Source organism: Tasmannia lanceolata, unplaced genomic scaffold (genome assembly GCF_043159265.1).
Source record: "Tasmannia lanceolata isolate RefF3 unplaced genomic scaffold, GAP_Taslan_0.1 ptg000037l, whole genome shotgun sequence".
Classification (NCBI taxonomy): Eukaryota; Viridiplantae; Streptophyta; class Magnoliopsida; order Canellales; family Winteraceae; genus Tasmannia; species Tasmannia lanceolata.
In genome coordinates this window covers 17,398,027-17,469,535 of record NW_027518714.1, presented here as the reverse complement: position 1 = coordinate 17,469,535, position 71,509 = coordinate 17,398,027, and the positions used below count along the sequence as shown (strand labels likewise).

Below are 71,509 nucleotides of genomic sequence, written 5' to 3'. Positions count from 1 at the left end.
ACCCAAATGATCAAGATTTTATAAGGTGTGAGCCCTTATAGTCTCATGTTTTTCAGAAAGTACTATACGGACCACATCATGGGATGATCCAAACCGTCCATGTGATGGGCCATAACATAAATAGGTTCGGCCCAAAAAATTATTACCATAGGATGATCCTAGCACTCTGATTTATGGAGGAATTGCATATTATTGTGTGGGAATTAAAACAGGAAAAAAAAATGAGTGACCTGCGGGTCCACCCGGCCCATATCGGTGGGGTCTGGGTTCACAAAATAGTGACATGTAGCTTGGACCCGCAGCCAGCCCGTACTGGCTGGGTCGACCCGCAGGTCACCTGGATTTTTGACATAATTTTTAAGATTTTTTTTTTATTTGTATAGGAATTTGCTAGCCACCTTCACCAGCCATTTATGTTGACTGTTTGAGAGATTTGTCTTATTGTCGCGTGGTGCAAACTTGCAAAGATCGGCAAAGGGTGGCTAGCAATAAATAATAATCCTGGGGTACAAAGTTTTAAATGAGAAATTACGGAAAAATAGAACCAAAGTAGAAAAATTACTAAAAAAAACACCGAAAGAATGTTCTAAAATATGACAATTACGGAAAAATATATATAGAAAAAGAAAAAGTTATGACAATTAAGGAAAAAAATACGTAGAAAAAAGAAAAGTTATGACAATTTTTGGAAAAAAGGCCAAAAGGTACTAAAACCTCTTGCACTTCTCTACGGGCACCCGGGGGTCCACTGGCCCGGCCTAGTTTTGACGGGCCGGGTGGACCCGCGGGTCAATTTCAAACGTGTCACTGATTGGTGACCCGGACCCGTAATTTACGGGCAGGCCGGGTGGACCTGCGGGTCCGGGTCACTTTTTGCCAGGCCAGTGACACGTAAGAATCCAGGTCATTTGGGACCCGGCCCGTACCACCCGACCCGTACGGGTTGGGTGAGACCCGGCCCGCCCACCCGCATGCCAGGTCTACTTTTAGCTCATTCATTAAGTTCATATAAATTCTCAATAAAGAGATATCTAGGAAGAGACAAAAGAATGTGTCCCAATTCCGCTTTTACGTGTATTTGAAAAGTCTTTGGAAAATTGATCGGGTTTTGTCTTTTTTAAATTCTGTCCTTCAAAGACAGTGATAGGAAACCGATTTACGGTCGATGGGTTTGCATTTATCTTGTTCTACCATTATTACCAAAGATTGTGAAAATCAAAATAAAAGAACATAAAAAAAAACAGCGAAAAAAGAAAAAAAAAAACAAACTGGTGACCCGCGGGTCCACCCAGCCCATATGGGTGGGTCTAGGTTCACAAAATAGTGACCTGCTGTAAGATTCCGGGTCATTTGTGACCTGGCCTGCACCACCCAGACCCATACGGGTTGGGTGAAGCCGCCGGGACTAGTGGTGAGAAAGATAGGACCTGTAATCATAACCTCAGACATAATAGAAAGAGGGCTGCTAGGTGAAACCCTATGTTGTGACACATGCCCAGGAAGACAACAGAGTGAGCATGAGTCCCCACGAAATGCCAAAAACAGTGGAAATGACCGAGTCGTGGTCAATGTAACTTTCATCTTTATTTTCGAACCCAGATCCCATTTTGGAAGTGTTTTCCTAAAATCTCATCATCTCCTTCATGGAAGAGATAGGCAGTGTCAAGTAACATAAATCTTGTTGCATTGTGTGCGTTTAATTGCATCTCTGAATTGATCTTGGTTTACATTCATAAAAAATAATTAAATATATAAATATAACTGCATGTACAATTAATATAAGGCTACTGCTATTTGCACTACCATATTTTGATAACGAGACAAACTCACCATTTTAATATAAAAATAGATACATATACATTTAATATAGGCTACTGAGATTTGCACCACCATATTTTGATAATGAGACAAACTCATCTTGTCTTTTATTATTTAACCAGCTGTCAAAAGCTAGCTAATACAATTCCCAAAAAGTTATCAGCATCTAATTAAGAATGAAAAGACAAGGTGAGTTTGTGTCTATCAGAACATGTAGTGCAAATATCAGTAGCTATAATATATCTATAGATTTTAAAGTTCTTCGCGGAGACAACTTCTTACCAAGGTTTTAAATTTTGGCTTTATCAGCGAAACAAAAATATTTCTGTTTCGGTATGAAATTTCGGCTATATTCTTGAAAATCATGAAAACTATTTTTAAGGGAATTTCGTTGTTCTTCTCTTTTCTACAAGTAGACTTGATTTTTATCGGGGTTTCTATTGAAGTGTCGACATTTCGACTGAAACTTTACTATTTTTTTATCCGAAAGGTTGCATGTTTCACATATTTGACTAAAACATTAATGAAATCTCGACATTTTAGGTGAAATTTGGAATTTTTTCGAATCCTAATAGATTTCATTTCATTTCGCTCTTCACCATTAACTTAAAGCGCTAAACCAACATGAAATGATGCTTTTTTTGGTACAAGTGGCATGCTTTTATAGCTGGCCAGAGAGCTGGTTATTCTCTCTGTTCGGATATGAGTTTTTCCCTGGACCACCTTCCTCTAATGTATTTTAGTATTTATGACTACCTTTTACACTACAAGGAGGTGGCCCAAGGAAGTAAAAGGAGGGAATAAATCATTACCATTTTTTTTCTGAGAAAAGTATGGAATGCGGGTCGATGTTTAGTGAAAATACAGATTGCGGGCACCTTTTAAAACAAGAACAAAAAAGGGCTAAACTTCAAAATCGGGTGGTCAAAAGACCCTGATACCCTTTTGACATCAACAGAGTCCTCCTTTTTCATTACTGCCTCTTAAATTGGCCCGATTCACGAGGCTTCTTTTGGTTAATTTAAATGTGTATTTGAACCGAGAGAACCTTGGGTTCGTTTTTATCTTGGCCGTCGGAAATAACTAGAAACGGATGGATCTTGACATGTGTTGGAAAACTTTTTATGGTGTCTGAGGGTTTCTGATAGTAATTAACAACTAACAAAGGTGTCACCCTTAATATTTGACCCAACAGCAGCAGCCCACTTTACCTATAAGTGGCTGCCGTTGGATCAAATATCAAGGGCCTCACTATTTTCATATGGTGTGCAAAATAGGGCTTCAACCTCCTTGTGTTTATTTGTGCTTCTTCGACAACTCCTTCTGGTTGGGGTGGCTTTGGCTTGGTATTTCTACAACAAGAACTAACTCTACACAGACTACACAAGGCTTTGCTATTTTATTTCATGTGTTTTGTTTGCAAGTGGGATGAAATAAGAAAGGATGTCATTTTCCTGTATGAGAAGACCTAGTCATTTCGATGGATTATGAAATTCCCTATATTTTTGTAGACTTCTTGTGGTGATAATATAGCATAAGAGATTTATAATATGGCATGAGAGAGATACTGAGAAATTATACGGCGTCAGTTACCAAGCAGGATTTTGATCTTCTAAATAAAAAAATGGAACCAAGGATGAGAATCAAGATCAAGAAACAGAATTAGAATCGTAGCTGAACACACCCCTAGCTCACTGGATTAGTTAGAGATTTGGGCTCGGAATAAAATTAAGGTATACTGTTGTACTATGACAGTCCAGATTGTTACACATTTAGCAAAGAATCAGGTGTATCATTCTAGGACTAAGCAAATGTATGTGAGAAATCACAAGAAAGTGAATATCAGATGGAAAGTATTTAGATGAAGAAAATTCATACTCATACAGATGATAATACAATTGACGATTGAATAGTCCAATTACGGCAAATAAGTTCTAGTATTTCTTGAACTTGGCCAATATCATCAGATGCTAATGATTGGCGAGTCATTCCATGGATTGGGGTAGGCAAATTTTATTAAAAAAAAAATCTAAGTTTCAAATATTCCATAATTGGGCTAAGGCTTTAAGGTGGCTTTTCATATTCCTTGGTCTCCAAAAGTCATGCACAAAAGGACAAAAGAGTGGGCCTTTCTTGGTGACTCTTTGTATTCCATTTATGGTGGCTCTTTGATTTTCTCCTTTTAGTTGAATGCCTTTAGTTCTCTCATTAAGGGTGATTCCATAAGAATGAAGAGACTCTTGGCTAGCTTCTAATAAGAGAAAAAAGAGAGAAGGGAAAGGTTCTACACCATTGTTGTGGTGTGTGAAAAGGAAAGCCAACCAAGGGTGTGTCCCATATTTTGTTGTGAGATTAAGATCTTCACAAGAAGCCTCAAAGTGTTTTTGTAGAGCCCGATTTGCTTAACTAGAGAGACTCGAAGCTTTGCCTTCAAAGTGTTTGGTAGGTGCACACTAACACTTAGTTGATGTTCCTGGAGACGGTTCGGTCGTCAGATCCTTGCACCGGAATAGGGTCGAATAACGTCTTAAGCGAAGCGTTCGAGAACGTACAACAGCTCTACATGTATTGAGGATCATCTATATTCGGTTTGATCTTTCCATCTTTCTCTAAAATTATATTTTGCAGTTGTTCATTTTATAGTTTCCCCCTATTTGCACCAATAATCTTAAGACGTTATTCGTATAAGATGGATATTGCAAGAGCTATGGGTATTGATGGTCTAAAGCTTGAGAACTTTGACGGTTCTGATTTTAATGCTTGGCGTCGAAAAGTGATTTTTGGAATGCAACTTCTGAAAATCTACTATACTGTTCAAGAGGAGAAACCAGATTTTGAAGAAGAGAACTCTAAGGAAGAGGCGGATTGGGATCGTGATGATGATTTCTGTAGAAGTTATTTGCTCAAATGTTTGTCAGACCATCTTGCAGATGTTTATGGTCAAAACAAAACAGCTAAAGCAGTTTGGGATAATCTGCAGCAGCAATAAAAAGATGAAGAGAATTTGTCAAAGACTCATCTTATCGACAAGTTTCTAGATATGAAATTTGAAGATGGAAAAGAAGTTTTGCCCCAAGTTAAAGAACTTGAAAAATTGGTATTGAAGCTTGAACAGAAAGCGATAAAGCTCAACAATGTTTTCATTGCTGGAGCTATTGTAAACAAGCTCCCTCCTTCCTGGATATCTTTCTCTACGGAGATGCGTAGAAGAAAGAAACAAGTTTCTCTTGATGATTTGAAGCGGTTCATTCGTATTGAAGATGAAGCTCGAACCCGTTCTCACATTGAGTTGCTTGAGAAGCAGAAGGCTATTGCCAATATGATAGAAGCAAAATCAGAAAATAACAAGGAAAGATATGATGTGAAAAAGAAGAAGTACAATACCAAGAAGAAGTGGAACAAAAAAAACCTTAATGAGTCGATTAATGTTGTAACTAGAAATGAAGAGATTTCAGATTTTGTGGCAGTAATCTCTCATGTAGAGGGTACTTCAGATTCTACTGATTGGTGGCTAGACACTGGTGCTACTTGTCATGTGTGCACCAACAAGTCACTATTTTCTTTTTATGTTGCTTCAAAGGAGAAAGTGGCTATGGCGGATCGTTCTACTACTGATGTGCCTGGTTCTGGAATTATTGTGTTGACACTCACGTCTGTGAAGACTCTTACTCTAAAGAATGTCAAGCATGTTCCATCCATAGCTAAGAATTTAGTGTTTGGCAGTCTTCTATATGATGCTGGTATGCGTCTTGATTTTCAAGGTGGTAAGACTGTTCTTTCTTATAATAATGTGTATTTTAGAAATGCTTACCCCACTGATGGAATGTACAAAATGAGCACTGTATCTTCTGTTGTTAATGAAATCACTGGTTCTGATTATTCTTCGGAGTTGTGGCACAATAAACTTGGTCATGTTAACTATAGAAAGTTGCAAGACATGAAGAGTTTGGGATTATTACCCAAATGTGGGGGTGATAAACCTGGAAAGTGTGAAGTGTGTGCACAAGCCAAAATTGTCAGAAAGCCCTTTTCTAAAGTTACAAGGAATACAGAGTGTCTCGATTTGATTCACTCTGATACGTGTGATTTCAGAAGCTTCACTACAAGAGGAGGTATGAAGTATTTTGTCACCTTCATCGATGATCGCACTCGATTCTGTCTGGACTTCCTTCATGTTATTGGGGAGAAGCTCTCTTGATTGCCAATTTTATCCTGAACAGGGTTCCGTATTCAAAGACAAAGATCACGCCACATGAACTTTGGTATGGTTATCCACCTAGTTTGGATATTCTTAAAGTGTGGGGGTGTCTTTCGTATGTTAGAATATCAGATACCAGGAGACCAAAGATTGGACCAAGGGCTAATATGTGCGTATTTTTGGGGTTCGCTGAAGACAGTGATGCTGGAAGGTTCTGGATCTTGGCACTAACTCAATCATTGAGGCCAAAGATGCTGAGTTCTTTGAAGACAAGTTCATCAAAGACAAGAAGGTTACACTTAGTGATCTGCCAGAAAACTCTCATGCAGAAGAGTCTATTGAACCAGAGGTTGTCTCCCTACTAGCTTCTCAGGAGGTTATTAATGGAGATTCAACCATGTCTAAGGAAGTTGAAGTGAATGATGATTCCATCATTCCTGAATCTCATGAGCCTCGTTCAAAGCGTATCAAGAAAGCTAAGTCTTTTGGGGACGACTTTATGGCATACAGTGTTGAAGTAGATCCACATACATTCAAAGAAGCGATGAGTTCTAGAGATGCTCTACTCTGGAAAGAAGCTGTTAATGATGATATGGACTCATTGATCCAGAACAATACTTGGGAGCTAGTAAATCTTTCTGAAGGTGCTAAGCCCATTGGTTGCAAGTGGGTCTTTAAGAAGAAGTTGCATGCAGACGGTTCCATAGAGAAGTATAAAGCCAGGTTGGTGGCTAAAGGCTTCACTCAGAAAGAAGGTATAGACTTCTTTGACACTCATGCACCAGTTTGTCAGATTATAACAGTTCGTGTTCTTATCGCTTTAGCAGCAATAGAAGAAATGATTGTGCATCAGATTGATGTGAAAACGACATTCCTGAATGGTGATCTGACTGAGGAACTGTACATGCAACAACCAGAGGGATTCTGTGTTGAAGGTCAACAAAACAAAGTGTGCAAGTTGATAAGATCTCTCTACGGTCTAAAACAAGCTCCAAAGCTATGGCACGAGAAGTTTGACAAAGTCCTCAGGAGTGATGGATTTGGTGTCAGTAACTCTGATAGATGCCTATACAGCAAGGTGAATGGGGATAAGGCAGTAATCATCTGTCTCTATGTAGATGACATGCTGATCATTGGGACAAATATACATATTGTGACTTCTATGAAAGATTTTCTTTCATCACATTTTAGTATGAAAGATCTTGGAGCTGCCAATACTATCATGGGGATAAGAGTTCTGAGGATAGAGTCTGGGATTGGTTTGTCTCAATCTCATTACATCGAGGGCATGCTGAAGACATATGGATATTTTGATCTGACTGAGTTATTTGTTCCATATGACTATAACCAGAAACTCCATAGCAATACTGGAAGAACTGTAAAGCAATTGGAGTACTCAAAGGTAATTGATAGTCTGATGTATGCAATGCGTTGCACCAGGCTAGATATCGCATTTGTAGTGGGGATGCTCAGTAGGTTTACGAACAATCCAGGTAAGGAACACTGGAATGCAATCCAGAGACTGGTGAGGTACTTGAAGGGTACTATCAACTATTGTTTGTTCTTTTCTGGTTATGCAGCAGTTGTAGAAGGTTTCTCAGATGCTAGTTGGTGTTCAGAGCCAGACGAGTCTAGATCGACCGGAGGCTTTGTTTTCACCTTGGGAGGTGCTGTGATTTCATGGAAATCCAAGAAGCAGGCCATAATAGCTAAGTCTTCTATGGAGTCAGAGTTTTTTGCTTTGGAAAGTGCTGGAGATGAGGCTGAGTGGCTCAAAGATCTTCTGCTAGATCTTCCGTTGAAGAAATTGCGTCTGTCAACAATTACTATCTTTTGTGATAATCAAGCGGCCAGCACTGTTGCAGAAAACAAGCTCTTCAATAGAAGAAAGATGACTCTTCGTCTGAAGCACAACTATCTATCAGATCTGATAAGTCGATGGGTCATTGCAGTGATCGATGTTCGATCATTAGAGAATGTTGTTGATCCTATGACAAAAGGTCTGAAAAGAGAATTGGTCATGCAGACATCTTCCAGAATGGGACTTATGTCCATTTGAGGTATGTCAATTTGCATTTGAATTATGGTCATTTGCATTTGGGAATGGTCTTTTGTGTTTATATCTACCATTGTAATGACATTTATGGTTCAAAGACTTGTCTACCTAACTTTGTCATTCATGGTTCAAAGAATAAAACACAGGTAGACTGATTCATGATTGCTTGCGTTTGTTGCATAAAGGACTAAGTGCATGTGTTGCACAAGGGTCTCATTGCATTTGTTGCAGAAATATTCTCTTGTCGGAATGGGTCTCTTGCCTAGATAATCTATTTATATTTGTATCTACCATTAAACTATATTAGTGGTTCATAGCTTAGTCTACCATCAAATATAGTTCATGGTTCAAAGAATGAAATATGAATGGATTTGTTTTGGTGCACTTTAGTATAAATTGTTTGAGACCATTCCTGTGTTAGTGCACTTAACCTGTCGGAGTAGATGATGGATGTATGCCTTAATGAGCCCAAAGCACTTTGTGTGTGGGATGCATGACAGGTGCCCTGAGGGACTCACCTATGTATGGGTAGAGGCATATCACCTCTTATGTGGTCTGAGTAGGCAAGACTGCTAGAGCCCATACAGAAACATGAATGAGTTGAGGTTGGCTTTAATGCCTTAATGAGTCCTGAGTATTGTGGATACTCTGAGGAACTCACCTATGTGCGGGTGGAGGTTAGCCATCTCCTATGTAATCTAAATGATTGCTAGAGCCCACACAGAAACCTGTCATGGTAAAGAGGTTGGTTGTTAAGCCTTAATGTGGTCCGAAGTACTTCGGGTACGGGGTGTTTGACAGGAAAACACTAAAGGACACACCTATGTTAGGGTGGAGATTATGTGTCTTCTATGGAGCTGGCATACTCCTAGAGCCCTCGCACTCTGAGTTTGTGAATGATTTGAAACTTGTGGGGATTGTTGGATTTTATTAAAAAAAAAAAATCTAAGTTTCAAATATTCCATCAAATCTAAGTTTCAAATATTCCATAATTGGGCTAAGGCTTTAAGGTGGCTTTTCATATTCCTTGGTCTCCAAAAGTCATGCACAAAAGGACAAAAGAGTGGGCCTTTCTTGGTGACTCTTTGTATTCCATTTATGGTGGCTCTTTGATTTTCTCCTTTTAGTTGAATGCCTTTAGTTCTCTCATTAAGGGTGATTCCATAAGAATGAAGAGACTCTTGGCTAGCTTCTAATAAGAGAAAAAAGAGAGAAGGAAAAGGTTCTACACCATTGTTGTGGTGTGTGAAAAGGAAAGCCAACCAAGGGTGTGTCCCATATTTTGTTGTGAGATTAAGATCTTCACATGAAGCCTCAAAGTGTTTTTGTAGAGCCCGATTTGCTTAACTAGAGAGACTCGAAGCTTTGCCTTCAAAGTGTTTGGTAGGTGCACACCAACACTTAGTTGTTGTTCCTGGAGCCGGTTCGGTCGTCAAATCCTTGCACCGGAATAGGGCCGAATAACGTCTTAAGCGAAGCATTCGAGAACGTATAGCAACTCTACATATATTGAGGATCATCTATATTTGGTTTGATCTTTCCATCTTTCTCTAAAATTATATTTTGCAGTTGTTCATTTTATAGTTTTCCCCTATTTGCACCAACACCATGTGCATGTGGTGCGGAGCTATGTTCTTGAGAGTGCATAGTATGTTGATCTTCAAGTGGCAGCAAATGACCCAAAGTGGAGGTTGTTGAGATATGACTATTTTCAGCCATATCTTCGATCATGGTTGTAGACTCCTAGACAAGGGGTGACTCCTAATACATGAGGGTGTTAGGTGGGGCAGGTTTGGAGTCCTAAAATAGCAAGGATTCCTAACTATTAGTTGTAAAAGGAAAGAGTCATAGAACACGAGAACATGGGGTTTCCTAAGTTGGTAGAGAAAAGGACAGAGTGCACTTGCAGGTGAAAAATGGGAGGCAGTGTGAGAGGCTTGAGAGAAGATTTAGACGAAGGATTTAATATTGATTGATTTTGTTTTAAATTGATCGAGGCGAAATAGTTGCATTCTTCTTTGTTCCAGCACGTAGTGTAACTTTTTTCTGACTTGCCTTGGGTTGTAGGTCTCTGAGATAAACCACGTAAATCTTACGTTTTCTTTGGGTGATTACCACTTACTACTATTTTCCCATGGTTTAGATTGCTTTTAGATCATAAATCTCTACAATTTCCTCCTAATCCTACGTGTAGAAATTTATAGAATTTTGAAAGGCTAAGACTTGATCCATTGAAGTTAATTACTCCATAACCCATTTAAACAAAATTCTCTCTAAAATCTGTATAATCATTCCAAACTGTCTCTAGTATTCTCACAATCTGAAAAACACCATTGCTTTCAAGATGATACAGTGCAATTTCAATTCCACCATGAAATGCAAACACAAATTTAGAGAAATATGAACATACATATAACTATTTTGTAGGAGAAATTTCAAATGCAAATCTCTCTCTAATGCAGTTTTATGCACACAATTTTCGTCATCACTTTAAGAGTTCATGAGCCTTCAGGTTTAGGGCATTTTAAGGCTGCGATCGAATCAATGTGCTCAGCAGTTCCCTCTTCCATCATAGATTCTTTTTGCCCTGCATTCTGCCACTGAATCTCAATAGAAGAGCCATCTGCTGATCCAACTTGATTCAACCCGTCTTGGCTATTAGTAGTGGCTTTCGATACCATTTCGTTTTTAACAACACAGGGAAGAGAAAGAAAACTAGCATCTTTAAATCCCTTCTTCTTCTTGCCCCTCTCTACCCATTGATTTAGGCCCTTTTGCACATCCTTCTCAAATATGGCCTTACTGAATGAACTCCCCATCTTCATTGGAAAACCATTTCTTCCATCAGTATATAACCCTTTGGTTATAAAAAATAAAATAGGGGCAAAGTTAATCTGCATCTCACCTGAGTAACAATGGCATAAAGTGGTAGTGTGCTGTAGCTGCAGAATATTTGAATAAACACCCTGTAGACCACCAAACTTCATATGTAAAAATGGAGGTATGGACTTATGTATATACTTATTCTTAAGACGAGAAAGACTGGTTGAGAGATGGATGCGAAGAGAAAAAGTGAGATTTACCCAATTGTAAGCCTGGTGATGATATAATAAAAGTGTCCCATAATGCAAGAGTCAAAGCCATATATGAACTGTAGAGGAAAAATCTTGTTAGTATGTTGGGATTATATTTAGGAACAGCTCTAAGCCAACCATGCTGTTTCTCAAGCAGCTAACTTATTTTGTTGGTTATCCAAAGTGCTCATAAGAGATACACTGTTCAGCATGGTTCTTACTCATGCATAGAAAAAAAACCAATTTAAGGTACTATGGAGTTGGAAGTTCAAGACCATGATAACAAAGGTCTAACCAAACAAATTGAAAGAGATTAAGGTCAAATCAAAGAGTAAATCCAGTGGGGAACTGCAATTGATTAATCTTAAGGCTTTAGAACAGACACCTCAGAGAAATTGTGCTAGCTTACCACTATCCATAAGAAGAATGCAATCTCGAAAGCATTTTGAAAGAGAATGAAATGGATCAAGTAGAGGATTATCCTTGGCCGGTGGAACCAGAAGTGATTATCTGAAGGTTGAACTACCAAGTTGCCCTCTACGGCTGTATGTTTTTTACGGACCTCGTATGCCAACTGAATAATTACATGTTCCAGCTTAGCACCCACTGCAAGTAGAAGCTGCAAAATATACAATTCTGTTTGTAAAGATTGCTCATATTAGTTATGATGGTTTATCTATTTGAAAAATTACAAGCACACTATTGTTTTTAAAGTTGACTAGTTAGTAATAATTGTTTTGTTATTTTACCTGTTGTAGCTTCAAAATGTGAGAATTCACAATCATATAAGAGAAAAATAGCAGACCATTGGTTCTATTTTACATAATCAAGCTCTGAATGCATCAATTTAGAAAGATGCAAGCAAACTTGCAGATATTAAAAACCAGCTGGTAACATGCTTTTTATGACATTTGGTAACATGTCCTATCACCAGAGTTTGATGACTAAAGCCTGGCACAGATTCACACTACCTGAATACTCAACTCAACTCAACTCAAGTAATCCTTTGTCCCAACCTAATTGGGGTCGGCTAATGAATCGTTTAGAAAATTTTCATGAAGAAGGTGAAAGGATATACCCGGCTCAAATTGACTAAGTCTAATCCTGACACTAGTTGGGTTCGTCTACATGGATCAATTTCTTCCATTCTATCCTACCCAAGGTCATGTTCTCTGTTATATTCCTAGCCCTCAAGTCTTTCCTCATGGTTCCTACCCAAGTTGTTTTCGGTCTGACCCTACCTCATTTTACTCCATCAACTTGGCACGAGTCACTTCTTCTCATGCCAAATTAAATCTGATGTCTGCAAATTAAAAAAATCTTCACAGGTGCAGTGTGAGAAACCACTATAATCACACAGGGTGTGCAAAGATGGAAAGGATAATAATTCAGGGGTTTGGGATACTTACAATCAATGGAATGAAGGCTATCCAAAAATATATACGCCGACCTGCACCAAGGAATAGGAACAGTCTGAACTTTGAATCCATAGATGTATTCCAAAACGATTAGACATTGAACTGTGGAAAACCTCACAAAAAGTAAAAGGATATGATTTTAGAGGCATTTAGCATCATTTTGGACAGCATGATCCTTAGCTGCTCATATTGTAAAGAGAAGACACATATGATGATTCTAGAAATAGGTGTCAAAATGCCCTTAAAAAAGAAATAGGTGTCAAAAAACAGTACACAATATGTCAACAGTATTTGTTAGGATGTGTTTTTATGTATAAATAACAACCAAGATTCTGCTAGAAGAATGTAGAAGCATTTATTTATGCTGTAATGCCTGGTGTAAAATTGTGTTTACAATTGTCTCAGAATGATCTAAAATAAGGTTATTGTGTCATAAGAAATTTCTTACGAGTGATATTGCTTGCAGCAATAGCATTACTGTCAGTTACAACCATTTTTCCAGTTTTCAGGCTCCACTTATTTGGTGTCCAAGTACAAGAACTTTATACATTGGTATAGAGTAGGGGTATAGTAATTCATGAGTTTAATGGCCTCTTGGGATGCAACCAAAATTTGTAGAGTACAAGAACTTTTTATACAGATAAGAAATCAAACCCATTACACAGAAAACCTTTAAATTGAATCTCAACAAGAAAGATAGAAATAAAAAGCTTATCATTAATTTTCTATGTCAATGAAGTAGCTTGAGATTGATCTTACCATCAACATTCAGAAACAAGAAAATGATCACAAATATCCAAAGTTGCCAACTGCAGTGGAAGAGAATCAGAAACTGAGCTGTTAGAGGGCATAGGGGCTGGACATAAATTAACAAGAACATGCTAAACAAAACCTTTAGCACCACACAAGTGCTCTCAGTCTCAGATATTAATACCTTATACCAACAACTTTCTTAAAATCAGCTTCAAGGGCTCGCACCATATACTTGTGAAAATTAAATCTTGGGTTTGCCTTGCAATGTGTCTACAAAAGAAATCACTTAAGACAGACTGCCAAAGCAGGCAACAAAAATAATAATACATAATCATGTAAGTTGAGTTTAACAATACCTATTCAAATTCAAGAGCTTACCATAATGAAGCCCCATCGTAAAGTGATGTAGTCTGTTTTGTTCAAAGATGGATAAAATTGTTTGAAGAAAGAACGCTGAAGAAAACAAAGTAAATAATGTCATTAGGGAAAGAATGCGATGCCTTTGATCATAGACAGTGGAGAATAACAAAGACAAATCTTTAATAATCTAGGAACGCAAAGTGTGGTTACAGAACGGCCCAGTCGTGATGCTACAAAATTGATCCTTATTTGCAAATATATTTATTTGAATGTTATGTTATTTGCAATTGGGACATTAAAGGTTAAAGCTTCTTTGGAAGCCATTAATCATTTCATCTCCAAAACTATTACAACAATGACTTGCAAATAATCATATTTATCGTGAAAACCATTTGCATATAAGATTAAAAATATGCAAATATTTTTTAGAAATAGCAAAAAAAAAATTTAAAACATGGAGGAAATAGCTTACCACCCAACAAAGGAGTGCTGAAACTATCCCAACACCCCGAAAATGATCCCTGATAAAAGCATGCTGATCTACATTGGTGACCCTTGGTTTCAAAACTGTCACATGTATATATATATATATATATATTGCTATATGTTAGGAAAATGGCAATGAGAGGAAAATGACAGATGGGTTTAGTAACTCAGTGTAAAAAAAAAACAGTTACAAATCTTCATTGAAAATTCTTGGTGGCTAAACATAGGATAAGTAACTTAAAAAAGCATCAGAAAGCATTACCTTTATCTGTATCATATTTCCCTTTGGCAATAGAATCCTCCCAAGGTTTCCATTGCCTTATCTAAACCATGGGATAAATTTATTCTCATAAGTAGTTGTACTGATAAGTAGCAAATAATAAGTGAATTCATGCAAAAGTAAAAAGTGGTTGCAGGGTGGGACAGTTACCCTTGCCATTCCCAAAATTGCTGTGAAAAGGCAGAAACCCACATGGACTATTCCCAGTACAAAGATGAAGAGGTGAAGTTGATGTAGTTCTTCAAGAGATAACAATGGGACCTTACCCTGTAAAACAAATCAATACTTGAAACGCATAGCATTCACGTTTCTGTAGTCCAGAGTCTAGCTTGAATTGGACTGGCCCCTGTTCACCCCATTGGGCCAAATCGAGCTGTAACAATCGGGCCCTAAACTTGGCCCGGTTTTATACAGTCCTAGAACTAGTTCAAAACCCAACCTAATCCGGGCCGCGCTTATTAGACCTTCAGTTGGCCCAGCCCATTTGTAGCACCCATGTTGAGATTATTGTCAGTCTAGAGAAAATGGCAGAGTGACGACTTTCAATTTCAGATGGGATGAACCATTGTTAAAAAGATGGTAGGGCAATTAACGGATCCATTTTGAATTGGATCCACCTATTCCCTAGTTACAGTCCTCATGGATCCTATATTGCTCAGATCCTTTATGAAGTGCTTTAAACCAGGGTCCAGATCCATTTTGACTTGGACTCTCTGAGTCTCCTGGGTCGTACTTATGTTGTCCCCCAATTAAGACTTAGGCTCTGTTTGGATTGCAAAAATTTTCCAGAAAAGTTATGAAAGAAAAAATATTCCTAAAATTTCTTAAATTTCTTAAATTTTTAACACAAGAAAAAATAATAATTTGAACTAACCTTATCAATTTATGATGATGTCCTCTAAATTAACCATAATCGCATTATTTGCCTGTTCATTTCAGATTACAACAACTGATGGTGAGCCCCAATACTGATTATTGGTCTCAAAATTAATGTAATTTGAGTCAAATAATCGGTTTGGGGGCTCACCATCCATTGGTTATCTAATAAAATCATTGTTACCTTTCAAAAAAAATATTCTAGATAAAAAAATTTCCATCAAAAATGTTTTTATTGCAATCCAAACACGGGTTGAGAGAGAGAGAGAGAGAGAGAGAGAGAGAGAGAGAGAGAAACTTTACTGGAAAATACGCCTTCAGTAATAGGCTTAAACGGCTAGGACACTATCAGATTTTGAAGCTCTGTCTGGGTTACTAGTTACTATCAGAAATAATTGTGGACCTTAAGATATAGATCCAATGGTCACAGTTCAGATCCATTGCACAAATTTTGTCCATTAACGTTTGAATCCTTTGGATCCATCAGAAAGTCCATTGACACTCATAATGGTTCTTGTGAAAGGACCAATTACTCGAAAAGCTTAAGCAGTTAGAGTTGTTATTTAAGCACTTATACTTCAACACTCCCCCTCACGTGTGCCCCTCGTTTTTGGGTTGGCTGTACAAATAGATTTTTTTAATATCAAGGAGTTGTTGGGTTTTGAACCTAGGAGGCAATAGCTCTGGTACCATTGATACCATGTGGAGCAACCAATTATGCCAAAAGCTTAAGCTGTTTGAGCTGGTGTTATTAATCATTTATACTTCAACATGAAACAACCAACTACTCCAAAAGCTTAAGATGTTAGAGTTGGTGTTATTTAATCATTTGTACTTCTAAAGTTCTCACATCTGGTTAGTTAATTCAAGAAGATTTAGCGGGCCCACTAGAAATGGGATTATCAGTGTAAGTATAAAAGATTTAATAACACCTCCATCGGCTTAAGCTTTTGGAGTGATGGATAGTTTCACATGCCAAAGGTCCTGAGTTCAAACCTCATTGATAGCAAAAATTCACATGCATTGGCCAAACCCAAAAGAGGGGCCACAAGTGCTACATGTAGGCCAACCCTGGAAAAAGAGGCCACACGTGAGGGGAGTGTTAAAGCATAAAAGATTTCATAACAACTTCTCCATCCGCTTAAGCTTTTGAAGTAATAGATAGTTTCACAATCAGCACATTAGAGCACATAACATGGTTGGCGCATCTGATTAGCATTTAGAGAATAGAAATAAAAACTTTCACAAAATGAGGAAGGCAAAGTGTTGGCATGAATAGTACCCGTCCACAGTGACTCTTGGGTGGTCCTCCGGCAAAGAGGCGTCTCCCGCTCCCCGGAATTCCTCCGGAGAAAGTTCTGAAATGAATAGTCTGAGCTTCTTTAGTTTCTTTCTTACAAGGAAGCATGTGGCGGATCAAATGCTCCTGGATGCAAATGTCAGCTATTGGATTTTGAAGGATACTCAGAAGAAGTGAAATGAACCCCAGAAGCATCAATTCTGCATAAACACAGCATCCAATTCTGTTCTAATTTCGTTTCTTGAGAGGGCTTATCTCTACAATATAAAGAGAACTAGATGTATGTGATTTTATATTGTGCGTGGGCATTCAAGTCCCTTATTTTTCAAAAGGTACTATGGGCCCCATACGGTGATCCAAACCATTCATTTGTTGGGCCACAACATAAATAGGCTGTACGCTGTAAATAATTGCCATAAGATGATCCTAACCCTCTGATCTGTAAAGGTTTCAGTAATGTGCAGTCCCTTTACAGATCAGAGGGTTAGGATCATCCAATAGAAATGATTTTTGGGATACAGCCTATTTCCCTTATGGCCCAACAAATGAACGGTTTGGATCCTCCTATGAGGTAGTGGGGCCGATTTCATAGGGTGATCCAAAACCATTAATAGTAATCTAAACTGGTTTTCAGCTTGGTCCAAACCAGTTTGACCAGCTCTTCAAACTGTTTAAAAAAGGGGATTTGCTAGCCTCCATCGCAAAAGGCATTTCACTGATGGGCCTATTGGATGTGAGAGCAGCCTCACAGGCTCACTTTTCAGCAGATTTTGTCTTCATTCACGAGGTGGCTGCTCTCACATGCAACAGGCCATCTGCGAAATGCCTTCTATGATGGATGCTAGCTAGCAAATCTATAAATTCAAGGGAGCCCCCATTGGCCAGTTTCATCAAACATCAAAGCCGTTTCCGTTTCTCCTGCGCCATCCACTTTTTTGCTGCCGTCTTATATACACTTTGATAAAACTGACCAATGGGGCGCCCATGAAAATGGTTTTAGCAAGGGCGCCCTTCATTCTATCATTCCTCATTGTGCATGACTAGTGAGCAGGGGTAGTGTGCAAGGCTAGGGTGTGCACGGCTAGTGCCATGGAAAGTGTCGGGGTTCCAACACGAGCGAGCCATCATCGGCGGTGTCATGGGCGTTATGAAAATTGTCATGGGCGTTATGAAAATTTAGAAATGACTGCGAAAAAAGAAAGAGACATGTCTTGCCTCCCTTGTTTTTATATCATTAATTCCTACCCACATATAAAATTATGAATGGTAATAGATTAAAATCCATTTGTTTAGATTATGACAAACGATTGTGGAGTCCCCAATCAATTATTGGACCGAAAATGGCACTAAATTTGAGTCTAATAATCAGTTCGGGTCTCCACAATCGGTTGTCATAATCTAAACAAATGCACCTTAATAGGGATTCTACATCTGATTATCTGTACTATTTATAAAGAAAAGCCCATCCTACTTTTTAGGGTGGCTAATTATAAAGGGAGATTTCTTTTCCTATTCAGGTAGGAAACAAGATACTTAAACCCGATTATCAACTTGAAACTCATCCGAGTTGACTCAACTAGCAGTAAAATGAGTTGATTGGCAAAAAACTCAGATTTGAAAAAGCAAAACACATTTGAAGTTTTGTGTTGGGGTTCTACACAAAAGCAAATAATCCCACATCGGATAAGTGAAATGGATGGGGATGCACTCTCCCTCTAATGGCTAGCTTTTAGGGGTGAGTTTTACCCAGTTAAATTTTCTACAAATGGTATCATAGCTCAAGGAGTGGTAAGCCCGGTTTGCCTCCGAAGGCGGGAATGTCCCTCGGGGAAGATCTCGGAAACCCCAGTGTAGTATCTCCTGGTTCCCACGTTGCTATTGCGTGGAGGGGCGAGATTGTCCTCGTTGCTTCTGCGAGGAGGAGGATTGTTGAGGTTCCACACAAAAGCAAATAATCCCACATCGGATAAGTGAAATGGATTGGGATGGGTTATAAGGGATGGGCACTTTCCTCTAATGGCTAGCTTTTAGGGGTGAGCTCTATATCACCAAGTCAACATTTTGAACCTATAACCTCTTTAGTATATAAGATAACAAACGAATAGGCATATATTGCATCTTTAAGTGTCCAATATAAGAAATAAAGAGATCTATCTATAAAAATATCAGTATATTGATAGAAAAATGTACCTGAGGTCATTAATTACTCGTTCGAGGTGTCTCACCGAGCAACTTTCGAGTCAGGTCTAGTTTTTTATTTTTAAACTCCTCACAGCCCAAGATATGTATGATGAATTTTGTGAATTTGATGAAATGAAAACCAGTTGCAGATTATGAGAGAGAGAGAGAGAGAGAGAGAGAGAGAGAGAGAGAGAGAGAGAGAGAGAGAGAGAGAGAGACCTTCCTTTACTTTTTCCAAGGCTTCAAGGAGAGGCTTCTTGTCCTTCTTTTTCAAATACTGCAAGATGATCATACACATAAAATAGCTTAATCTTTAGAGTGAGAAATTGAACAAACCAAAGAGTATCAGATAGACCTTTCCCAGAAAATAAATGAGCCGCTCCACAGCTAGGGAAATGGCTACAATAACAGAACAGAGAGCAGCCACCACCCAAGTTGGCGTATCTTCTAACGTCGCCTCTCCTCCCCCCATCTCTCCCTCTAGTTACTGAAAACAACTAGCTCTCTAAATGGAGTGCATATCAGTTACATATTTTTTATATTGCCACTCCTAGCTTTATTTGGTACTTAGCTTTTGATAGTTTCTCGAGAATTGAACCAAAGATCTATCATGATTGATTTTATGGTCTCTAATTATACGGTGTAAACCGTAGAGTTCAGTATTTTTCAAAAGGTACTGTACGCTTACACCATAAGATGATCCAAACCGTCCATTTAATGGTCTACAACGTACTTAGTTGTGCCCAAAAGATCATTTCCATAGGATATTCCTAGCCCCACAATCTTAAAAAGTTTTCCATATATGCAATATCCTATGGAAATGATTTTTTGGGCACAACCTAAGCACGTTGTGGCCCATCAAATGGACGGTTTGGATGATCTTATGGTGTAATCCGTACTGTACCTTTTGAAAAATACTGGACAGTAAAAATTGGCCTATATAGTCATGGGTCCATAGATTACTTCAGTACAAGACTGCACTAAAATTTCGAATGCGACTCCCAATAGAAAGTGTAAAGGGGGCTTCTTTTTGGTCGTCTACTTTACTTTGGGAGGTCTCGCACAGTTGCATGGATAAAAAATGTGTGTCGATGTTGTCGGATCCATGAAAATGCCTCTATACATTTGCCACATATAATTGCCTTCTTGACTCTCTATTTTCACGAGTCAACTCAGCTGTCAAGAAACGAGTCATAAAAATTCTGATCACTTCTCACACAATGTCTCTCAGGTGGGTTTATGGAAATAACGGTGTAGCAGTGTTCTACACTTCTTAGTTGCTCCTATTCATGGTACCAAGCATTGCCCTCAGTGCAACTCCGAGTCGACTCAGACTCGGACACAAAGACTCGGTTGGGATTCCACTAGTCTAGCAGCCTCCTAAAGCTTCAAGGTGGGGACTCGTACAAAAGAGAGAAATAATACCACGTGACTCACGGAGGGGATGGGATGTGGGCCCATGCTGACATTTTTTAAGGGAAATGATATATTTCGGCCTTTTTTTTACTTGGGACAGCCCCTTCTAGTGTAAAAGAGGAGTCATAAATACACTAGAGGTGCCTGTCCCAAGTTAAAAAAAACGTCGAATATATCACTGCCCTTTTTAAATTGTATGCGGTGGGTCCCAATGCTGTTCACTCCTTGTCGCCACCCTCGCCCGAAATAATTCGAATCAAACCGAAAAGAGACTGGTTAATTAGTAATTACTCTCGTACTTATCAATGTTAATTATCCATGATGTGCATTCTTTTTTTCTCTTGAAATTTTAATAATTGATATTAAAAAATAAAGAATAATGAAAATGGCTTTAAATTCTTAATAGTTCAATTTATTTGTAATCATTTGCTAATTAATGTAATCAGAAAACTTAATCCTCTCATGTTATGAAATTTGGATTTTCCAATATAATCAATGCTATTGCTGCATGATAGTCCACTCATGGTGGGTCCTCTTGATGAATGCTCAAGATCAAGGTGTGGGTTCCACACCAATATTCATACTATAATCTGGTGTAAAAAAATAAGTTACTGATGTTGTCACTGCTTTGTTTACATAATTGCACTAACTCATCTTGCCTTTTATTATTTAAACAATTGTAAAAGTTCATTACAGGAATTATAATATATTTATGAGGAAAGTGTTTCTGCGCACATGCGCAGAAAGCTCCCTGCACACAAGTGGCTTAAAAAGCCACCGATTGGTTGCTTTTTGTGGATCCCGCAAAGGTGGACCCGGCTTACGAACTAATCAGTGGCTTTTTAAGCCACTTGTGCGTAGAAACACTTTTCTCTATATTTATAGTTTTTAAAGTTCTTCATGGAGAACACTCACCAAGTTTTAAATTTCGGTTTTGGTCATCAGTGAAACAAAAACATTTTGGTTTTGGTACTAAATTTCAACCGAATTCTTGTAAATCACATAAACATTTCGGTTCAAAATCACAGCCATAATTCAAATAAGATTCTTCACCAATGATTTTTATTGTCATTTTTTAGAATCTTGTTGTTCTTCTCTTTTCTACAAGTAGAGTTGAATTTTGTCGGTGTTCTAATTCAATATCTACATTTTGACTGAAACTTACTTTTTTATCTTAAAAAGTTTCATGTATTTTGCATATTTCGACCGAAATATTAGCGACATCCTGAAATTTCAAGCAAAATCTGGTATTCTTTTGAATCCAAATGGATTTCATTTCGGTAGCAAACGAACCATACTCCTTACCAATAATTTAAAGCACTAAACCCACCTGAAATGGTGTTTTTCGTTTTTGTAGAACTGGCATGCTTTAATTAATTATCTGCCAGCGAGCTGGTGTACTCACTATTCGGATATGATTTTCCAATAAAACATAGGAAGTGATATATTTGCCCCCTTTTTCCTTGGGCCACCTTTCTCGAGTGTATTTTATTGGTGTTAATAGTGTAGCCACACTGGGACCCACACTTAAAGTTGGACGACCAACTATTCTAGAAGGATGCACTAGAGTTTTATTTTAAAAGGGAGTTTTAGAGATAAATCCCAATTATCTTTAATTAAAAGGAAAATAAGAATTAGAAGTGTGGTGTGATTAGGAATCCCAGTTCTTATCAAATTGCAAACTCTATAAATATCTATCTCATCTTGACGAGGGGGAGAGAGATATTGAGAGATAAAGATTTCCATCTAAAGGGGTCCCTACTCTGAGAAGGAAAAGAGCCTGTGATTCCATCAATCAAGCCATAAAGCCTTCGTATCAGAAGTACTCGTTTCATTGTTCGTGGTAGGCACGTGGAGATCGATGAATTCTCACAGGGATGGATCGTCTGAATTTTCAATGTGAAGATCTAATTGCAATGACCGGAGGTACACTTCCGCTAATCACTTCGTAATTATAGTTTAACATATTTATGACTACTTTTACACTACAAGCCGTGGCCCAACGAAGTAAAAAGGCTGAATATATCATTTCCCTTAAATATGATCGTACTTGTGGTGCCCATCGTTTTCTTAATCAGTAACCGTGACAACTATGAAAAGATAAGAAAGCTATAAATGAGGTTTCTGTACATGTTTGGATCTGATTTTCAAGCCTCTATTTTACAGATAAATAAGGATAGGCAATTAGAAGAGTAGTGCTACTTTTCAGTGTTCGATCCAAACCATTTATTTGCGGGTCATACCATGTATAGGTCATGACCAAAAGTGATCCAAACCATTCATTTGCTAATCATACTGTGTATAGGTCATGACCCAAAATTTTTATTTATTGGACAACCCATGATTCATATTTACTAAGGCTGCAACTCGGGTCGGGCGGGTCGGGTTTTGGAGAACCCAACCCTACCCGAGAAATATCTCGGGTCGGGTCGGGTCAGGTGTTTTTTCGGAAAACCCACGATTCCCAAACCCGGCCCTACCCATGATAAATCTCGGGTCGGTTCGGGTCGGGTCGGGTTTTTTCACGTTGACGCAAATTTTTAAGGAAAATTCTTGTTTGGCAAGGCAACTCAACTCATAGAAGTAGAAATTACACTCACATTACACTTGAATCAAACAATGATGTAATTACACTTGAATCAAACAATGTTGTAATCAAACAATGTTGTAATTACAATCAAACAATGCTGAATCAAACACTTGAATCAACTCAGCTCATAGAAGCAGAAATTACACTCACATACAGTAACAGTGGGTGCGTGGGTTTTCACTTTTAACTTTGGGATAATTACATTTACACCCCCTCTAGTTTCTGACACATCCACTTCCACCCCTATAGTTTAAAACGTGACAAATACACCCCTATAGTTTCAATTTGTTTAAGGTTTGCCCCCTCAGCTGAAGGTTCGTCCATAGATTGAAGGATTAGGATGATCCGATGGAGCTGATTTTTTGGGCACACCATATCTATGTCAGGACCCATCAAATGAACGCTTTGGATCATCCAAATAATGTGGGCCCTTACCCGAATCCAAACAGTACCAAAAAATCATCCAAATAATGTGGGCCCACATTGTTTGGATGATCCAAAGCGTTCATTTGATGGGTCCTGACATAGTTAGGGTGTGCCCAAAAAATCAGCTCCATCGGATCATCCTAACCCTTCAATCTATGGACGAACCTTCAACTGAGGGGGCCTACCTTAAACAAATTGAAACTACAAGGGTGTATTTGTCATGTTTTAAACTATAGGGGTGGAAGTGGATGTGTCAGAAACTAGAGGGGGTGTAAATGTAATTATCCCTTTAACTTTTAACTAACAATAGAAAAAAATGTACATACTATAACTTATGTAACTCGGGTCGGGTCGGGTCGGGCCCCTTCAAACCCGGCTCGACCCGAGATTCATGCGGGCTTTTGAATGCTGAACCCGGCTCGACCCGAAACCCATGAAACCTGAACCCGACCCAGGCTATTTTCGGGTCGGGTCGATGCGGGTCGGGTTTTACCCGGCTCGAGTTGCAGCCCTAATATTTACTGCTATAAAAGGGATCATGAATGAATATAAAAAGGCTAAGGGGCTCTAAAAAGCCATTCTCCACCTTGGTTTTTCGATGCGGTGAATGAGAAATTTCCTAAGAAACCCCAAAAATCTCTAAACAAGCATTTAAGCAGCTGGGTCCTTTCCATGCATTTCTCTATTTTCCTATTTTTTGTGGCTAAATGATGCGGAATAATGAGATTTTCATAGACGACTCTGATCCGCTTTACAAGATTCTTATTATCCCATTTCAGCCGGTTTCCACGAATAAGGATCAGAATGGTTTCCGAAAATAACTAACGATTCACAAAAATATGTGTTGTGGGAATCACAGCTCGCAATTCACCTATAACATCTCTAAAGTGTCGAGTCGAACAAAATTATTAGTGAATCACAATTCACAACTCATATAAGGATTCAAGTAATAAGTAGAGAAATATTGAAGATTCGAAATCAATGTTTTAAAAAAATAATAAAATAGTAATTGATCAGCAGTTTATACTCACGAGTTATATTATGGAGCTTGGTCCCATTGTGATTAGGGCTGCACAACAAAACCACTCAAACTGATAAACCGAACCGAACCGGGCCATTCGGTTCGGTTTTTATATCTACCGGTTCGGTCGTGGTTACGATTTTCACAAAACCGATCCAATCGGTTCGGTTCAGTGTTCAGAAAATATTAATCCGCAAAACCAAACCGAACTGGCAATTGATATGAAATCCGAACCGAACCGGTTCAGATATCTCTTTTTAGTATTTTTTGCCGTTCAACTTCAAACTTCAAACGGTTCGTCCATTATCCCCAAAATCAAACGGTCCAAAGTTGTCAATTATCCCCAAAATCAAACGGTTCGCCCAATATTAATCCATTATGTCTTTTTCTATTTATGACTGCTCATTACTTATAGGTAAAATACAGATAAACCGTGAACCGAAACCGGTTCGGTTTGGTTCGGTTCAACTGCCAATCGGTTCAGTTACGGTTTGGAAAAAATCCAAACCGATGGGATCGGTTCGTTTAAGAAATTCCCTTAAACCGAACCAGACCGAACCATGTACAGCACTAATTGTGATAAGTAATATTAGTCAGTCATGTTGCAAGTGCCATCCCAATTTGCAGTTTCATCTCTTAGGGTACCTTGGCCATGGGCTAGAGTTTGTAAGTCCGTTTATCTTCTTCACTACTTTCTCTTCACATCTATTATCCTACAAATTGGTATTCATGAATCAAATTTTTTTATGACAAGAGAACATTATTTTATTCCAAAAAAGTAGAAAATGTGATCTAGGGGTGAAACTTGGGTCGGGTTTACCCGAACCGCATCGACCCGACCTGAAAATAGCATGGGTCGGGTTTAGAAATCATGGGTCTTGGGTAGGGTCAGGTTTTAGTTTAAAAACCCGGCTCAATCTTGGGTAGGGTAGAGTTTAAAGAAAAAAAACCCGAGAACCGACCCGACTTATGTAGGTGTACTATGACATTTTTAACTATCTCTTGAATAACATAGCAAATTATTTTTCAATATAATTATATAATTGTTTTTATTGAGGTGATCATGTTTGTGATATGGAAATATAGTTTCCTTCTTAAATTTATACACGTGATTACATAAATTTAGAGATTTTTGGTGTGACAATTTATTTTTATTTTTCTACAACAAGTCAACGTGAAAAAACCCGACCTGACCCGAGAATTATCATGCGTATGGCAGAGTTTGGGAGTTGTGGGTTTTCCCGAAAAAAACCCAACCCGACCCGACCCGAGATATTTCTCGGGTAGGGTAGGGTTCTTCAAAACCCGACCCGAGTTGCACCCGTAATGTGATCCTTAGAAATGAGTTTAAAAACATGATTCTGATTCTGAAAGCACACCAAAGAATAAGAATATATTCTGGCTTCCAGAATGAGAATCATGAGAATGGTTAAAGATCGCAACCATATGAATAGATATTGCAATTCACTGGGACGATATATGATTTGTGCATTTTCTGTTAATTATAAGTGTTGCATCTCTCTCTCTCTCAATGCTACTTGACCAAATGCATTGAGAGGCAAAATCTATACACACCTTGGACTTTTGGAAAAGTTTTGCAACACTGCACATTTCACAATAATAGCAGAAAGAAAGAGGAACATGTTCCATGGAAAAACTATAGATAAATCTTAAGCTAAAAAACCAAAATTATTTCAACCAAATAAATTTAAACAAACAAAAGTCTTTACAAAAGCCATAACTTAAGCATCCACAATAAAAATAAAAATAAAACAGAAGAAAATGGTAAGGATTTGATAGAAGGCTAAGCACTATGTCCATACTTAGATCCTAATTAAGAAAGATTAAAATTTGAGAACCATTAAATGTAAAATAGAGATTTTCTATTAAACTGTGTTGATTACAATTATCAATTACTAGTGCTTAAATAAGCACTTGGAGATAAACATGAGAGATAAAGATAAGAAGATCATCCTAATCTAAACCAACTTCCCTAATCTACCATATCCTAATCTAAACCAAACTTCCACCAAGATCATAAACGGTCAGATTGACAAATCTCAACGCACCCCCTCAAACGTATATTGATTGAAAATCTATATACGTTTGCCTAAAATAAAAGTCCCCAAACAATTACAATAAAAACACTCCCAACACACTCAAGCGGAATATTGCCAAACTTCCAGTGTAATGCACACCAAGTTGATGAAGAAGGTTCATTAATGTTGATTGATGCTTCTTGCCACATGTATGTCACGGTTGGTTGCGGAAAGGAAGCCACAATGGGCTAAATGAGACTCAAGGCCTCGATGGGGCGAGTCTACATAAAATGGGTCACCATGGACCAATGCCAAAATTGGCGAGAATGAGCCCAATGGGCAAGAAAACTCTCTCAGGCAGGCACTCCAAGGGTCCAAGGCATTTACCTTAAGGGACTGAAGCACCTCAACTGAGTAGAGTAGTTATTTCAGGTACACACATCAAACAGATGTACCTCAAGTGAAATTGAAAATGAGAGAAAAAGTGGAAAAAAGAAGGGCAACTAGAGGCTTAAGGACAAGACAAAATTATTGGCAAACATTAAGGATCATATAAACCTTTTAGAAAGGAATTAGTGTGTACAAAGGATGGGTGTAATTATCAAATAAGGGGCTTTAGATGAGATCAGAGAGGCTTCCACAAAAAAGAGGGATTAAGAATTGCAAGGAGGTGATTTGAGTAAGGTAGTGGATGCCTAATTCTCAACCTTTTCTCCCCTAGTCTCATCATGAGAAGAGAACCCCACTGACAAATCAGACCCTTTTTTTTGCATAGTGATATTCCCCCCCGCACCCCCCCCCCCCCCCCCAGAAATCGTTAGCTTTTAAGCCTTTTGGAGTTAACGGTGGCTCCTCCACCTCTTTGTATTTCCTAACGATATCTGTTGAAGGGGGGGGGGGCAAAGAACTCAGTGCAAGTGGAGAAAAAGGAGATTGTGTTCCTCAACATCAACCCCATGTGAAGCCAGTAACAACATTGTGGAGAAAGACTCGACTCGGGTGATGGTGGTGATAGCAGCAAACACTAGCAACGACAAAGAGTTCAGTGTTCTATAGGCAAATCTGTCATGCCGGTGGATTAGGCTGTGGCTGGCAAGAGGGTGCCCCGATTTGTGGCCAAAGGCAAGAGGAAGCAAGAGATTGCATCATACACCCACAAGCTATTTGTTGGAGGTTCTAAGTGAAAAGTAGATAGGGAGAAAGGGGTTAGAGTTTGCATTGGGAAGCCATGGATTCCTAGATCTAATGGAGCTGAGCAGATGGCTAGATCGGCCATCCACCGGAAAACGGCATCGCTAGGGTTTTGCTCAGGCCTAGGGGATTGATGGCTCTGATACCATGTAAAATAGAGATTTTCTATTAATCTATGTTGATTACAATTAACAATAACTAGTGCTTAAATAAGCACTTGGAGATAAACATGACAGATAAAGATAAGAAGATCATCCTAATCTAAACCAACTTCCCTAATCTACCCATCCTAATCTAAACCAAACTTCCACCAAGATCATAAACGATCGATTGACAAATCTCAACATTAAATGAGTGCCTCATCGGAGTAGAAAAACTAATCCAAAATCAACATTAGTGCTTCAGCATCCAAGTATCGGCAATTAAAGGGTGTGTTTGGATTGCGGGTATTGGAAATAAGAATCGGTATTGGATTCCTTTTTAGTGGATTCGCGCGTTTGGGCTGTTTTGCGAAACGGAATGGGTAACGGGTTTTGACACCGAGCGTAAATAAAAGGGAAAAAAATGGGGCGTATTGTTTCCCACCTAAGGAGGTGGTATTCTGATTCCCAGAATCAAAATAAAAAAGACGCGCTCTTCTCACGCATCACACAATTGTCGTTCCTCTCTCTCCTCCCCTCCCCTCTCCTCTCCTCTGCTCTCCACTCCTCTCCTCTCTTCCCTTCTCCTCTCTGTTTCAGCACATGGCTGAGGGCAAAGTCTAGATGTTCCAAGGCATGTTTCGGTACCCTCCATTTTAGCAGAGCCGCTAACGAGAAGATGGGAGAGCTTGTTGTTAGGGTTGAAAAATCTCTCAGGTACTTAATAGAGGTCATGTTCTTTCCAACCAGTTTACATTCCCTTGGTGCTGAAAGCCTACACTGACCTTGCATACCTGGACTTCGATAAGCAGATTCATGGCCATGTATACAGATTTAGGACTACTTCGAATGCTGTTGTTGGAAATTCCTGTTAGACCGAAAATCGGTAACAGGTACGACAGTGACGTAAGGGCTGAGCTGGATGACCAGAGGAATTGAGTCCTGCGGGACCGGAGTGAAGCGGAGTGAAGGGACTGAGTCCTGCTGAGAGAGCTGAGTCCTGCACAAAGGCAAGCGAGGTCAGAAGACCAACCCGGGTTTTACTCCGGACAGGCCCTTCGACACTCAAGTCAGTATGAGCAGGAGTGCAGAGCTAGTTTAAGAGTTTAGGGTGGAGAGAAGGTTTTTCATTACCCTTCGTTCGAGCTTTGAACTCCCTTTTATAGAGGGAGAGTTGGTGACACGGGGATTACCCACTCCATGACAGGTGGCAGCCTGTGATAGGCTTGAGTTCACCTACTCCAGGACAGGTGGCAGCCTGCGATAGGCTTGAGTTCACCTACTCCAGGACAGGTGGTGGCCTGTGATAGGCTTGAGTTCACCTACTCCAGGACAGGTGGTGGCCTGCTACAGGCTGGAGTTTACCTACTCCAGGACAGGTGTCGGCCTGCTACAGGCTGGAGTTTTTACACCCCATCAGTTTCCCCCCAGTTTTCCAAGTCATTGAGTGACTTGGGGAAGTGTGGTGAATTACATTCTTGAATTTGCTGGAAATGAGTCCGGAAATTCATCAGTTCGGCTGGAAATAAGTCCGGAAATTTGTCAGTCCGGCTTGAGAATCAATCCGGAATTTGTCAGTCCGGAATTTGTTAGTCCGGCTTGAGAATCAGTCCGGAATTTGTCAGTTCGGCTTGGGAGTCAGTCCGGAATTTGTCAGTCCGGCTTGAGAATCAGTCCAGAATTTGTCAGTCCGGCTTGGGTCGGACTGATTTTTGTCGTCTAGCGAGACGCGTCATATCCAGTCCGGCTGGAGATGTTTAGAACGGCTTAGGATGACCAAGTTTTATTGAACTTGGGTTTTTGCAAGGGTTTGGTTTTCTGTCCGGGCCCGTTCCTGACTAAGAGTGCGCTCCCGGTCTTGGTGGAGACGAGCCGTGGCGAACCAAGCAGCAAGTACCCGAGTTTTCGCGAACTGGGTTTCCAAGCGGCGAGTTCCCAAGTTATAGCGAACTGGGTTTCTGAGGAGCTTTGGTTTTTGCATCCGGACTGGTTCCGGACCAAGAGTGCGCTCCCGGTCTTTGCGGAGACGAGCCGTGGCGAACCAAGCAGCGAGTACCCTAGTTTTAGTGAACTGGGTTTCCAATTTGATGAGTACCCAAGTTTTAGCGAACTGAGTTTCCGAGCAGCGAGTACCCAGTTTTAGCGAACTGGGTTTCCATGTAGCGAGTACCCGAGTTTTAGTGAACTGGGTTTCCAGAGTACCCGAGTTTTAGTGAACTAGGTTTCCAAGCGGCGTTGGTTTTTGCATCCGGGCTGGTTCCGGACCAGGAGTACGCTCCCGATCTTTGCGGAGACGAGCCGTGGCGATCCAAGCAGCGAGTACCCAGTTTAAGCGAACTGGGTTTCCAAGTAAATGAGTACCCGAGTTTTTAGTGGACTGGGTTTCTAGAGTACCCGAGTTTTAGTGAACTGGGTTTCCAAGCGGCGTTGGTTTTTACATCCAGGCTGGTTCCGGACCAGGAGTACGCTCCCGATCTTTGCGGAGACGAGCCGTGGTGATCCAAGCAGCGAGTACCCAGTTTTAGCGAACTGGGTTTCCAGAGTACCCGAGTTTTAGTGAACTGGGTTTCCAAGCGGCGTTGGTTTTTGCATCCGGGCTGGTTCCGGACCAGGAGGACGCTCCCGATCTTTGCGGAGACGAGCCGTGGCGATCCAAGCAGCGAGTACCCAGTTTTAGCGAACTGGGTTTCCAGAGTACCCGAGTTTTACTGAACTGGGTTTCCAAGCGGCGTTGGTTTTTTCATCCGGGCTGGTTCCGAATCAGGAGTACGCTCCCGATCTTTGCGGAGACGAGCCGTGGCGATCCAAGCAGCGAGTACCTAGTTTTAGCGAACTGGGTTTCCAAGTAATGAGTACCCGAGTTTTAGTGAACTGGGTTTCCAGAGTACCCGAGTTTTAGTGAACTGGGTTTCCAGAGTACCCGAGTTTTAGTGAACTGAGTTTCCAAGCGGCGTTGGATTTTGCATCCGGGTTGGTTCCGGACCAGGACTACGCTCCTGATCTTTGCGGAGACGAGCCGTGGCGAACCAAGCAGCGAGTACCCAGTTTTAGCGAACTGGGTTTCCAAATAGCAAGTACCCGAGTTTTAGTGAACTGGGTTTCCAAGCGGCGTTGGTTTTTGCATCCGGGTTGGTTCCAGACCAGGAATACGCTCCCGATTTTTGCGGAGACGAGCCGTGGCGATCCAAGCAGCGAGTACCCAGTTTTAGCGAACTGGGTTTCTAGAGTACCCGAGTTTTAGTGAACTGGGTTTCCAAGCGGCGTTGGTTTTTGCATCCGGGCTGGTTTCGGACCAGGAGTACACTCCCGCTCTTTACGGAGACGAGCCGGGGCGATCCAAGCAGCGAGTACCCAGTTTTAGCAAACTAGGTTTCCAAGTAATGAGTACCCGAGTTTTAATGAACTGGGTTTTCCAGAGTACCCGAGTTTTAGTGAACTGGGTTTCCAAGGAGCTTTGGTTTTTGCATCCGGACTGGTTCCGGACCAGGAGTGCGCTCCCGGTCTTTGCGGAGACGAGCCGTGGCGAACCAAGCGTCGAGTACCCTAGTTTTAGTGATCTGGGTTTCCAGTTTGATGAGTACCTAAGTTTTAGCGAACTGGGTTTCCAAGGAGCTTTGGTTTTTGCACCGGACTGGTTCCGGACCAGGAGTGCGCTCCCGGTCTTTGCGGAGACGAGCCGTGGCGAACCAAGCGTCGAGTACCCTAGTTTTAGTGAACTGGGTTTCCAATTTGATGAGTACCCAAGTTTTAGCGAACTGAGTTTCCAAGTAATGAGTACGAAGAGATTTGCAAAAGAGCTTGTCATTCACATTCAGCAGATATTTACAAAGTCACTTTCACGCGGGGTGGTGTACTGCTGATAGTATTTTCTGAGGTCTTCGGCGGGTTCAGTCACCTGTGCTTCGTCTCTCAGATCAAGTAGTTCAATCGGCAAGGATTCCGATGCATCTTTGCCTTTTGAGTGCCATGGCATAGCACTCCCTGGACTGTGGTTGATCTCCTCTTACCTCACCCACACCGTTTGGCGTTATGAACTTCATTTTCTGGTGATACGCTGAAGCGACTGCGCGGATTAAGTTCTGCCCGGGTCGTCCCAAGATAGCGTTATAGACCGAAGTAGCCCTCACTACCTGGAAGTTGACCATGGCGAAAGCTTGGCAGGGCGGCTCTCCGACGAGGACTGAGAGTTCAATCTGCCCTTCCATTTTCACGACTTCCCCCGAGAAACTGAACAGATCGGAGTTCGCCGGCCTTAAGCGGTCGTCACCTATCATCATTCTCTCGAAAGCATGATAGTACAAAATATCGGCCGAACTCCCATTGTCGACCATGATTTTCTTCAACTCCCAGTTTACGACGAGCATGGTTATGACCAGTGTGTCGTCGTGTGGCAGTATCAGGTTGTCGAGATCCGCATCTGAAAAGGAGATCTCATTCTCCGTCCTCATCTTCTTACTGCATGTGTGCACGGCGTTGACTCGGCGTGCATATGCTTTTCGAGCAGCAGACGATGTGCCCCAGTGGCTGGTCCGCCCATAATTGTGCCTATGACTCCCCTTGGCCAGGAATTTTGTGCCTCTGGTTGTGGACTGGATGGCAGAGGAGACTTGTTCCGGGCAGGGGGCGGCAGCGACCGTCGAGGGCTGCGGCCCGGAGGACTCTTCTCTCTTCTGTCTGGTCGGCGGCCATCATTCCGGACATATTTTTTCAAGTAACCCCGGCCTATCAGCTGCTCAATTTCTTCCTTGAGCTGCCAGCATTCATCTGTGTCGTGACCGTGGTCCCTGTGGAACCGACAATATTTTGATTGGTCTCTCTTATTTTCCTTGGAGATCATTCTGGTTGGCCATCTTACGAATTCTTCTCCCTCGATTGCGGCCAGTATGCTTCTCCTGGAGGTGTTGAGAGGGGTAAAGTTCTCTTCCCTCCTCTGGGGGGACTTTTCTCTTCTGACGGCCTGGTCATCCCTACGCTACTTGGTAGGGTTCTTGTCCTCAGAGGTTCTCCTCCGATTTGAGTCCAGGGCCCCCAGTGTCTCTTCGACTGCTATGTACTCCTCAGCTCCGGCCATTAGATCTGCCAGTGAGTGCGGATTTTGGCGAGCTACTGACCGGTGGAAGTCGTTGGATCTAGCGCCCGCGAGGAGCGCGTTCATTGCGGCTGAGGGATTTAGATTTGGCACTTGAAGTGCCTCCTTATTGAAGCGGCTGACGAACATTTTCAGAGGCTCATTGTCCTCCTGCCGCAAGGCCATCAAGGATGCTGTTGTTTTCCTTGGCCTTCTGCTGCTCATGAAATGGCGGACCAGATCGTCCCCAAAATCTTCAAAGTTGCTGATGGAGTTTGGCTTGATTCTGGAGTACCAGTCCCGGGTCGCGCCAGTCAGTGTGGTCGGGAACGCTCTGCAGAGGAAGCCGTCTGACGCACCGTGGAGGAGCATCATTGCTGTGAATGTCTCTAAGTGGTCCACTGGGTCAGTGGTTCCATCATATTGCGGGATGGTAGGCATTTTAAACCCTCTGGGTGCTGGGGCACCCATGACGTCGTCGGTAAACGGCGTTCTGCTTGAGAACGCCCGCACAGTAGGCCAGCTCTGATCTCTTGCCAGCTCTTCTATGCGGTGATCCATTTCTTCCATCCTTTGAAGCATTGGATCACCTCTGCGGTCTGGTTGGTCCAGCGGCCTGTTTCTCTCCACCGATGGGCTCGCCGCAGAGCCGGACTGACTGTCCGGACTCCTTCGACGAGGCCGGGACTTCTCTTGTGGTGCACGCCCTTCGTGAGCTCGGTGCCTTTGTGCAGAGCGGGACCGCAGCCTTTGGCGGCGGTGCGGCTCTGTATGAGCATGCTTGGCTCTGGGGGGATGGACTTGCCTCGAGTGGTGAGTCCGGTCTTCTCCGTGGCGTGCCGACTCTCCCTCGTGGAAATTCGACCTTTCCCGTATAGGTCGTGGAGCTTCTGGAGGAGGTTGGGGAGGCGCCTAAAGTAGTTGCTGATACTGACCGACGAGGGCTGTCATCTGCTGAAAAAGGGCTTGAACTTGATCCGGAGTAGGTGCAGGATTAAGGTGTTCTGAGCGAGCAGGGCTCTGTTCAGCTGTAGCAGAGGCTGCCACCATTAGCGAGGCGATTCGCTCACTTCGAGCCCTGTGAGGCAGCACGGCTCGATCAGTCCGTGCAGTTGGTGCCCGCGCACTCTTGCGCCCTGCCATTTTTATAAGAGATCTGAATAGCTTTTAGTTCTGGGGTCCCATGGATGGCGCCAATCTGTTAGACCGAAAATCGTAACAGGTACGACAGTGACGTAAGGGCTGAGCTGGATGACCAGAAGAACTGAGTCCTGCGGGACCGGAGTGAAACGAAGTGAAGGGACTGAGTCCTGCTGAGAGAGCTGAGTCCTGCTGAGAGAGCTGAGTCCTGCACAAAGGCAAGCGAGGTCAGAAGACCAACCCGGGTTGTACTCCGGACAGGCCCTTCGACACTCAAGTCAGTATGAGAGCTGAGTCCTGCACAAAGGCAAGCGAGGTCAGAAGACCAACCCGGGTTGTACTCCGGACAGGCCCTTCGACACTCAAGTCAGTATGAGCAGGAGTGCAGAGCTAATTTAAGAGTTTAGGGTGGAGAGAAGGTTTTTCATTACCCTTCGTTCGAGCTTTGAACTCCCTTTTATAGAGGGAGAGTTGGTGACGCGGGGATTACCCACTCCAGGACAGGTGGCAGCCTGTGATAGGTTTGAGTTCACCTACTCCAGGACAGGTGGCAGCCTGCGATAGGCTTGAGTTCACCTACTCCAGGACAGGTGGCAGCCTGCGATAGGCTTGAGTTCACCTACTCAAGGACAGGTAGTGACCTGTGATAGGCTTGAGTTCACCTACTCCAGGACAGGTGGTGGCCTGCTATAGGCTGGAGTTTACCTACTCCAGGACAGGTGTCGGCCTGCTACAGGCTGGAGTTTTTACACCCCATCAATTCCCATTGCTATCTTGCACAAAATGTGATGATTTATTTCTTGCACATTGAGTGTTTGATGGAATGTCTGAGAGAGATATAGTCTGTTGGAACTCCTAAATTTCGATGCTGGTGCCTCCGGTACGAAATGCAAACTGGAAATGGGAAATTGCATGCTATGTGCAGGTGAAGTCCATTATTTTTCAAAAGGTAAAGTGGAGCCCACTTCATAGGATGATTCAAACACTTCATTAGTTGGCCCACAACATAAATAGGTTGTACCCCGAAAATCACCATCATAGGATGAACATAACCGTCCGATGTATAGAGGCACTGCACATCATAGAAACTTCCATAGATCGGAGGGTTACGATCATCTTATGCAGAAGATCAACAGGGTACAACCTATTTACATGGTGGGACCAACAAATGAACGTCTTTTATCATTCTAAGAAGTGGGCCTCACATTACAGAAACCTCCATAGATTGCAGGGTTACGATCATCCTATGGAGACGATCAACAGGGTACAACCTATTTAAATTTTGGGACCAAAAAATGAACGGCTTGTATCATTCTAGGAAGTGGGCCCACTTTACCTTATGAAAAATACTGGACTTCACGCTCACACATGGTATAAAAACTCCGTCTAGAAGAGGAGCATATTCATTGCTAATTTTGTTGGAAGTGGAATTTGACGGGACGATGTTGATAATTGTTCTTGTCATTTTGCACATATATGGTATAATGGTATCACCTCTACCATGGATAGCATTTGGGGAGTCGATTTATCACTTCAGGAGTGATAAATCGACTCCCCATGTGTCTTTCTCTCTCCTCTGGGTTAGAGAGAGAAAGAGGAGAGAGACAGACACATGGGGAGTCGATTTATCGCTGCCCTATTTGTTTGGTAATATCTAGGCAATTTTGCCGATCACTTAAATGAATAAGAAAAATTCAAGGTGGTTCGTTCTCTCCGCGAAATAGCTTTAGCGACATTGCCTAGAGATTCTATTTTCTTAATTTCTCACAGTAGGTGAGCTTCTCATTGGAAGGCCTGCTTTTGCATTTTTCTCTCAGTGGCTCACTAAACAAAGGGAAGATTCTAGCCTGAAAGCTAAAGCCCATTTACTCTTATCCTATCTTACTTAAATACCCTCACAACCCTCTCTTTTTTTTCTCACTAGTAAAACCCCACACACCATGTCTCTTCTTCTTATTCTTCTGACTGCCTTCTCTGCTTATCTCATCTTCTTCATCCTTAGATCCTTACACACTCTCTTTTGGGTGCCATGGAGACTAGACCTCCACTTTCAGAGACAGGGCTTAAGTGGGCCGCCTCGTAGGCCCATCTTTGGTAATACGGGTGAGATTCAAGAACTGATTGCTAAGGCTAAAGCTGAGTCTATGCCTTTTGTTCATGAGATTGTTCATAGAGCCCTCCCTTTTTATTACCAATGGTCTAAACTCTATGGAAAGATGTTTGTGTTTTGGTTCGGATCCAATGCCCGGGTTGCAATAGCGGATCCGGATCTGATCAAAGAGGTGTTACTGAATACAAGTGGGTCCTTTGAGAGGGTGCCCCTCAACCCTCTCTCCAAGCAGCTGTTTGGGGATGGTCTTCCTGTCATTGAGGGGGAGATGTGGAGTCGCCATAGAAGAATTGCTATCTCGGCCTTTAACATGGAAAGAGTCAAGGTACCCTTTTAAAAGTTTTTCCATCTTACTGTTGTGGTTTCTGTTAAAGAATAAATGATTAAATCACGCCAACTCTAATAGCTAATACTGCAGCTTAAGCTTTTGGAGTAATTGGTTGTTTCACATGCTACTAGAGTTATTGCCTTGGAGAGAATCCTAAGCTCAAAGAAGGATGTAAAATCCTAATTCAAAATAGATGGAAATCTCAGCTCCCGAAACAGTCGGTGGCAAAGGCAGTGTTGTCTGTTTATGGAGTAAAAAATGCCACCTAACCAAAGAAAAAGTCACGGACGTTTTGCCTGTGTTCGTAGAACCTTACAGCTACATTAATATATGATTGGAAAACCTTGGGCGGCCATGACAAACCCCACAAGCTTTTTAAAACCTTATATGCATATTTTATTATAGCTATTAAATGTCTCATAAATGTAGGTTTCCCTAAGCAATTAAATACTCAAGTTGGTGTTGGTCGCATACCATTATTGTAAGGGACAATTTTAGTGGTGATGGCATTTGTTTGAAAATTTAAATTTTAAATAAAGACAACCCGGCCCGGCCCAAGTTGAGAATTCGGGTTGAGTTTTTACTATAAAATGGGCTTAGATTCACGGTGATTCCAATTCAATTATTTTAGCAAAAGCTCAACCCGGCCCGGCCCAAGTTGCACTCCTAGTTTGTTTCATGGAGGTCCCTAACATTACCCTCTTTATTATAGGGGGAATGATAAACTGAAGGGCACCCTTGGTATCTACTTTTTTGGACCCTTATTCACTGCAACTCGTTTGCATTATGTTATAATAATGTGTCTCCGATGTATCAGAATCTTACCATTCATCGATGAGCCCCACCACATCCCTGTTGACTTTTTATTCAAAAGTCTTTTTGTAATTCAATCTTACAAAGGGGTGCTTTTAGTCTTTTACATTGGTTTGCTTTTTGCTTTAGGGCTTCTCACTCAAAGTTAGAGCTTCCCTCCAAAAGGACTAAAGCCATGAGAAAACTTTAGTCCTAGATGGGAAGTGTGAGAGGGTGAGAGTGGCCATATATATACTTTCACTCTCTTAGTCTTGTGAATGAGAAAGAGGTCATGAGAACCTTAAATCTTGGTTTTGTGACCGTTTGGGAAACGTCTCTCACGCACTAAAAGAGTGCGACGTTTCATCCCAACGTGTCTCTTATTTTTCTATAAAAACGGTTTTACAGAGATAGAAAGACACACAGAACGGATTCTTCTTCTGCTATCTTCTCTCTGGTTTTCCTTCTGGTTTTCCCCAACCTTTCTGATCAAGGCTTTTGGCACATATAAGCAAGTTGTTAGGCATCCGGGCTGCGTGAGTGCACACCCCTGGAGCGAGAGTTGTTGTATCCTGGAGGCATACGCCGTCACGCCCATCTGCACCGTTGATTCGTCATAGTGGGGGCGAGATTTGCCTTAAGGACAGCGAAGATTCTTCGTGCCTCAACTCGATAAGTGATCTAACGATTTGTTCTTCCTTTACAGTTTATTATTGCAGAAAATTGTTACTGTTGAAATCTGCTTTTGGAGTTACCAGATTAATTTCATATAAGGTATTATCTCATCCTAAATTACAGATTTGCACATCAATTTTTATAACAATCCCCACCTCAGATTGATCACAACTAACAATAGCCATGCAGATCAAATAATCTTAACCATTCAAATGGTCTCTAGCAAATAGATGATGATAAAACCTAAAAATTTTGCACTTTGTCTCAATCATCGATTTGCACGCCACCCAATGGAGATCTGATGATCTAAATGTTTGATCCAATGGTCCATGTGTCTTGATACTTCCCTGTACAACATTTTTCAGGGTTGGGTGCCAACAATCGTGGCAAGCACAAGAAACATGTTGGAGAAGTGGGAGAGGGTGGGTGGAGAAAAGGGTGAGTTTGAAATAGATGTGCACGAGGCATTTCAAGATTTCACCGCTGACATTATCTCCAAAACGGCTTTTGGGAGCAGTTTTGAAGAGGGAAGGAAGATCTTCCAATTACAAGAAGAACAAGTAGTGCTAGTCTTACAAGCACTAAGGAGTGTATATATACCAGGATTCAGGTGAGGGTATTTTCACAAACTCATCTCTATCTTTTTACTTATTTCACTTAAAATTCTTATAAGCTCTGTTTCTTTCGATGTAAAATGGAAGCAAAACGAAAATTTTACGCCCATTTACCAATTAGTCATCTAGTAGCATAATTTAGCTAAAATTCTAAAGAGGAATGCTAAACTCACAAGAGCCCTTGCAAAAAAAAGGGGTACAAAGGCTCTCCCGTTGGTCGATTTTCATTTATGACAGTTATGATTATAATTTTCTGTGCCATCATAAATGGAAATCAACCAATGGGAGAGCCCTTGTACCCTTTTCTTCCAAGGGCTCCCATGAGTTTAGCATTCCTCAAATTTTAAAACTTTCTAAAAAAGCATTTCCTATGAGGAAATAAAGTATGTGCAGCTCAAATAAGCTATCTGTGCATGGCTCACAAACCATAGTGGGGTCCACATTTTTTGGGGATCCAAAGCATTCATTTGGAAGGCTCTTCCATGGATAGGGTGTGTATAAAATATCAGCCCTTTAGGATCATCCTAATCCAATAAAAGTTGGAGGGGAAAATGGACAGACACTGTTTCTGCCCATTTTTTCCCTACGCAAATGGCAGGGTTAGGATGATCCTAAAGGGCTGATTTTTGGTACACACCCTATCCATGGAAGGACCTTCCAAATGAATGCTTTGGATCCCTCCAAAAATGAGGCCCCACTATGGTTTGTGCAGCCATGCACAGATAGCTTATCTACTTCATTTCCTCATTTCCTATATAGGTCACTTAAATGCGATTCATGTTAACCTACATTTTTTTTGTTTTGAATAGCAAGTCTTGTTAACCTACATTAGATATTAAACCTTTTTTTCGTTTGATAAAAATGACTTTTGAATGGGGTCTCAATGAATCTAGATGGTCTGATGGGTCCCAATGATCTAAATATTTATGGACAGGATTTGGGCACATTAGCTGGATCTGAGCCGTACCCATTGCATATGTCCATAACCTAAGGTCTGAAATTATTTTAGATCGTGATCCACACATAGCCATAAAATCCGATGAAGCGTCCTAGATCGGAGCAGAGGATGCCAATGTACATATGAAAATATACTTCATGTTTCCCTTCAGTAGGTCTATTCATTAGGGTGCTTATTATAATATTAGCACCGAAATTCCCATATGATGAAACTAACACACACTGATTTAGCAACTTTAACCTAGTGGTCCTCTTAATTAATATGAGAATTAAAGGAAATAATAATTCATCCATCTTCTACTTTGAAATATTGGTCGTTAATGTATTTAACCGCATATTAACCATATACTTAGCTAATAAATTAAATCCTAGCCATATATATAGCATGCCGTTAATCTCCCAAAACTATGTTTTATAGGTTTCTTCCTACAAAGAAGAACATAAGGAGGTGGAGATTGGAGAAAGAAATCAGACAGTCATTAAGAAAGCTGATAGAGTTGAACGGGGAAGTGAGCGAAAATTCGAGGAATCTGCTTGGGTTGATGGTCTTTGCAAATAAGAACCAAGAAGAAAAAGATAGAGTAGGGGTGGAAGAAATCATAGATGAATGCAAGACATTTTACTTTGCTGGGAAGGAAACAACAGCAAACCTTCTGACATGGACTCTCCTTCTCCTAGCATTGCACCAAGAGTGGCAAATCAAGGCCCGCGAAGAAGTCATCAATGTCTGCGGTCCCCATGACAGTCCTGATTCAAAGAGCTTGAGCCAACTCAAGATTGTGAGTTTAATTTTCACTCTTGTTCTTTTTTGTGTTAAACTATAAAAGGGTGCTTTAATGGTGCGTTTAGATGTACACCTAACTTGAAATTTGCCTGCAATTTGGGTATTTTGAGATGGTAATTTCTGTGTTACTTGCAATCTGAAATGACCCAAAATTGCAATTTAGATGTACACCCAAATGCACCCTAAGCTAGATTATAGGAAGGAAAATGTTTAACAGACAATCACTATTAGGATCTTCCTATATATCTCTTTTGATCCCCACATCTGCCATGTGGCCTTGTTCAACACCACTTTGACCATATACCCTTGATCTATTGAGGCCCTGTTCTTTTTGGATTTTAAGAATAAATTTTGAGTCCAAAACTGATTATTGGGCCCAAATTCCATTTAATTTTGAGTATAATAATCAGTTTTGGACTCAAAATTAACTCTTAAAATCCAAAACATACAGGGCCCAAGTGGTATCTAGGATTTTGTGATGTCCTAATCTTATAGATGGGATGTTAATCTGGCATGGGAGCATAAACCATATGGGTTACTTCCTGATGGGCCCACATGATCAACAATCCATATTACATACATCCCTTTGTGTGGGACCCAAGGAGAATTGATGCTAATGGTTACCGATTGAATAGTGGCATAAGTAGTCAAGTAGTCGACAGGGAGGAGACAAGCCCAAGAAATCCGAGCAAAATTCCACCTTTTTGTAGTTTTTGGCTAGGATTTCTCTGGGAGGAGACGAGGGTGACACATTAGTAGACATGCAAAATTATTACGCAGGAGACATCCCTGATAGTCTCCAGGGATTTCAATGCCATATTGGCAACCAAAGAAGGAGTTTTGCTGATGTGGCACCCAAATGCCGAGCAAAACTCCTACACCATCCCCGCTTTTGTGCAACCAAAGTACCAAACAATAAACTCAAGTATAGTAACCAAAAAAGTGGGGTTTAAAATGTGAAAGTCAGCTCCCTAACAACAATGACACTAAAATCAAGCTTTTGTGCTTATTTGTATTTGCAGGTAGGCATGATACTTGATGAAACTTTTCGCCTATATCCTCCATCTCCGATGCTTATGAGGGAAGCACGCAGAGACATTAAGCTAGGGACACTCCATCTTCCCACCGGTACACAAATCTATCTTCCACTGATGGCCGTTCATCACAGTGTTGAAATGTGGGGCCAAGATGCTAAGAGTTTTAATCCTCTGAGATTTTCTGAAAAGAGAAAGCATCTAGCTGCCTTTGTTCCATTTGGAATAGGGCCTAGGATTTGTGTGGGTCAGAACCTGGCAATGGCGGAGGCGAAAATTGCCTTGGCCATGATTCTCCAACGCTTTTCTTTTGTTGTGTCGCCAACTTATGTGCATGCCCCAGTGCACATGATCACTATGCAACCTCAATATGGTGCTCACATTGTCTTTCAGAAGATCTGAGTTTTAAAATGTGATTATAGATACAATGTTGCTTCTTAATAATTAGTTGAAATGTTCAAGAATAAATTTCTGTACTGAGTTAATTTCAAATGTTTTATATTGTTTCTGCAGGATTTGCTAGGGACCATCGCAGAAGGCATTTCGTGGACTGTTTTTTGTTTTGATTTGATGACGCAGGTGTCCCCACCCCCCCCTTTTTTTTTTTTGATGACGCAGGGTGTCCCCACCCCCTTCGGGAGTAGGACTGTTCCCTACGGATGCACGCTGTGGCCCACGCACCCCGTGCATCAGGATAAGTCCGGGGGGATTCGAACACTCGTCACCAGGAGCAAAGCAACCCGTGACTTATGCCGAAGAGCCAACAACCGTTTGTTGCATGTGAGAGAAGCCACACCTAAGATTAATTAAATTAATAAGACAAATCCAGTTGAAAAGTGAGCCAATGTGGCTGCTCTCTCATGCAACAGCCGGTCTGCGAAATGGCTTTTACGATTGTCCCTAGCAAATCCCTTTTTATGCCATTTTTTACTGTTTTGATTGCCTCCAAAAACTAGATTAGTAGGGACCAACTATACCATGCATCACAATTAGAATTGAATCTTAATGATCAATCTTAATTAGGTCCCACATGGAGAATGTGTGTACATTTGAAAAAGTGGTATGATAGTCCACCAAGAGGCGACCTTCATGGTCCTAGTCCCCTCGGGAACATGGGTTGCACCCCGATTTCAAGACACCAAGTTAATTAACTAGGGTTTTTTTTTTTTTCTTTTTTTTTTTTGAGGGTGTGTGAAATGGTGAGAGATATATTATGAGAAAAAAACAAACCTAGACCCATGGTTTTAACTTTCGACCAAAATTTCGGGTGTCGGTCGGGACCGACACCGAAATGTCACTTACCTGAAATGGTATTTTATTTCGTTCGAAATTTTAGAATTTAGGTAGAAATTTCGTCTGAAAACCTATTTTTTTAATTAATTTAATATTTTACTGAAATTTTGACTGAAATTTGGTATTGAATAAAATATTATTTTTATCGAATTTTGAAATTTTGGTCGAAATTTTGATTTTGGTGTGGTCCAAAACCGGTACGGAAACCGAAATTTAAAACCATGCCTAGAGTTAGACCTGGAAAAATGAGACCCGTACCCGTGGGTACACCCGGCCCGCAAGGGTACGAGTACCAATTTCATTACCCGTGAAAAAAAATACCCGCACCCAATCCGTACCCCTGACCCGCGGGTGGGTCTGGGTTGGGCGTTGGTGCCCGCGGGTTACCCGCCATTCGATTTTCAACTTTTTATTCGAAAGGCCTAAACTCTAAACAGTAAAAAATAGACTATGTGAGTGGACCAACAAAACAAGTCAAAGCAATCAGACTATGTGGGTGGCCAACAATCAATTGCACTTACAAGTCCCTGTGTGTGGGACCCAAATTTCAATGGTTGGGATTGATCCACCTAATTAACTTTAATTGGGTGGTGAAATTTGCAACAAATGGTTGGTAAACTTACAACAATTAACAACAATATTGGCCGTGAAATGAATGAAATCGTCGTTGCTACATAGTTTTTTTTTTTTTTTTTAAAAATAAATATAAATTTATTGGGTTACCCGCGGGTTGGGCCCGGGTACATGAAAAACCTACCTGTAGAATCATGGGTATTTTAAACCCGTACCTGTGGGTATCGTACCCGCACGGGTCGTACCCGTACCCGCGCGGGTCACCCGTTTGCCGGGTCTACCTAGAGTCCTAGACCAAGGAGGTGAAGGGATGAATATAACACAAGTGAAATAATAAATGGAAAGAAATCAGGAATACTCCCTTTACCCATCCATATCCATTCCCAAGTAAGGGTGTCAATTTTGGCTAGGGCTCGGAAGCTCGCTCGAGCTCGGCTCGAATCCTTAACGAGCCGGCTTGCTAGGCTCGTTAAGCTTAACGAACCGAGCCCGAATTAGGCCAGGCTCGGCTTGGCTCGTTAAGAAAAACCCAATATAATATAAATAGTCGTAAATATAATAATCATGACTTTTTTCTGTAAATGTCATAACTTCCTACCTATTATTAGTTGTATTTTTTTGTAATTGTCATAACGTTTTACCATTTTTTGGTAATTTTTCATTTAAAACTTTATACATTCGCTACTATTATACTTTTTCCCGTAATGATTACTTTTTTTTTACTTTTTTTTCATAATCCAAACCGTCCATTTGATATTCGAATATAACCCAAACTCGATAGGCTCGCGAGCCTAGCCGAGCCTGACCGAGCCGAGCCTAGCCTGAGCCGAGCCCGAGCCTAGCCTTTGAACTTAACAAGCCGAGCCGAGCCTGGCTAAGCTCGGCTCGGCTCGGCTCGTTTACACCCCTATTCCCAAGAACAAATACACATTATGCCTATTTGAATCATGATCTTTATGATTTGTAGCAAGCCATGAGCTCTTCTTTAAGATTCATAGCAAATCACCCCACAATTTCCCTTGTAGAATCATGCCACACACTCAAACAAATCAAGCAAGTTCACACCCAAGTGCTCATCAATGGCCTTCTCAACAACCCTGTCTTCCTTGGCAAATTCGTTGCTTCTATAGCACTCTCACACCCCCACAACCTTACTTATTCCAACAAAATCCTCAACCAATCCCAAAACCTAAATATTTTCACATTAAACACCATGATCAGAGCTTACTCCAAAAGCCCAACTCCCCACCAAAGCTTCCAATTCTACAACCAAATCCTCAGATCAAATCTCTCACCTGACAATTACACCTTCACCTTCCTCATTCGCACGTGCGCCCACATCTCCTCACGTGACTCCGGCCCCGCTGTCCATGGTACCGCCCTTAAACATGGCTTCGATTCTGATCCCCACGTCCAAAGCGGTTTAATTCACATGTACACTGAATTGGGTTCCTTTGATTCTTCCCGCCGCATCTTTTTTGAAATCCACTATCCTGATTTTGTCACCCAAACTGCGATGGTTAGAGCTTGTGTTGAATCAGGTCACATTGAATTTGCACGGAAACTGTTCGATGAAATGCCTCAAAGAGACCCCATTGCTTGGAATGCAATGATTGCGGGCTATGCGCAATGTGGGAAATCAAGGGAAGCCTTGAATTTGTTCAATTTGATGCAATTCGAGCGGATAAAGGTTAGTGAGGCGACTATGGTTTCGGTTGTATCTGCTTGCTCACACTTAGGTGCTTTGGATCAAGGGAGATGGGTTCATGTCGATATAGAGAAGAACAAGTTCCAACTCACTGTGACATTAGGGACTGCACTTATAGATATGTACTGTAAGTGTGGGGACATGACTAGAGCTATGGAGGTCTTCTTGGGGATGAGAGAGAAGAATGTTTATACCTGGAGTAGTTTGTTGGGTGGTTTAGCCATGAATGGAGCTGGTGAGAGATGTCTTGAGATTTTCTCCCTCATGAAACAAGAGGGAATTCTGCCTAATGAAATCACTTTCGTTTCGGTTTTACGTGCTTGTAGTGTTGCTGGACTAGTTGAGAAAGGCCGCGAGCACTTCGACTCGATGACAAGGGTGTACAACCTTGAGCCATGGCCCGAGCATTATGGGTGCATGGTTGACTTGTACGGGCGAGCTGGGCGGTTAGTTGATGCGATTAATTTCATAAATGACATGCCCATTAAGCCCCATGTGGGTGCATGGGTAGCTTTACTCAATGCATGTAGGATTCATAAAAATTTGGAGTTGGGTGAATTTGCATGGAGTAAGATTGTAGAGCTAGAGGCAAAAAATGATGGGGCTTATGTGTTATTGTCTAATATTTATGCTGATTCTAGGAATTGGGATGGGGTTAGTAATGTGAGGAAAATGATGAAAGTTGGTGGAGTGAGGAAAGAGCCTAGTTGCAGTGTCATAGAGGTTGGTGGTGAAGTTCATGAGTTCTTTGTGGGAGACAAATCACACCCAAGATATGAGGAGATTGAGTTGAAGTTGGGAGAGATATCCAGGAAGCTAAGGTTAGCAGGGTATGTGGCTAATACTAACCAAGTGCTTTTTGATATTGAGGAAGAAGAGAAAGAGGCTGCTCTGTGTAGGCATAGTGATAAACTGGCAATTGCTTTTGGGTTTATCAGTTTGGGTGAAGGGTTGCCCATAAGGATTGTGAAGAATCTAAGGGTTTGTAGAGACTGCCATGATTTTACAAAAATGGTATCCAAGGTTTTTAATAGGGAGATCATTGTGAGAGATAGGAATAGATTTCATCATTTCAACGATGGGGAGTGTTCTTGTATGGATTTTTGGTAATAAAAGAGTCTGCATCAACCTTTAATTTGATAAAATTGCTAACCGATTTTGTGGCTCTCTTTCGCAGGAGAGAACAGCCACACAGCCATACTTTTTGTTAGATTTTGTCCTTTTCATTCAACTCATCTTAGGTCGCTGTTCTCATCAGCAATAGTGTGCCGCGAAATAGCTTTCCGCGGAATTGCCTAGCAAATCCCGAATTACAATTCTCAACTCAACTAAGCCTTTGTCCCAAACTAGTTATGGTCAACAGCAAAAGTGAGCTGCAAAATAGCTTTCCACGGAATTGCCTAGCAAATCCCGAATTACAATTCTCAACTCATCTAAGCCTTTGTCCCAAACTAATTGTGGTTGGCTAATGAATCCTTTCGAAAATTTTCATGAAGAAGGTGAAAGAATCTACCCTGCTCAAATCCCGAATTACAATATGGATCCTTATTTCCTCAACAGTATTTTCAAACATTGCTGAACTCATGCTTTACGGGCATTGTTGAACTCCTACTACTTAGTCACAAATTTTCAAGCACGATTAAAACAAGACTGTGGATAGACAGAGACATCTGACTAACCCAGTTGGGTAATGGTTCTTGGGATAAATCCTGAAAAAAAAAACCTTTTAAGAGCTGAAAATTACAGGCCGAGTTTTTTATTAATAATTCTATTTAATTACCTTTAAAAAAGAAGAAAATTTTTAAATGGCATCTGGGTCTATTTGTCTTTTATTGCATAATTGAAAACGGAATCCTTTCTAGCTAAATGCTCTAATTTTTTAAAACCCCCACAAACTCACATAGTTTCTCATTCAGTAATCCAAACACCATGTCCCCTATTCTTCTTCTTCTTCTTCTTACCACCTTTTCTCTTTTTCTTGTCTTTTTACTCTTTAAATCCATACACTCCCTCTTCTGGGTGCCATGGAGACTAGACCTCCACCTCCAAAGACAGGGCTTATGTGGGCCCCGCCGCCGGCCCATCTTCGGAAATACGGGCGAGATTCATGAACTGATGGCCAAGGCTAGATCCGAATCGATGCCTTTCGTTAATAAAATTATTCATAGAACCTTTCCTGACTACTACCACTGGTCCAAACTCTATGGGAAGATGTTTGTGTTTTGGTTCGGATCCAATGCCCGGGTTGCAATATCTGATCCTGAGCTGATCAAAGAGGTGTTGCTCAATACAAGTGGGTCCATTGAGAAGGTGCCCCTCAACCCTCTCTCTAGGCAGCTCTTTGGAAATGGGCTACTTGCCATAAAGGGAGAGATGTGGGTGCGACATAGACGAATCGCTAACTTGGCCTTTAACATGGAGAGAGTCAAGGTAATCTCTCTCAACTCAACTAAACCTTTGTCACAAACTAGTTGGAATCAGCTAATGAATCCTTTAGAATTTTTTATGAAGAGTCAACTCTCTCTCTCTCTCTCAAAAAAAATTTTTTTTTTTAATGGGCAATTAGGTGTTAGGCAGACCCCAAACCAGATATATTAAAGAGAAGAAAGATTACAATTTGAAATATTCAACTCCCGACGAGCCATCATACAGAATTGAAATAAGCTCAGGGGGAATTTCATTTGAGGGGATTGGATCTCCTTTACAAGGGCATTGGGTTTTTGAGAGGTAGTCAGCAGCTCTCTCAAATTAAAAAGTGTTTAGATTACATAGAAAATCACTTTTGATCAAGACCATTGAGATTAAACCCTACTGATCAACATTGGGCACACATGGGATATCTATGTGTAATCTAGATCATTGATCTATTAGACCATCATGAGGTGACCGACATGGTACTAGTCCGATGCCAAATAGTAAAGGATGCAATTTAGGCCGGGTCCGGTTGAGGTTTCGCACAAAATAAGTGACATTCCAGAGTCTCCGGCGCGTTCAATGTTATATTGGCAACCAAATGGGGAATTTTGTTAACCTGACAACAAAATGTCAAGAAAATCCCTAAGCCTCCATGACTTTTGTGCAACCAGACACACCCAAAAGGAAAACTCTTCCAAAATGGGATTTGGCTTGGAAATTAAAGACGAAAGTGAAATCGATCAACGATCTAGTCATTTCCGCAATGATTTTTGCATTTCATGAGAAATCGAGCTCACTTCCTTGTCTTCTTGGGCATGTGTCTGGGTTTTGTCTTTATTTTCCAGAGGAAATCTCATTATGCTAGCAGTCCTCTTCCTAAAATTGACTTGAGTTGCACCCCTAAATTAGAAGGACATCACATTCATAAGATTTAGTGCGTCTTTGGATTGTTGGAATCAGGAATAGAAATTGCAATCTCAATCTCATTCCAATTCTGACCATACCGTCATTTGGTTCAAATAAACTAATAGAATCAGGAGAATAGATTGGCCCGCCCAAAAGGTTATAGAATTCTGGGGATAACAATTCTGATTCTTGATTCTAGCAATCCAAACGTATGAACCTCTACTCTATACATGGAGAAGGGTAGAAGATCCCAATACAGAAGTGATTAAAATTTCACCTTCTAAAGAATAAGAATCATGTTACTAACATACATAAAAAGTATAAATTTTATGAATAATGAAACCGAAATACACTTGTCTCATTCATTGATTAGCAGGACACATCAAAGATCAGATGGACCACATTTTCCATCGGACGATCCTCCACATGTCCTGATATTTGTCTGTATGACATTTTTTAGGGTTGGGTGCCTACAATTGTGGCTAGCACAAGAAGCATGTTGGAGAAATGGGAGAGAGATGGAGGAGTAAAGGATGAATTTGAAATAGAAGTGCACAGAGAGTTCCAAGACTTTACTGCTGATGTTATCTCTAAAACGGCGTTTGGGAGCAGTTTTGAAGAGGGAAAGAAGATCTTCCAATTGCAAGAAGAACAGCAGCTGTTAGTCTTTCATGCACTAAGGAGCATTTACATACCAGGATTCAGGTGAGGCTATTTTCACAAACTCATGCATGGAAAGCTTGTCATTTTTTCCATGAGAAACGAGCTCTTAGCTAACTCTCTCTTTTTCTGAAAACTTTTCCAAAATAGACAAATTTTTTCCTACTTACTATTAAGAATGCAACTCTAATAGAGACTGAATACTTTTTTTACCCATGAAATTGCAACCCTCCTTTTTTTTTTCTTTTGAGGAACTTTTACTTACAAATATATACCTAATTGGTAAAATAAATATTTCACTTAGGCCCAGTTTGCTTTGGATTTTGAGAACAAATTGTGAGTCCAAAACTGATTGTTGGGCTCAGAATTATGTGTAGAGGCCTTGTTTGTTTTGACTTTTGAGAACCTGATTGACTCTAAAGCTGATTGTTTGACTCAAAATTACGTATAGAGGCATTGTTTGTTTTGAATTTTGAGAACCAATTGTGAGTCCAAAAGTGATTATTTGACTAAAAATTACGTATAGAGGCCTTGTTTGTTTTGAATTTTGAGAACCAATTGTGAGTCCAAAAGTGATTGTTGGACTCAAATTTATGTGAATTTTTAGTCCAACAGTCAGTTTTGGACTCACAATCGGTTCTCAAAATCCAAAACAACCAGAGCCTTAGTCATGGAGAAGCATTACTTAGCCAAGCCAGAAACTTAGTGTGCATTCTTTAACCATTCTCTTAATTCTCATAACCAGAATCAATTTTTATTCTATGGAGTACTTCTAGAATCAGAATCACGTTTCTTAACTCATATCTGAAAATCATATTTTTCTATTTTTTGGAATAGAAACCACCTTCTCCTGTAATTGGAAACAATTGATTCTGGAGCACTGATTTGCGGATTATGTACGACAAATATAATTTCTTAAGAATGGAGGAGGGAGAGGGAGAAACTTGAGCTGGTGAGAGCAGAGAGAGCTTCAACAATCCCTAAAAAATAGTCCTTTAGCTCCATTTGTTTAAGAGTTTGAGAACTGATTGTGAGTCAAAAACCAATTATTGAACTGAAAATTCTGTTTAATTTTGAATTCAATAATTGCTTTTGGACTCAAAATTAATAATCAAAATCCAAGACATGCATAGCCTTAGCCAGACCCAATTAGGAAAGAATAAAATAAAGATGAAAGTGCTCTTATTAAAACATGGGTATGCTGATACCATTGCCATCTGCAAACAAACACAGACACCTCTCCAAAAGGAAATAAAAAAGGGAGATGATATTTTCACCCCCCTGCATTACATGCACGCTCCCCTTTTAACTTGATTTGACGTGAAAAGTGGGCAAGTTTATGTCAAATCACGTTATAAAGGGAGCGTCCAAGTAATGTAGGGGGGGTGAAAATATCATCACCCAATAAAAAATTGCATAATCATAGATGGATTAATCGAGATGTGTTAGGCCTGCGAGCCCAATACATTTATTAGAAGTAGACCTTTGAATTTGTCTGCTTTTGTCTACTCGAATAATTGCTCAATACATTGACAAAATACTCCATGTCGACGCAACGGGCGGCTTTTTTTGCACGGCCACAGACTGGGAAAAGAAACACACCATTTCCCAATCAGTACACGGAATATTCGAATCAAAATGAGAAGAAAAGTTTTAAAGTATAAAAGATTAAATAATGTTGTCTCCATCAGCTTAAGCTTTTGGAGTAACTGGTTGTTTCACATGGTATCAGAGCCAAACTTGCTTCAGATCCGTAAACTTGTTCAATCCTTAAACTTGCTTTGGATCCCCTGCTTTTCTCCTTCCTCCTCCTCCACCCTTGTAACCAAAACAAGAATGGTGGCTTGCTTATCATCTCTTCATTCCCCTTTCACATCTGTAACAGAACCACAATCAAAAGCGATACCAGGGTTGCTGGTTGGGCTTGGCAACCCTGGCAAGAAGCACGACAGAAACAGCTAGGCACAACGTGGGTTTTGAGATGGTAGAGACCATAGCTCAAGCAGAAGCAATCTCTTTTTTTTTTGAAAAGTGCCTTAAGGAAAACTACTACACGCCTTGAGCAAATCGTCTTAAGGAAAGCGACTACGTGCCTTGAACCATCTCAATTTCCATCTTCCATCTTCCATCTTCTCCACCGCACATTTTCTCCAACATGGTTCAGATCACCAAATAATGTGGGCCCACATTTATTTTTGATCTATCTATCTATCTATCTATCTATTGATAATCTACAATATATACTCAGCATGTTTCTTTCCGTTGTCTTTCGCTTTTCTTCTAAAAAAAGTTTTTCATGGAAAATATTTTCACTTATGCCATGTTTTGATGGGATGGGCCCCATATTTTACACCCAAGGGTAGCATGGAGGGCCCACCATTTCTACCCAAACCTATGCATATGGTGAGACCCACCATTTTACCCCTAATGTTATTGATGTGGTGGGATCCACCTTCTCTGCCCAAGCCCATGCATTTGACTGGAGTCCACCATTTTACACCTCATGTTTTGAAGGGTGCCTAACATTTTACACCCATGCATAGCATAGGATTGAATACTAGTTTTTTTGCTACCATGCACCCGTCCACCATATAAAACCTTTAATAAGTAACCACAAAAGTGTAGCATTATTAAAACTAGAGAGTGCGGATATCATTTTCTTATTTTAACTTTATAATATGTGGATACGCTTCTCATAAACACTAGTTTGACTATTTGATAGGTTTGTGCCTACAAAGAAGAACATCAGGAGGTGGACATTGGACAAGGAAATCCGACAATCATTGCGAAAGCTAATACAGTTAAATAGGGAAATGAGCGAAAATACAAAGAATTTGCTCGGTTTGATGATCTTTGCAAATAAAAATCAAGAAGAAAAACAGAGAATTGGGATCGAAGAAATCATAGATGAGTGCAAAACATTTTACTTTTCTGGGAAGGAAACAACATCTAACCTTCTGACATGGGCACTTCTTCTCTTGGCATTGCACCAAGAGTGGCAAAGCAAGGCCCGCGAAGAAATCATCAGTGTCTATGGCTGTGACACTCCTACTGAAAACACCTTGAACCAACCCAAGATTGTGAGTTTGATTTTTTTTTTGTCTTCATGATAATACTTTAAAGGTGCGTATAAATGTACACCTAAATTGCAATTTTGGTCTTTTAGGACCTGTTCATTTTAGATTTTGAGTCCAAAACTGATTATTGGACTAAAATTAAGGCCCCGTTCTTTTTGGATTTTGAGAATCGATTTTGAGTTCAAAACTGATTATTAGACTCAAAATTAAACATGATTTAATTTTGTGTCCAATAATCAGTTTTGGACTCAAAATTTATCCTCCAAATCCAAAACAAACTTCTGAGTCCATTAATAATCAGTGTTGGACTGAATCAAATCGCAAAATCTAAAACGAACTCCTAAAACCTTAGAATTGCCCCATGATTACATTTTTTATTATCAAAAATAGTAAAAATCTAAAAACTATCCAAGTCCATCGTTTGACTCTAAATACTAAAAAAGACTTGACTTGAAATTCTATAAATTGATAAAGAATAAAATTTCCCAAAATAGTAATAGTTACAGAAAATGTATGTTATTTCCATCTTTTATACTTGATTTTGCGATTTCAACGGTATATTATAAGTTCCAATACAACGATCAGATCAAATATTATGCAAATACAATTGGGTTGTAAAATGTAAACATTAGCTCATCTGATGCAGAACGCAAGGTGTAGAACGAAGTCTTTTATTCTTTATCTTCTATTTTCGTAAAATTATTTGTACACTTGTATGGGTTTTCAAATCCCCACAGTCATTAATAAAAATGTTATTGTGAGATCAAGTTTATATTTGCAGGTAGGCATGATACTTGATGAAACTCTTCGTTTATATCCTCCAACTCCGTCTCTTATCAGGAGAGCGTCCAGAGACATAAAGCTAGGGTCATTCCACATTCCTGCGGGCACGCAACTCTATCTTCCTATGATCGCCGTTCATCACAATGTTGAAATATGGGGTGATGATGCTGAAAATTTTAATCCGATGAGATTTTCCAACACAAGAAAGCATCTAAGCACATTTTTCCCATTCGGACTAGGACCTAGGGGTTGTGTGGGTCAAAACTTGGCTGTGATCGAGGCGAAAATTGCCTTGTCTATGATTCTCCAGCGATTTTCTTTCGCTCTCTCACCAACTTATGTTCATGCCCCAGTGAACTTGCTCACCATACAACCTCAATATGGTGCTCATATTCTCTTTCAAAAGATTTAAGTTTAAAGTTGTGATTAGAATACAATGTATTGCTTCTTATTAGTTGAAATGTTCAAGAATAAATGTATTAAGTAAATTAAGAAATGCTTTGTATGAAGTTTAAAAAATACAATTAGTGGTACTATGTTGTTTTAATAATTGAAATGTTCCAGAATAAATGTACTAAGGTAATTTTAAATGTCTTATATTTTTACGATGTTTTTACCATTTTGATTTTCTCCCAAAAGCTGATGAAGCCACAGACAAGGAGAATCTCAATTAGAATTAAATCCTAATGATCAATCCTAGGCCCCACATAAAAGATGTGGATGTATTTCGAACAAGGGAAGCTATATATTCGCTCCTTTAATTCTTCCCCAGGCCATCCCTTTCTATTGTACTTATGACTACTCATTAGGGTTCTTTTTGTAGTCTATTTTGTCATTTTGTCACCTTATGATAGATTTTAGTCGCGGTCTCGCAGACAAGTGGGTGTTCTAGTTCTACATACCTATAGACTTTCTTCCTCCTCTAGCAAGTATACCCTTCCTTGGTTCTACTGGGTATCAAATCTCTCAAAATTTGAGGTAGCTGGTTGGATACCAGCTTACATACCCAAAAAAAAAAAGATCTCTCAAAATAATTAAGAAATAGAGAGGTAACTTGGGGTACACAAACTATTTCAGCTTCTCTATCACCCAATCTTTGCAGTAGTGTTTATAGAGTCCAAGAATACTCTTGAAGGTATACTTCACAAGACGGAAAATGACAGGTAGTTACTTCTGATGAAATTTTTATATTTTGTTATAAATATGGTATACAAAAGGGAGCTCCATTTGTGCCTATACACCTCAAGGAATTGGGTTAGCGAAGACCTCTACCATAAGCTCTCTAATGAAACGGAAAATTGGAGGGAGTTTTCTTCCAATGAAATTTTTCTATACGCACCATCAGTATCCTAAGTAAATAGTTCATCATTTCCCATTGACATATTCAATCTCTATTTATTTCTATTTGCTAGATTTTCACGTAGATTTTTTTGACTAAAAAGGCTTCCATCAAAGCTCCGTTGTGTGCAAGCTTAAGATTTGTAGCAATGTGCCAATTTTGAAGATTTTATTTTCTTTCGTTCCTATCTTGTAGATGTGTTCTTTTATCATGTATATTGAAGCATATCTTGTTGGTGATTGTTCTTCTTCTATTTCGGTTGTGAATCTTGGGCTAGTGTAAACTTTGGCTTCACGAAGATTTGATCTTTCTTTTTAACAGTACTATAATTATTTGATCGAAGTTATCCAATTCAATATGTATATGTGCATGTGTGTATCATATGTTTCACAATGTTGCTTTTTTCGGATTAAGTTGGATCGAATTTGATCTCATGATCTTTCTCAATGAAGATATGACAATGTTCTCTAATAAGCCAAAATAATGTTTAGGGGAGAGAACCTCGAGGTAATTATATTAAGTTAAACTTAAATCTTAACTAGATATCATTTCAGGAGTTAGATGTATTTGTATTACCATAATCAGGAGTTGGAATCGACAGTTTATTCTAATTCAGTCACAACAAGAAGAGGCTTAAGTAAGCACCATTGCCTAAAGAGACAGCAATAAAATTCAACTTAGAGACGGATAAGGAAGAGAAGTTGAGAAATCCCCAACCTTGTATAAGTGACTTTATTTGTTTATTAATAGTAACATCTAGGCATATATGGTAACATGGATAAGAAGCTTAGTCATGTCACTTAGAACAACAACAACAGCTGACACGAATATCAATGATCACCTTGCATTTCCCACTTGAGTAACCCATTTGGATGCACTGTGGGTTGTAAAGGAAGGCGGATTGCATCCACTTTCACCAATACATTCGAGGTCATCTGCCATCACCTTTTCAGCTGCATGCACGGTGAAGGAAATTAGTTTTAGGTATCAAAAGAGGCCATTACACACACACACACACACAGAGAGAGTACCTGGCATGGAAGATGTGATGAAAAGCATGAGCACAAGGGCCACTGAGATTCGCTTCGTGTAAGCAGACATTTTCTGTTAGAAAATAGTATTATAATCTGTAATTTTTGGGATACGAAATATACCAATATAGCTCTATAGAAGATGAACTGATATGAACAGATGGTAGAAACCAGCAATAATTAATCTACAGACAAAACAGAAGAAGAAATGACTTATCGAGTTGAGGCACGAAGGATCTTCGTTATCCTTAAGCCAAATCTCACACCCATTATGACGAATCAACGGTGCAGATGGGCGTCTCGGCGTATGCCTCCAGGATACAACAACTCTCGCTCCAGGGGTATGCACTCACGCAACCCGGATGCCTTAGAACTCGCTTATTAGTGCCAAAAATGCCTTGATCAGAAAGCTTTGGGGGAAAAACAACAGTTGCAGAAAGCAGAAAGGGAGAAGAACGAGAAGAGAGGAAGACTTTCCGCTTAGGATAGATTTTCCTCTCTCTAAATTCGATTTTAATAGAAAGGAAAGAATCCGTTGGGCATCGAAATGTTGCAATACTTATTGCGTAATTAACGTTTCCTAAACGGCCCACTAAGCACGTGGAGACGTTTCCAAACGGTAATAAAATTATTATTTTTTAAAGAAAAATATGAGAGGAAAAAATAAAAGAAGAGCTTCGCGCCCAAGCGCGTAGCCTGCAGAGCCGAGCCGGGCCGGGCGGCGCGCGTGTGTGGTATGGTCTAGCCCACCGGGCCACCCAACAGCTCATGCGCGAGGGTCTCTCTTTTTCCTCTTTCTCATTCACAAGACAATGAGAGTGGAAGTATATATATGGACACTCTTTTCCTCATAAACTTCTCATCTTGGACTAAAGGTTTTCACAAGACCTTAGCCCTTTTGGAAGGAAGTTCAAATTTTGGGAGAGACTTCCAAAAGCATAAAGTAAGTCTTAAAGGACAAACCACAAAAAGACAAAATAGAATCCCCTCTTGTAAATTTTAAATTATAAAGAACTTAAAAAAAAAAAAGTCAACAATCCCCCACTAATTCAAAATTACAAGAAAATAATGAAATCATAAATAAACTAATTTGATCAAGACAAAAATAAGTTATGCATCAGTAGAGGTGTCTTTTGGACTTGAACATTTACTTAGTGTAGGTGTATCGAGTTTATCAAGTAGTTGGTGAACATACGTCTTGAACCAATTACTTTGAGTAATAAACTGAGACAGCACACCATACACACAACAAGGAAGGTATAAGCAAGTTCATACGGTATCACACTTTTCGGCCATGTGCTATATCCTGCTTTCATGAGCACTCTAGAGAATTTTAGCCCAATTCTCATAGGAAGCGGCCACACTTCCACACTCATATAGGTGTATCTATCAGGAGTGCCCTGTAACTACACACCCCACTGACAATCAGCTAGCCAGCTAGTTAGCTATAAATATCATTAAGAGTCCAATGACTTAGCCTCTTACCGTTACAGGTTGCACCCACACCATAGGGATAGGCTTAGTGAACTTAATTCACATATAATTTGGTGCAAAACAGATCACTCAAATAACTTATTTTTCCCATTGAACATACTTCTTGGGATCTCCAGTCAGATAGGTTGGGTTCCAGTTATAGGTGATCTAAATGGTGGGCTTCAGCCTCATCCTCCTCGATGTGCTCATGACTAAGTTTCTATTTAGTCATTTTGTAAGATAATCTGATATATTGTCTATTGATCTTACATAATCAATGGTTATCACTCCATTCTTCAACAATTGTCTTATAGAGTTATGCCTTCGATGAATATGTTGGGATTTTCCATTATATACATTGTTACCTGCTCTTGTAATAGCAGCCTGACTATCACAATGGATTGTGATACCCGATACCGGTTTATCCTAAGGTGGAATATCAGTCAATAAGTTTCTAAACCACTCGGCTTCTTCACTTACTTTTTCTAAAGCAATGAACTCAGATTCCATAGTGGATCTCGCAATACAAGTTTGAGTGGTTGAGTTCCAAGAAACTGCAGCACTTCCTAGGGTGAAGACATATCCACTCCTAGACTTAGTTTCTAATCCAGATACCCAATTGGCATCACTATACCCCTCTAGTACAACATGATATTTTGTAAAGTGTAAACCATAGTTAATGGTTCCTTTCAGATATTTCAATACTTTAATTAAAGCATCCCAATGATCATGACCAGGATTACAAGTGTAGCTACTGAGTCTTCCTACTGCATAGGCTATGTCTGGTCTAGTGCAGTTCATTAGATACATCAGACTCCCAATTATTCTAGAGTATTCAAGTGGATTTACACCACTCCCTTTGTTTTTACACAAACTTATACTAGAGTCATAAGGTGTAGATACAAGTTTCCTATCATATTGATTAAACCTCCTTAAAATTTTCTCTACATAGTGAGACTGGGTACGGATTATTTCTTCTGAGTTTCTATTAATTTTTATACCCAGGATAACATCTGATTTTCCTAAGTCTTTCATATCAAAGTTATTTGAAAGAAATTTCTTAGTCTCTTTGATTACTTCTATATCTGTTCTGATGATCAACATATCATCTACATACAGACAAACAAAAACACCAGTGTCATCACTGAATCTACTGTATATACACTCATCTGATTCATTAATTATAAATCTGTTTGATAGCATCACACTATCAAACTTCTCATGCCATTGTTTTGGTGCTTGTTTCAGACCATATAAAGACTATTAATTTACACACTTTATGTTCTTGGCCTTGGATTACAAACCCTTCAGGTTGATCCATATAGATCTCCTCATCTAATTCAGCAGTCAGAAATACTGTTTTTGCATCCATTTGATGGATTTCCAGGTTATAAATTGCAGATGTGGCAATTAATATTCTTATAGTAGTTATTCTAGTTACAAGTGAATAAGTGTCAAAGAAATTCATTCCTTCTTTTTGCTTAAACCATTTAGCTACTAGTCTAGCTTTGTACTTATCTATAGTTCCATCAGTTTTTAGTTTTTTCCTAAAGGTCCATTTGCACCGATAGGTTTGCAACCAGGAGGCAGATCTGTCAAGATCCATGTCCCATTACTCAGAATTGATTCTATTTCACTCTTGACAGCTTCTTTCCAAAATGAAGAATCTGGTAATGACATTGCCTCTTTATATGTTTTTGGATTTCATTCTAGAAGGCTCTACTGATTTCTCAGTCACTGGATGGTCCTTATCTATAGATTCAATAGGTCTTCTAAGTGTGTTCTCAATTAGACTAGTCTTATAAGAAAAAATAGTTTTAAAAAATTCAGCATCTCTAGATTCAATTATAGTGTTAGGTTGCATATCTGTATGATCAGATCTATGTATCAAGAACCTATATGCACTACTCTTGTGTGCATATCCAATGAATGCACAATCTAGTCTTAGGACCTAACTTGGAACTCTTAGGATCTGGAATCCTAACTTTAGCTAAGCACCCCCACACTTTAAAGTATTTAAAATGAGGTTTTCGATTCTTCCATAACTCGTAAGGAGTTTTGTCAGAATCCTTAAAGGGTATTTTGTTTAAAATGTAACAAGCAGAGAGAAGAGCTTCTCCCCATAAGTTTTGAGGTAAGCCTGAACTTCCTAACATAGAATTTACCATGTTTACTAAAGTTCGGTTTTTACGTTCAGCAACTCCATTTTGTTGAGGAGAATAAGGTGTAGTTACTTGATGAATAATTCCATGATTTTCATAAAAAATATTGAATTCATTAGAGGTTTCTTCACCTCCTCTATCAGATCTCAAAATCTTAATTCTCTTTTCTAGTTGGTTTTCTACTTCAGATTTATAGGTGATAAATTTTTCAAAAGACTCATCTTTATTTCTAATAAGATATACAGTACAATACCTGGAAAAATCATCTATAAATGTGATGAAGTATCTTTTTCCACCTCTAGTAATTACATTGTTTAAATCACACACATCACTGTGAATTAAACCTAAAAGTTCAGTTTTCCTTTCTTCTATTTTGTGAAAAGGTTTATTTGAATACTTTAATTGCACACATATTTCACATTTATCAGCTAATTGATTACTCATAGGAATTAGGCCAATGGTCATTATTTTCTTTAAAGAATAATAGTTAACATGACCTAGTCTACCATGCCATAAACAAATAGAGTCAATAATATAAGCAGAAGAAGATGAAGCTTTATTTATGTTGTTTTCAAATACATTTAGTTTGAAGAGTCTCTCACTCGAGTAACCTTTGCCTACAAATTCACCATTTTTAGTGATTACAAACATATTTGCCTAAAAAACAAGTTTAAACCCTTTCTTGATCAGAAGTGACCCAAACACCAGATTCTTCCAAATTTCTGGTACATGAAGGACATCGCAGAGCTTTAAGACTTTTTCAGATGTTAGTTTCTACAGAACTGTTCATTTACCCACCACAGAGGATGATGCCGCGTTTCTCATGAAAAGTTGCTCTCCATCCCCCACCAACTCGTAGGAGAAAAATACACTTCTATCACTACAGATGAGTCTAGTGGCACCAATATCTATCCACCAGTCCTTCACGTTACTAACCAGGTTCACTTCAAATACAACAACTGACAAGTACTGTTCTTTAGCCATATTAGCCTGAGGCGATTTATTTTCTTGAGGGTTTTTCTTCTTATTATTACTCCTGTAGTTTTTGGCATAGTGACCTGCTTTTCTACACACAAAGTAGTTTCCCTTCTTTTTCTTGAAATCCTTGTTGTTTTTATTGAAGTGGTTTTTCTGTGAATCCGGGTTGGGTTTCTTTCCATGTGATGATTCAGTAAGGTTTGCCTTGGATTCAAAGGATTTTAATTTTTGTTTTCTAAAACGATTTTCCCCTTCAGTTTTGGGATACACGAATAGGTCTTGAAGAGAAAAATCGTATCAGTCAAGCAACAAAGTGTCTTGAAATTTCTCCCACAAAGGTGGAAGTTTCTCTATAATGGCAGAATCTGCTCTTCTATCTTAATTCTTCTTGTATGTATATAAAAAACAATCAATTGTATCTCATTCACTTGGTCCATTATAGATTTACCATCTACCATTTGATATTGAAAATATTTTTCGATCAAGTGCTTTTTAGAACCAGCAGCTTCTATAAGGTTTTTGCGCTCTAGAGTTTCCCACAACTCTTTGAAAGATTCAATTCTAAAGAAAAAAATTAAATAACTGGTTATTGAGACAACTCAGTATGTGACATTTGCAGAGATAGTTATCTCTTTGCCTTTTCTGAGTTAGATGAGTTCTAGCAGGTTCTTCATTTTCCAGTGGTTCTGATTCTCTTAAAATGTAATCAAGGTTTAGAAAGGTTATGAAGAATTTCATCTTCTCTTGCCATCTTCCAAAATCAGAACCATCAAATTTTTCTAGGCTCTCAGTTTGTCCAGACATGGTGGTTCAATTTTAGAGAACGAAATCCTAAAAATACAGATTAAGATTTTCCTTAAGATTGTTAGAAAATAGTATTGTAATATGTAATTTTTGGGATACGAAATATACCAATATAGCTCCACAGAAGATAAACTGATATGAACAGATGGTAGAAACCAGCAATAATTAATCTGTAGACAAAACAGAAGAAGAAATGACTTATCGAGTTGAGGAACGAAGGATCTTCGCTGTCCTTAAGGCACATCTCGCCCCCACTATGACGAATCAACGGTGCAGATGGGCGTCTCGGTGTATGCCTCCAGGATACAACAACTCTCGCTCCAGGGGTGTGCACTCACGCAACCCGATGCCATAGAACTTACTTATTAGTGCCAAAAATGCCTTGATCAGAAAGCTTTGGGGAAAAACAATAGTTTCAGAAAGCAGAAAGGGAGAAAAACGAGAAGAGGCTTGGGATATATTTTCCTCTTTCTAAATCCGATTTTTATAGAAAGGAAAGAATACGTTGGGAATCAAAACGTTGCAATACTTATTGCGTAATTAACGTTTCCTAAACGGCCCACTAAGCATGTGGAGATGCTTCCAAACGGTAACAAAATTATTATTTTTTTAAAGAAAAATATGAGAGGAAGAAAGAAAAAATAAAAGAAGAGCTTCGGGCCCACGTGCGCGACCTGCCAAGCCGGGCCGGGTCGGACGGCGCACGTTTGCGGTAGGGTCTAGCCCACCGGGCTACCCGACGGCTCATGCGCGAGGGTCTCTCTTTTTCTTCTTTCTCATTCACAAGACAATGAGAGTGGAAGTATATATGTGGACACTCTTTTCCTCATAAACTTCCCATCTTGGACTAAAGGTTTTCACAAGACCTTAGCCCTATTGGAGGGAAGTTCAAATTTTGGGAGAGACTTCCAAAAGCATAAAGTCCTAAAGGACAAACCACAAAAAGACAAAATAGAATCCCCTCTTGTAAATCTTGAATTATAAAGAACTTAAAAAAAAAAAAGTCAACATTTTTCAACGACCTGTGGACCCCGATCCGAGATAGAGGCGGCGGGGGACGTGCCTCACGCGCTAACAGTCTCAGGATCATCCACGTGAATGGAGAGCTCTACCATGGAACTCTCGAAAGAAGAATGCCTCTCACAGCATGAGTGGCGATATAAGGTGAGATACCTCTCGATTCGGGGACTAGCCCAGATTCGAGGCGTACCTTAAACAAAGAAGAGTCGCCATCCAAGGAAGTGGGCCAAGGATCCCATACTATGCTCTGTTGCAACGGATAACCAGAGATTATAAAAAGAGGGTTCGTGCCTGATTACGAATTTGGAAGGTCTAAAGAGCACCTAATCCGCCCAAGTGCAAGCACCTGGTCTCTTATGCCATTTATTATTGATTTTGAAGAGTTTTGGGCGAAAGTCATATGAAATAGGAACGAATATCTCCGAGAAGACGTCTATCTAATCATGCATGTCTCGGAAATGAAAAATAAGCATACATAAAAAGAAATGAAAGAAGTGTCACCTAAGAATAACTAGGTTATGAGTGTCATACCTAATTGGTGTCTGAGTTCTGGTGTGCAAACACATGCATGCTACAACTAAAGGTATAGGATCTATACATGAAAGTAAGAAAACACAGCAAAACACACAACACAATTCAATTCTATACATGACTGGACAAAATGAGTCCTAACTCTAATGCGACCTGACTCGGACCAAGATGGCCGTCCATCCCAGCTGCTCTACGTATCCCGGCCTCGAGAAGAATCGGAGTCAACGTAGTTCGATGCCCTATTCTAAACTACTATGCCTAACCATCTAAAACCGCTATCCTAGACTCGATTCCACTAGACTCGACTGATTCTTAAAGCTTTTTTGTACAATTGCTTAAATTCATGTGAGTTGTGATTTTTAGGACTCTATATGCCCTAATTAATGCAAGTTGGTTAGCCTTAAACTAATGCAAGTGGGCCCTACATCCTATGTGTAACTAGGCTGTGCATCCTAAAGAAAACTATGGGCTGACTATATGCTTCCTAGTCTAGCCATCAGTTCGACTAAATGTCTAACCGATCAACTTGAGGCCTCCTAACTCTAGGGACACTCACACGACTGGACACACCATATCAATACAAATCAAGACAGACTCCTAATTCTAAAATACCCTAAACAGCTAGGACATACTCCTAACTCTAGAGGAAGATCTTTTTGAAAAAGGGTTTGAATATTTTTGTAATTTTGAAATATTTGAAATGTTTATTTTTAAAAGTTTGGCTGGACTTGGGATGTGAATCCCAAGCTGCACTACGTACCTTGTTGAAAGGGATCAAGCCAACGTAATTCGGAATAGAATTCCTAACTACTCCGAAAGACTCAAGATTTTTAAGATTTTTAAAATGTTTTTGGTATTTTGGTTATTTTATAGTGTTTTTTGAGTTTTTGACACGAGAGGACAAAATCTTATCATCATAAGGGCAGGACTGACTCCTGAATATCCCGCAAAGGTTGGACAGCATCCCATGCTTTGCGGCGGAAATGGACAGAAACACGACTCTGCAAGGGTTGGACAGCATCCTATACCTTGCAGGAGCGGATAAAATGACTTGATGAGGTTGAAAAGAATCCTAACCCCTATGATGATAGGACAGACCTCTGAAAGATTAACTCTCTAACTAAAGACAGACTCTCTAGCTAAAGACTGACTCATATACGAAAGGACTGACTCCTAGTGCACAACCCTAAGAGGGGAGTGCTAATGAGACTAGGTTAGTCTCCTAAAAGAAAATGGAGATAAAGAAGGATGCTAGTGAGACTGGGCAAGTCTCCTAGAAGAGAGAACACTATGACCAAAGAGACAAAGCCTGTCTCCAGAAGGTTTGACTTTTCTGCTGAGACATAGCTTGTCTCCCTAAAGATGGGCTCAAGATATCTCTTTCATTGCCCTTGCAATGAATGGGTTCCTAATGTTCAAGGGTATACATCTAAAAGACTGGGCAAGTCTTTTAAATGAAAAAAAAGGGAGTGCTACTTGGACTGAGCAAGTCCCCTAAGGATGGGCTTGGGCTAGCGCCTTCATCGCCCTTAGAACGAAGAAAGGCAAAGATTCTCTTAAGAAGTTAAGAAAAAAAAATGTAATTAGCTTAATCTTGATTTCAAACATATCTTTTGTATATAGAAATATAATTTTCACTCTCATTTCTAAATTTATTCAGTTACCTACTCCATACCTCTTCTCAATAGAAACATTATTAAAACACCTGATTTCCTTTTTTTCTAATTTTTCAAAGTAATAAAGCTCCCCTCTTATGTAATGGAGATAAAGATCTGTCATCTATAAAAATCTCCATAGGTTTTAAAGCATTCATGTCATTTATGAAAATTCCAAAAAATCATTGAAGCATATAACAAGATTCTATTAACATGTACTAATGATCATAAGCTGATTAAAAAGAACAGATAAGTCTTGGTTATGTAAGCTCCCAAAACATATGTGTTGAGGCATTTCTCAAAAGAAACCAAAATAAGATAATGTGATATTAACAACCATCAGCAATGACATAGACCACGCCCTGTTTGAATGATTGCACCAAATCTATCTCATCTATTTATACAAAGATGCATTATAAATATTCACTCCCTGAATGAGTAAGGAAAGTTTAACCAAATTTAATCTACTAATGAAACATAAATGAACATAGACATGAATCTTATGCAACTATTATGTAGTTAGAATCAGTGAGTGAAAGGATGATACATAAACAGAATAACAGACATTCACTCTAATATGGAAGATAAGCTGAGTTGGGCAATTATTGGGCATAATTACATCAAAATATGAGCTGAATTGGGGCTAGAATAGTACAAAACAGGGAGGAATTAGGGGCAGAAATGTGCAGAAAAGGAGCTGGACCAGTGTCAACACAGCGCAGAAATGTGCAGAAAGTGAGCTGGACCAGTGTCAACACAGCGCAGAAATGTGCAGAAATTATGCTAAACCAATGTCCAAACAGGGCAGAAATGTGCATAAAATGGACAACAAGTGGTGAACAACAGTGGACATCAGCTATGTGTTTGTGAACCAAACAAATGGGCAGCAATTATACACAATAATGGACAGCAAGTAGTATACAACAGTGGACATCAGCTATGTGTTTGTGAACAGAAACAATGGGAATATTATTAACAAAATCTAATTACAAATTTTTAGCTCAAATAATATACTTATACACCTTCATAAATTGTAAGGTAAATAATTACAAGACTATTTTCATTACCAAGCATCATACACATCACTTCATAAATATTGCTAACAATGAACCGATGAATGTTAAGTACAACATAATAAAGATTATGCTATTGCTCTGTTAGTGTAAGCACCTAAATATGGGTATGCTGACACAAGGAATGTAAATACTACCTTGTGATAAGGTTAACCAAAATTTCATCTTACTTCTACCATTATTAATACAGCCATTAAAATAGTTCACAAGAAATCTCAAAGAAACAAAATTAATTCAATTAACGCAATTACCAAATAATATATCAAGGTTCCAAGGTTACCATCTTCATTATCAATAAACTTTGCTAATTATCATGACTCAAATTCAATCATTTCAAACCTCTAGAAAATTTTCACTAACTATTTATAGAATATAACCAAAACTAAAACCTGAGAGATCATTCAAATATGGTCAGCACTATGACGTTCTGCTGGTTGTACAATCCCTGCCTTCCCCTTTTTTATTTAAATTCTAAATAGGGCATAGGGAGATAAATAAATAATAATAAAAAGTTCAACTGAAAATACTGATAAAACAAACCATAAAGAGAATCAAAAGGAATAAATGATATTCATATGGTACATGGTGATTCAAAAATATGCAAGGAACTGAACTATATAGAAATCTAAAAAAATGGAGTCTGAATGAATAAAGCTTGACGGGGATTAAGCCTATTATGGTTACATTTGACTCAACTTCCTCCCAATCACTAAACTACTATCATAATGATCATAATGTCTATCAATGTGTCGCAACAAGAAGAGTCTGGAGATATAAATCATTTATTCTTATTGGGAGACCAAGCTAAACCAAGAGACTATCAGGTTGCCATCAAAATTTTTAATAGTATATTCTCAAGGAAGTTATCACATTAACATATAAAATCAAAGGAAACAAAAAAACATTCTTGGCTCATACAATCTCAATGCCAGGCCTAAAGAATACCTTTCACGAAATGACAAGTGAGGGTAGAGCTGAACTATATAGTTGTTGTTACAAACAACTAAAAGGAGGATCGTAACTTAGAGATGTCAGGCCATGTTAAAATAAATAGCACAGGCTATGCTAAAATAAATAGCACATATCAATTTATACATCTAAGTTTAAACACATGAATAATCATAAATGAAGATTAGATTCAATGAAAAGTATAATTATGAATTTAAACCATAGAATACATGAGTATTTAAACAGATTCTTCAAAACAAGATTCATAATCTACTAGTCATTGATGATGATTCATCTTTTCTATAATCTACTGTTTTAATATCTACACTGAAACACTTCATCTTCTATAATTAACATCATGAGAGTATATACCATGGACAGAACAATTTCAAGGTGAAATGAACATAATAATCTATTACAAGATAGCCTAAAAAAAAAGTATCTAGTCATATCTTATTCCAGAAATAGAGTTTAAAAGTACTTTTAAAAAAAAAAAATCATTGAAAATGTAGTGTGATTACTAAACAAAACAAGACTACATTATCTGCAATTCTATTAATGACATTTCCCCTATAAAAAATCAAAAATGATTCACGTGAACATGACAGAACAAAAAAAATAAAATTCTACTCTTTTATTCATTCAATCAATAAATCAAGAGACACATTATTATAATTTTAACAAAAAATTCAAGTAGATCTTATCAACTAGGATAAATCATGGAAATTGTGATAATCATTTAGGCATATAAGTAAGTGTATCTTTAAAAACTAACAGAGAATCATGAATCGTCTTATACAATAGAGCACGAGAATCATCTTAACACAAAAATTCAAGCAAATTAAAATACCTGAGCTGATCTTTGAGAAGAATTTTTAGCTGTAAGGGAGGAATCCACCGTATTCACAAATAGGACTATTGATTCCGGGTTCTACTTTCAGATAATGATAATCATTCTAACAAAAGTATCAAATCTGAACAAAAACCAGCTAGAACCAAGATTTCTGAGGTGTTATGAGTAGAAATACAATGATTCAAGAACAATCAACAGATCTACGGTTGAAAAATGGAGGCCATGAATTAGAGTTTCAGATCTCGAATTAGGATTTCTAAGTTTCAGGAATGGATTAGGGTTCAGACAAAGTAGAAATAGATCTAAGCTTCAATGTTAAGAAGCAATATGAATGACAACAAAAATCCGGCTGAAAACTGACCGGAGTTAAACCGGAATCCGATTGGATTAATCAGAGAAAATGACTGGAATCTGACAAATCTTACCAGAAATTTGGAGATAGCTGAAGATTTTGAAAGAAGACAATCAAAGTGATAGATGATCTTAAGGGCTAACCAGAGCTTGAGTTCGCCGGAGAAGATGATCTGGCCGGAAGATGATCGGAGGAGAAAGAGGAACATATTTAGGGTTTGGATCACACGAGATCTAGTTTCTAAAAGATGAATCCAAGATCTCTTGTTAAACTGCAGCAGAGAAAACTAATAAAGAAAGAAGAAGATGATCGGAATCTCACCGGAGTTTGACCGGAAAAAATGGAGAATGGCCAGATCTAAACTCTCTCTCTAAGCTTTCTCTCAGACTTTCTCTCTCTAAACGAAGATTTTTCTTTTCTTTTTTTTAGAAAAAGATCGAAATTCGTATTTATAGAGAATTTTGGGAGATTGATATCGGCACTCCAAAAAAGATGAGCGCGCGGAAAATTGATGAACGCGCAAAATTACGCGTCCTATTCGGCCCAGGTTTGGCATCGTTCCAGGATAATTCACCCCCTTCTGCGAACCTGTACTACGACTTTGCTCGACTCGTTCGCTAGGCAAACGCGCTCGGATTTTGACGAAATTTCGCAGGGACCTAGCTGGGGCTTTAACCTAGCTTAGGGTGAATTTTGGGACCCTAGCTCGATGATTTGATAAGATTTTTCATGAAAAACGGGAGGTTTAGGGCACGGTCAAAATGGGGTGTCTACACGACCATGACTCTTGCAAACAACTTAGTGATTGGGGTTGTGTGAGGAGCGTGTTGGCATTGAGAAATTTTTATAGTGGAGGATGGGAAATACTTTTAGATTTCATTTTATCTCCTAGGAGATTCTGTTGTTTTCCAATTAGGAATGATTGTTATTTTTAGAGAGCCATGCGAGTGACCAAATATATCTTAGATACAATGGGACCCACCATCCCAACATTGTAACCCCTCGGGGTTTATTACAAGTGTTGAGAATCGTCGCAGACTCTCTACCGCGTCCGTCAGAGGGGTCGGGATGGCATGGGCAGGTGTGAGGGCCGTCACGAGCGGGCCCACATGGATATGCGTGTAGAAGTTTCTAATTATGTTTAGAAGTTGAGTTTAGGAAAGTGTAATTAAATATGTATTTCATTAAAGTTTCTAATTAGTTAGTTTTTAGAAAATTAGTTAAATAAGCTTCTAATTTAGGTTTTAGAAAATGATTGAGTTTGTTTAGGAATAGGAATTTGCTTCTAATAAGTTAATATTTTGTTTCTATTTATTACTTGCTTTTGTTTTGTTTAGAAAAAGCTTTATAGCTGTGGATATCAAAAAAAATTTGTCCATGTCAAATTACAAAATCGCCCCTATTTTCTTAAGTTGGCCCTACAATCCTTAAAAGGGGTCTAAATGTAGATAGTCTCACTTGAGCTCAAGTGGGAGGCCCACTAAGTGGCATGCCCAAGGGCTACCAATTCAAGTACAACCCATAGGAGACAAATCAACTATATCCCTCTTCACAATGAAGCGCTTTGCAAACTCTAAAGCTCCTGTGTCAGAAATCAACGATTTCTGTTTTGATACTTGAAGAATTATCCCACAAAGATTAAGCCACCACAAAAGAGCCTCATCAGAGGAAATCCACACATCTTCACAACTGATAAAGCGCGAAGCCCGGAGTGAAGTTCACACATCTTCAAACACCAAGGAACGAGAAATATGTTGTGAAAGCCCTCATATTCACCACATTGATTGTTGTCTTCACCAATTGATCATTAATCAGAGGATTATAGAAAGTTGTATCACTTTTCTTATAATTGCAAATTTCTTTGTAATTTGTCCCAAATTTAGTGACTTCTTCGAAGTCACGAAATTTGAATCAACAATGCCAAAACGTTAAAAGGAGTAGACGGAGAATGTTACTGCGAAAATGTGAATAGTGTAACAGTGAAGGGAAAAAATGCCAAAAAGTGTGTGGCGTATGTTTTGTGTATTGGAAAATAATATTATAAGAGAAGATATATCTCTCTCTCTTGCTTTGTGGTTGTGTTGTTCTTTGGGTTTTGCTTCTATTGCTTTGATCTTTGTTTTCGACAAGTAGTATCAAAGCTTTGCACTTTGAACCTTGTTTTCTACAAGTGGTATCAGAGCCACTGTGTAGGACTGGTGAACGGTCGCTGATGGCATCGGTCAGGAACCGATGAACGATCGTCGAAGAAGTCAATAGTGTAGAACTATTGAACAAAAGCAGAAGGAAGAAGATCAGAGCCACTGGTCATGGACTGGTGTACGTTGTTGATCGAAGGTTGATAAAGCCTCTAAGGACAAGATCCGACATGTCTACGCTCAAGGATCAGACATCGTAGTTTTAGATCCGGGATTCGACTTCAAGTTTATCACTCATCAAAAGATCGATCAAGGAAATTGATTTAACCAAGTCGGTCAACGACATTGAGAAGCTGAACAACACAAATTATTAATATTAGAAATCATGCATAGAGTCGTATCTCCAAGAGCAAGATTTATGAGAGATAGTGAATGGTTCGGAAATCACTTCTCCTAACGGAGGTGCTGAAACCGCAAATGTTTTGAGGAAGTGGAAGACTAAAGTGGGTAAATTCATGTCCGTGTTGAAGGCTACCATTCAGAGGGATTTTCTCGATCATATTCGGGAGGCCAAGTTTCCAAATGACGCATGGGATATCTTTGCCACTCTGTTTTTAAAATCAAACGACGCAAGACTACAAATGCTTGAAAATGAGATAGTCTTTGTATCTCAACGAATTTGACAATTCCCGAATATTTTATGAAGGTGAAGAAGATCGATCATGAAATATTGCAGCTTGATGAAGAGTCCAAGATTTCATATATGCGAATGTGAAGGATTGTAATTCAAGGATCGAAACCCGAGTATAGTGATTTTATCATGGTAATCTAAGGATGATTGTCTCAACCAACGATACTTGAATTGAAGTCTCTTGGTAAATTAAGAAAGTTTGGCCAAACAGATGACTCGATCTATGATAAAGGAGAATGGGGAGGTTTTCTTTGCTGCCCGAGCGAGGAAGTTTCAGAATTCTAATTCAAAAAGAATTAGAAAGGTGAGCTGAAGGCCAGATCGAAACAAAGGGAAGAAAATTCTGATCAAGGAGAGCCTCAAGTGATAGTGATCATAAGAAACGAACTAGGAGCTTGGGATCAAGATGGACGTGCTACAATTATGGTAAGTCAGGCCACTATGCTAGATGTTGTCGTGCACCAAAGAAGAAGAAAGAAGAAGGTAATACTACAGTATCTGAAGATTCCCAAATGTATGATAACAATGGGGAGTGGAGTGCTTTTCTCTCTATCACAAAAAAACAAGACGATTCATGTGAAATTGCTCTTACAAGTATAGAAATCATGGATGTCACCAGTTATGAGGACATAAACAATGGTGACCGAACAGTTGATTCAGGATCTTCGAATCATGAGATAGATGTTTCATTCGACAGTGATTTTAGGGGGGGGTGATGTCAAATCAATAAAACCTCAAGAGGAGGTGATGCATAGAGATGAAAGCTAAAAATATCCAAAGTCTGCCGGTGCGGTGTATGCTGTGACATCAATTGAAGAAGTCACTATTATCACCGAAGTATTTTGAAGAAGCCCGAGGTGTTCTTGAATGGTAGGAAGCAATGGAAGAGGAGATCCTAGCATTGAAGAAGAATGAAACGTTGGATCTAGTTACACAACCAGTTCGAGTGCTACCAAACTGAGTGTACAAGGTAAAGACTAAAGCAGATAGAACGATAGAATGGTTCAAGGCGAGACTTGTTCCCCTTACTGCTTTTAAAGGGTGAAAGTTGTGGCATACAGGCATGGAGAATACTTTCTTGCATGGTGAAGTGGATTGGGAAATTTTCATGAAATAACCCAGGCGGTTCGAGATACTACGAAGCGACAACACATGTACAAGTTGCTGAAGGCTTTGTATGGCCTAAAGATCTGCGAGCGTGGTACCTCAGATAACGGAGTTTCTTACTGAATTTGAAGGGTTGGACTACAAGAGATTTGTGAAGTTTAGAAAGGAGCTTAACACAACTTATAGAGAGTCAGCAGCACTAAGGGGAAGTGTAGAGAGTCATTGCCAACTCTCCATAGCGTTGGAGGGGCTAGGCTGGGCTGGGTCGGCTCAGGAGGGCGCGTGGGCTGACGTAGGACCACATGAACCTGAATTTAGATGTTTCTAATTTTGTTTAGAAGTTGAGTTTAGTAGTTTAGAAAAGTGAAATTAAATATGACTTTAATTAAAGTTTTTAGCTAGTTAGTTTTCAGAAAATTAGTTAAATAAGTTTCTAAATAGTTAGTTCTATTTATTAGTAGCTATTGTTTTGTTTAAAAAATGCTCTATATGCCAAAACGTTAATAGTGTAATGAGTGAAGAGAAAAGCCCAAAGCGTGATGTACACTTTGGGCTTTGGAAAATAATATTAAAAGAGAAGATCTCTCCCGTTTTGTGATAGTGTCGTTCTTTAGGGTTTTACTTCTATCGCTTCGATCTTTGTTTCCAATAAGTAGTATCAAAGCTTTGTGCTTCGAACCTTGTTTATTACAAGATGGTCATAATGTTTTCCATGGAATGAGTTTTCTTGACTGATCTGACCTTGTACAAGAGGCAGAAGTAGAGCTCACTCAGTGTAAGGTTCCTATAAGTGTCTTTTAGGAAGGGCTAATGT

The 71,509-nt window shown here is 39.6% G+C and overlaps 3 protein-coding genes, 1 long non-coding RNA gene and 1 pseudogene across 6 annotated transcripts; 3 read left to right on the top strand and 2 right to left on the bottom strand.

The window, feature by feature from the left end:
- Positions 1-10,328: 10,328 nt before the first annotated feature.
- On the bottom strand, positions 10,329-19,387 carry LOC143860745 (MLO-like protein 1). Of its 3 annotated transcripts, XM_077371558.1 has the most exons (14): positions 19,156-19,387; positions 19,020-19,077; positions 16,602-16,819; positions 14,594-14,710; positions 14,426-14,486; positions 14,150-14,244; positions 13,696-13,770; positions 13,499-13,587; positions 13,324-13,373; positions 12,556-12,596; positions 11,556-11,765; positions 11,156-11,223; positions 10,978-11,038; positions 10,329-10,891 (listed from the first exon to the last, which is right to left on the bottom strand). In XM_077371558.1, the coding sequence occupies exons 1-14, from the start codon at positions 19,270-19,272 to the stop codon at positions 10,571-10,573; spliced, it is 1,581 nt and encodes a 526-aa protein (XP_077227673.1). In that variant the 5' UTR covers positions 19,273-19,387; the 3' UTR covers positions 10,329-10,570. The 3 variants fall into 3 exon arrangements, with proteins under 3 accessions (XP_077227673.1, XP_077227674.1, XP_077227675.1); XM_077371559.1 differs by lacking the exons at positions 12,556-12,596; positions 13,324-13,373 and having other exon boundaries at positions 11,556-11,752; positions 13,506-13,587; XM_077371560.1 differs by lacking the exons at positions 14,150-14,244; positions 14,426-14,486; positions 14,594-14,710.
- Positions 19,388-35,536: 16,149 nt separating this feature from the next.
- On the top strand, positions 35,537-41,619 carry LOC143862488 (cytochrome P450 734A1-like). The gene is made up of 4 exons (XM_077373541.1): positions 35,537-36,266; positions 38,102-38,346; positions 39,726-40,086; positions 41,114-41,619. The coding sequence occupies exons 1-4, from the start codon at positions 35,772-35,774 to the stop codon at positions 41,525-41,527; spliced, it is 1,515 nt and encodes a 504-aa protein (XP_077229656.1). The 5' UTR covers positions 35,537-35,771; the 3' UTR covers positions 41,528-41,619.
- A 2,290-nt stretch (positions 41,620-43,909) lies between these two features.
- LOC143862310 (putative pentatricopeptide repeat-containing protein At5g40405 pseudogene) lies at positions 43,910-45,834 on the top strand (annotated as a pseudogene).
- A 739-nt stretch (positions 45,835-46,573) lies between these two features.
- Positions 46,574-53,125, top strand: LOC143862313 (cytochrome P450 734A1-like). Its single transcript, XM_077373335.1, has 4 exons — positions 46,574-47,129; positions 48,481-48,725; positions 51,403-51,760; positions 52,539-53,125. The coding sequence occupies exons 1-4, from the start codon at positions 46,629-46,631 to the stop codon at positions 52,950-52,952; spliced, it is 1,518 nt and encodes a 505-aa protein (XP_077229450.1). The 5' UTR covers positions 46,574-46,628; the 3' UTR covers positions 52,953-53,125.
- Positions 53,126-54,585: 1,460 nt separating this feature from the next.
- LOC143860009 (uncharacterized) lies at positions 54,586-67,160 on the bottom strand. Its single transcript, XR_013239537.1, has 3 exons — positions 66,405-67,160; positions 54,911-54,983; positions 54,586-54,832 (listed from the first exon to the last, which is right to left on the bottom strand). It is a non-coding gene; the product is annotated as an uncharacterized LOC143860009 (long non-coding RNA).
- Between the last annotated feature and the right edge of the window lie 4,349 nt (positions 67,161-71,509).

Excerpts from the sequence above, each read along its gene's own strand:
- LOC143860745 (XM_077371558.1), bottom strand. The coding sequence starts at position 19,272 with ATGGGGGGAGGAGAGGCGACGTTAGAAGATACGCCAACTTGGGTGGTG. Across the intron at positions 16,820-19,019 it reads CTTGGAAAAAGTAAAGGAAG|AATTGATGCTTCTGGGGTTC; the intron begins GTCTCTCTCTCT and ends GTGTTTATGCAG. Across the intron at positions 11,224-11,555 it reads CATTCTTCTTATGGATAGTG|TTCATATATGGCTTTGACTC; the intron begins GTAAGCTAGCAC and ends TTTCCTCTACAG.
- LOC143862488 (XM_077373541.1), top strand. The coding sequence starts at position 35,772 with ATGTCTCTTCTTCTTATTCTTCTGACTGCCTTCTCTGCTTATCTCATC. Across the intron at positions 38,347-39,725 it reads GTATATATACCAGGATTCAG|GTTTCTTCCTACAAAGAAGA; the intron begins GTGAGGGTATTT and ends TATGTTTTATAG. Across the intron at positions 40,087-41,113 it reads GCTTGAGCCAACTCAAGATT|GTAGGCATGATACTTGATGA; the intron begins GTGAGTTTAATT and ends TTGTATTTGCAG.
- LOC143862313 (XM_077373335.1), top strand. The coding sequence starts at position 46,629 with ATGTCCCCTATTCTTCTTCTTCTTCTTCTTACCACCTTTTCTCTTTTT. Across the intron at positions 47,130-48,480 it reads TTAACATGGAGAGAGTCAAG|GGTTGGGTGCCTACAATTGT; the intron begins GTAATCTCTCTC and ends GACATTTTTTAG. Across the intron at positions 51,761-52,538 it reads CCTTGAACCAACCCAAGATT|GTAGGCATGATACTTGATGA; the intron begins GTGAGTTTGATT and ends TTATATTTGCAG.